Raw genomic sequence first — 72,089 nt, forward strand, 5'->3', positions numbered from 1 at the left:
CTTTAAATACAGTGATTATACTAGTGACTTTTGCGTTTTGCTGAACAACTCTTATGTGCCAGACCTATTCAGTACACTTAAATATTTTTTCTGACATAAGAACACTGTAAGGTGAATATAAATTTGGTCCATTTTATAGATGAAGAAATTAGAGCCCCTAGAAATTCATGAATATAGCTCAGGTAAACATATCTACTATGTGACTGAGCCAATATTCAAATTTGGCTCCTAATTCTATGCTTTTCTCCACAATATCATGTAGTTAGCTGTATTCAATTCACTATTATGTTACATAAATTATAAGTTTGTCTTAATACATTTTTAGCAATGGGGCCATGTGTTTTAAAATTATTGAATCAACTTATTCTTGAGTTTAGAAAAATATAGACTTTTAAAAACATAAGGATTGCAATTCATACCCAAGAGAATTTCAAATACTATGAATTTTATTTTTGTGGTGATCCCACTTTAAGGTGGCCCCTCTAAATCCTGCCTCCTGGTATTTATACTGTTGTCCCTCACCTCCCCTTGAGCATGAGTGGAACCTGTGATTCTAATCAATGTCATGTATTGGGTATGTATAGATGATTACATGAGATTATGTGGCCTATATTGCTGGAGTTTCTCTCTGTTGTTGGCTTGGGAAAAGTTGAAAAACTTTCTGTACAACTGTAAATAAATAAATTCTGCAGATAATCTTAGGGAGTTTGGAAGCAGAATACTCTCCAGTAGAGCCTCTGATGAGAACCCAGCTCTGGCAAGTACCCGAATTGCAGCCTTGTAAACCTGTAGCAGAGGACTCATGTAAGCCACGCTTGGTCTCTTGACCCACAGAAATGATGAGATAATAAATGTGTATTGTTTGTGGTAATTTGTTAAGTAGCAAAAGAAAACTAATACAGTTTTGTTTAGTTTTTATCCTTTGAATCTAAACATCAATTATCTAATCAGATTTTTGGGGGTTTCTGTTGCAAGCATATATACTGAGAAAAACTTTTTTCCCGTATGTCTTAAAATCATTATCTGATTATTTCTGTTTTATTTGACTGCCACTCGGTATATTAAGCAATTAAGTTATATGTCTTTTTGCTCCTTTCAGCCCCTATAAATTCCTCATTAATTGAACAGACTACTCATAGCTATATACCTCAGTGAACCTATTTAACATTAACTTTTTATTTACTTTGTTTCCCTGCTTTTTTTTTTAACAGTTTTTCAACATCTAGTAAAGGTATTCATGTTACTTTTCTTTTTTCTCTGTTATTTAGGTTGACAAACATTTCTTCATGTTCATTAAACTAAGGCTCGAGAGAGCTCTTGTTTTTATGGCACTGAGTTTTATGATTATACTTTTCAAATGACTGAGAGAGAAGTGGTTACCACTAGTGAAATTCCTAACCTCTGCCAACCTTTTATATGTTCTCAAACATCTTTCCAAAATCTACCCAGAGGAGTATGACATTTAATATCCAAATAAATTGCCAGTAGGGCATGCATGTATTTATTATACATAAACCCTACAAACTCTTACATAGTCAAGTTTTGGGCCCAGGAAAGACTGCTAACTAAATTTAAGAAAAAGTTAAACTGCCTAACACAGTGAGATAAACACAATAATGCTTCGATGTGTTTTTTTCTCAACCATTAATCCCTTTTCTTTTTTAATATGCCCTTTTTACATAACCTTGAAGTTCTAGACTTCTCAGTCATAAAGTGACTAAAATTCATCCCCTGTCCACATCATGGATGAAAATGGAATACTGATATATTAAGGATTTTAATGTAAAAACTAAATTATAAAGTAGTCAAAGAAAATTAAGGTGAGTATTTTGGTATTTTAGGAGTTGGAGGGTCTTCTTAAGAATGTCTGTACACTCAGAAGACATTCAAAAATTATACTTGTTTGACGACTTGTTAAAATAGCAAAGGCTTGACAAAGTCAACAGACAAAGGAAAGCCACATGGCAAAAGGTTATTGTTAACGATACATATATTTCAATATAAACATAGTAAAGCAATGAAAATAAATAATTCAAAGAGGAAAAAATGTGAGCAATAAATATTTAAAAAAACAATGATGAACCGCAGTAGTATTCAGGGAGATGCAAATTAAAACAAATATGAGGTAATATTCTCCATAAGATTGGAAAGCTATTAAAATATTTGAAAACGTAAATGCTCAGGGACATAAGAAAAAGTAGTCTACTGCTGGTCACAATGTGAATTGCGATAACTTTTTTGGAAGACAACCTGGTAATATTTATTACAATTTAAATTTCTTATTCTTTGACCCAAATTTGAGGAATGGGATCCGTAGATTTATGAGTATATAACAATGTATATACATGGCTATGTTTGCTCTTTTCTTCATTCCTGCGGATTAATTCTAGCTAAAATAGATATTGCAATGTTGGTAGTGTGAGAAAAGTGTTGGGTCAAGGGATGGAGATAGAGATTGTTAGCATGGATTGATATGGCCCTAAAGTTTTACAGTTTAGTAAGACATCTCTTTCAAGTCATACATATAGCTGTTTTGTTTGTTTTATTTTCAGGGTATGGAAATGTATCCCAGTATGACTCCTCTTTATACCTAGAACCACCATAGCCCTGAGATCCTTAAAACTCGTTACCCAGCCTGAGTTACCAACCACAGTGACTCCCTTTGGAAATAACTGACTTCTTTTCTTTTTTTTAAATTTTTTTTAATAGTTAGACATTTATCATTTATATCTCTCACACAGTGACAGCCCCCCCATCCACTACACCTCTGACATCGCACACAGCCATTACATTTCCACTGTCTCTATTCTTAATGCTACAGCTCTGCTTCTTGTATCTATCTATCTATCTATCTATCTATCTATCTATCTATCTATCTATCTATCTATCTATCTCTCTATCTATCTCTATCTATCTATCTATCTATCTATCTATCTATCTATCTATCTATAGTAGACATTGTAGTTGACATTTATTATTGTTCAGCTTCAGCTTCAGGTGTACAGTGCAGTGATCAGGCATCTTCATCTTCCCTGAGGTCGTCTCCATAATGAGACAAGTGTCCATCGGATACCCTACAAAATCTTTACAACATTATTGATTACATTCTCCAAATTGACTTTCATTATCCCTTGGCAATATTGTGGTTACCGACTGTGCTTTCTAATCCCCTTACCTTCCCCATTATCCCTACCTCCCTCCCATCTAGCAACCCTCAGTTTTTTCTTTATGTCTCTGAGACTGTTTCTAATTAGTTCATTCATTTATTCTTTTCTTTAGATTCCACATATAAGTGAGATCATATGGTATTTGTCTTTCTCTGTCAGACTTATTTCACTTGGCATAATATTCTGTAGGTGCATCCATATTGTTGCAAATGGTAAAATTTCATTCTTCTTTATGGCTACATAATACTCCTATGTATAAATGTACCACAGTTTCTTAATCCAGTCATCTACTGATGGGCATTTCGGTTATTTCCAGGTCTTGGCTATTGTGTATAGCGCTGCAATAAACATAGGCGTGCATAAAGTTTTTTGAATTAGAGTTTTGGATTTCTCCCGATAGATACCGAGGAGTGGAATTATCAGATGACTTGTTCTTCCTTTCTGTACTCTGTTCTCCATCATATATACTATAAGTTCAGTCTGACAGAAGAGGTCTTATAGGCCATAATTTCTGATTACATTTCCAGTAAACCCAGAAACTGATTGTTTGGCAATGGCATCAGCCTGCTGATGGGCCTCTAGGTCTGGTTTGATATCTGAATGACGTTACAGATTTCTGTGACTGACTGTTCACTGTAGAGATGCTTTCCTGTGTTTCACAGGAAATGTAATGATTGTTTATTTAAAGTGAAATGATTGTTTATAAGTGAAAATGTAATGATTGTTTATTTAAAGCAACCAACAACTGCCATAAACATGGAATCATGTTACTTGAATCTCTTCAATGGTTTGCTGGTACTGTTTAGTATTGGGACTTCTTGGCATGGCACCGGGCTCCTTTGTGATCTGGTCTCTATATCTGCTCAGTTGCATCTTCTTCCACTCTTTCTTATTATTTTTCATCTATGTATTTCTGTTACTCAAATATTTCTCATTTTTTCACATGTCTTTTAGTATGCTTTTCCTTCTGCTTGAAATTCCTTTCACTGTCATCTTCTTTTTGAATGAAACCCCCCTGTTCTTCATCTAGACTCATCTAAAGCATATCATCTTTATGAGGACTCCTCATGTAGAGTTTGATTGTCTGTTATTTTTGCATATCACATGTTCCTCAAAAAGCATTTACCTCAATAAATTCCATTTATTTTTATCCGTGAACTACAAGAATCTTACATACAGGGTGACTTTTATGTTAGAATCCTTAGCATTTAGCATATTCCCTGACACATATTAGGAATAAACATAAGATTGTGGTATATAAAAGGAAGAACATGATTGTATTAAGCTTCGGGATTCACTATTGTTCAGAAAAGTCTATAAAGAAAGGAGGTAGAAGAATAGAAATAGGAATTATAAATTGAATTTTATCATCTTTCTGCACCTACTCAGCAAGATCCATTGGAATCGGGGATAGTGAAATATTTGAATTAAAAGAGAGATCCTGATGTTAAGTTAAGGTAACAGAGCAAATTGAGTAAAAGAGGCAAAATTGGCATTCTAATAACAAAACTGTTTCTTCTAAATGACAAGGTCAGATAAATCTACAAAAAGCAATACTTAGGTCATCAAAGTCTCTTTTCTAGAATTTAGGTTTATTTGGAATATTTTTTCTGGATAATTTTAATTGTAAGTTTTCATGAAACTAAATTATGTAGTTTTAAATGTTTAGAAGTAATACATTATATTTACAGTATTTCTAAGATTTTTGTATTTTGTTTTTACTAGCTTTTCTTTCACTTGAGTTCGTTCCATTTCTTCCTTGATCTATCTTTTTTTCTATTATATGCCTCTATGTTATGTTTCTTTTCCCTTGTGTGAGCCTCTGTTCTTTGCCACCTCCTAGCTCCCTTCTGTTTAATTCCCTTGGAAATCTCAGGATTCCATTGTTAGGGCTGTAGTTGATATGGAAGGAGTCATTATTATCATCTCTCACAAAGAACATGGCTGTAGCCTTCTAAATGACCTCCCTTCTTTTTTCTTGTCTACTTTGGAGGATTGCATTATTTTTCAAAGTATTTGCATGCCTTTCATGAAGTTTTCCCATTCTCTGTGGAATAATTTTAGATCTCTGGTCTTTTTGATGCCATACGGGCTTGACCCTATGACTTGCTGTGGTCAATGAAGTAATTCAGGGCACTCTTAAGCGGAAGCTAGAAGAGCCAGCTCCTGGTCCAGGCTGTCTCCTTTTTCCTTTGCCATGAGACTGGCATTGTCCAGATAGCAACTGTTCTATCAGCCTGGGTCCCAGAGAGAAGGCAACATGGAGCAGAACCCTAGCTGACCCACAATGGCTATGCAATGTGAGTGAAAAAAATGTTTTATTTTTCTTTGCTGTCTAAGCCTCTGAAATTTTAGTGTTGTGTGCTACCATAGTATAATTTAGTCTACTGATACATGTTCTCTCCCCATCACCAGTCTTTTTTCAACACAGTGACCAGAGTAAGCTTTTTAAAACTGTAAATCAGATCATGCAATTTACCTCATTTAAACTCTGCTCTTTCTTGAATAATCTCCTACATTACGAATTTTGTGCTGACTGATCTCTCTTCCTTCTAGTTTTTTCCTTCCTTCCTCCATTATCTGCTTCCCGTCTTTGCTCACGTACTACTTTCTCATGAAACCCACTTTGCAACCTGTTAACCAACCCTTCCCAGGCTGCATATTTCATCTTCCCTTTGGCCTGATTTATGCTTCTTTCCTCTATTATACTATCTCACAACTTTGAACCTAGTCTGCAATATGTAACTATTTGCATTTAGTATTTATGGTCTGCTGCCACTAAACAGAATATAAGCTTTGTGAGGTCAGGAATCTAGGTCTGTTCGGTTTACACAATAATGAACTAGAATTAGTGCCTGATACATAGGAAGCAGTATTTGGTGATGAGCATTGGACCAGAAAAAAAAGTTCTACTATTCACAACTTCTTTCACATTTGTCTCAGCTAACTTGGAAGTCCTAATATTGGAAGTCCCATCTTTAAAAATATAGTTTCCTGGGTAGGAGACTGTATGTAAGGCCATGATATATGGCACATATGTGGTATTCAGTGTTCTGAAGGCTGCTTTGATGATAGAGCCTTAGAAAAAATGCCAGAGAAGTGAAATTTGCATTTGGCTTTTCACCTCCTTTTCTGGACTCTACTTTTATTTGAAATAAAAAATAGAACTATTTAGGCAACCAAATACAGGCATACATCATTTTATTGTGCTTTGCTTTATTGAACTTCACAGATATTGTGTTTATTATAAATTGAAGGTTTGTGGCAACTGCATTGAGCAAGTCTATCGATATCATTTTTTCCAATAGCATTTGCTCATTTCATGTTTCTTTGATACATTTTGATAATTCTCACATTTCAAAATTTTTCATTATTATTGTTTATTATGGTGATCTGTGATCAGTGATCTTTGATGTTACTATTATAATTGTGTTGAGGCACCATGAATTACACCAATATAAAACAGCAAATTTAGTAAATGTTGTATGTGTCCTGACTGCTCCATTGACTGTCCATTTCACATCTCTCTCCCTCTCTTTGGTCCTCCCTATTCCCTGAGACACAATATTGAAATTAGGTTAATTACTAACTCTACAATGTCCTCTAAGTGTTCAAGTGAAAGAAATAGTCAAATGCCTCTCACTTTAAATCAAAAGTTACAAATAATTAAGCTTAATGAGAAAGTCATGTTGAAAGCTGAGACGACCCAAAAGCTAGGCCTCTTGCAACAGTTAGCCAAGTTGTGAATGCAAAGGAAAATTTCTTAAAGGAAATTAAAAGTGCTACTCCAGTGAACACACAAATGATAAGAAAGTGAAACAACCTTATTGCTGATATGCAGAAAGTTTTATTGGTCTGGATAGAAGATCAAACCAGCCACAGCATTCCATTAAGCCAAAGCCTAATCCAGAGCAAGGTCCTGTCTTCAATTCTGTGAAGGCTGAGAGAGGTAAGGAAGCTGCAGGGAAAAAAAAAAGTTTGGAGCTAGCAGACATTGGTTCAAGAGGCTTAAATAAAGAAGCCATCTCTATAATATAAATGTGCAAGATGAAGCAGCAAGTGCTGATATAAAAGTTGCAGCAAGTTATCCAGAAGATCTGGATAAGATATTTAATAAAGGTGGCTACATTAAACAAAAGATTTTCAAACATTCTTATACTGTAGATGAAACAGCTTTATATTGTAGATGAAACAGAAGATGCCATCTAGGATGTCCATAGCTAAAGAGGAAAAGTCAATGCCTGGCTTTAGAGATTCAAAAACAGGCTGACTCTTTTGTTATGGGCCAATGCAACTGATGACTTTAAGTTGAAGCCATTGCTCATTTACCATTGTGAAAATTGTGGGGTCCTAAGAATTATGCTATATCTTCTCTGCTTGTGTTCTAGAAATAGAACAACAAAGCCTGGATCACGGCACATCTGTTTACAACATGGTTTACTGGATATTTTAAGCTCACTATTGAGCCTTACTGCTCAGAAAAAAGATTACTTTCAAAGTATTACTGCTCATTGACCATGCACCTGGTCACTGAAGAACTCTGGTGGAGATGTACAATGAGGTTAATCTTGTATTGCCGTCTGCTAGCAAAATATCCATTCTTCAACTCATGGATCAAGGAGAAATTTGAACATTCAAGTCTTATTATTTAAGAAATATATTTTAAAAAGCTATACCTGGCATAGAGTTTGATTCCTCTGATGAATCAGTGCAAAGTAAATTGAAAATCTTCTGGAAAGGATTTACCATTCTAGATGCCATTTAGAACATTTGTGATCCATGAAAGGGGTCAAAATATCAATATTAATGGGAGTTTGGAAGAAGTTGATTCCAACCCACACAGATGACTTTAAGGGGTTCAAGACTTCAGTGGAGGAAGTAATTGCAGATGTGATGGAAATAGCAAGAGAAGTAGAATTATACATAGAACCTGATGATGTAACTGAATTCTACAATTCATGATGAAATTTTTAATGGATGAGGAGTTGCTTCTTTTGGATGAGCAAAGAAAGTGGTCTCTTTAGATGGAATCTACTCCTGGTGAAGATGTTGTGAAGATTGTTGAAATGACACCAAAGGATTTAGAATATTACATAAACTTGGTGGATAATGCAAGAGCAGGGTTTGAGAGCATTGACTCCAATTTTGAAGGGAGTTCTACTATGGGTAAAATGATATCAAAAAGCTTCACATGCTACAGAGAAATAGTCCGTGAAATGAAGGCTCAATCAGTGCAGCAAACTTTATTGTTGTCTTATTTTAAGAAATTGCTACAGCCACCCAGCCTTCAGCCCCCACTACCCTGATCAGCAGCCATCAACACTGAACCAAGACCCTCCACCAGCAAGAAGATGACAACTCACTGAATTTTTAGATGATGGTTAACATTTTTTAGCAATATCGTATTTTTAAGGTATGCACATTATTTTTGAAAAACATAATGCTATTGAACACTTAATAGACTACAGTATAATGTAAACACAACTTTTATATGCATTGTGAAACCAGAAAATTGTGATACTTCCTTTATTGTGATCTTCACTTCATTGTGATGATCTGGAACTGAACCTGCAATGTGTCCGAGGTGTGCTTGTATAGATAACGCATTTGATTTATTTTATACCTGACAAAATTAAGGGACGAGAAATATTAAGTGACTTTCTTATTGTCCTTCTTTTGCTCAATGTAACCCAAAACTCAACAAAATGAGTTAAGGAGAATTAGTGGGAGAGTGAAGTGGGGAAACTGAATTTCCAACCAGGGTCCCTCCTGGACTAAAGATTTCCCAGTCAAAGACAGGCCCAAGCAGAGAGAACATGGATGCCTATAAATGAATGAGAAACGGAAGGCTTAATATTAGATCAAACTGGAGTTTTACTACGAGAATAAATAATTTGGTGGGCTTAAAGTGTGGTGATAAAAAAAAAAAAAATCAAGTTGTCCTTGAATCCTATTGATTTCAATTCATACAATAATATGGTTACGTTATTATTTTTTTTAAAAAAATATATATATATTAAATCTCTATCATTTTTAATGATGACTTCCTAATGGGTCTTTGTAAGTTAATCAATCACTGAATCTTTCTTTTACAGACCCTATTTTAATACCAAGTGTATTCTGTTTTAATGAATACCTTGTACTGTATAATTTTATATTTTCTTAACTTTGCTTCATGTTTGATAATCCTAGGTAAAACATTAGAAAGTATCTTTTTAATTATCCTTTTTTATTCATTTTTCTGTTACTTTCAGAGAGCCATCTCTCAATCAGGTTACTTAAAATCCTGGAGCATGTCAAATGTTAGGCTTTCTCTCAAACGTATTTTACAATATCAGTTGCTACAGTACTGTCCTGTGCATTTAAGAGATTATTTATGAAGATTAAGGAAATGTCTCTGAAAAAACAAGTTCGACTCTAAAAGATAAGAATGCAATTATAAAAGTAATTATAAAGGTTTCTGACTGAATGTGGCAGAGAAGTGTTATTTAGCTAGTTTGATTTAGAATTTTCTGCAGTGGTACTTCCAAGCCCTAGGGAAACTGGCTGTAGAGGATATAAAAATTACAAAAGCTTATATTTTTGTTGAAGAGAAGCTAGGGGGTTAGCTCTCTAAACCATTCTTTTGTGTAGAATCAGGGACTCTTCACATTTAAACACTTTTTATTTTATTAAGAAAATAGGAATGTTCTTTTGGTTAATGACAACATCTTATATTTGTCAAGTACCTTTATGATGGAAAGAACAATTTTACATTCATTACTGGGATTTGTTTCATAACAACCAGAGAGTGAATTGATGTTTTAAAATTTACCTAAGGTCTAACAAGAACTCAGATAGTCTGATTTTGCTACACTTCACTATTCTTACTATTGGAAAGTTAAGTGATGCTCTCCAGTGTCCTGCATCTGGGGAAAAAAACTCAAAATTTGGCTCTCTCAACCATGAAATTTGAGTGCATCTTAAAGATTAAAGTGTACTCTATTTTGCTTTAGAAATCCCACCATCTAACATCAGGCTTGAAGATAAAACCCGATTTGAATATTTCAATTACCTTAGGTCCTTGACTGACACAACATGTTAATGTGCTTTTAATTTCCAAATTAACTTCAACAAAAAGTCATCTGTTTAGGTCTTTCCTTTCATAAAGTAATAATTTAGATAAAGTTTGTCTTTGATTTACTCAATCTTCCTTTATGCGTGTTTTATTCTAGTGAGTTTAATATTTTTAAAGATTGCTATTTAATTCATTTGCATTTTCTACATAAAGACTTTCATGCAAGATTTGACAAAAATATTAAAATAATATATAAAAGTCTACGAGACCTAGTGTGTTAGCGCTTCCCGTGATTTTTGCAATTACTTTAAGATGAAGAAATGTCAGGTATCAGCAAGCAGTTTAAGGATTTCAGGTGATTATGGAGTCTTTTTAAATTCCCTGAATTTGTTCCACAAAGTGGTTGCCTGTTCTGCTCAATATCCCTGGCCTATGGACAGCACACATTCATTTCGTCCCAGTGGTTGGCTGGGGGGAGTCAGGAAGATCAGAAGCAATGAAGGAAAAGAATAAAAAGATCAAAGATCAAAATAGAACACACACATACACACACACACACACACACACACACTGAAAAAGACCATATATAGCAAATTGTATAACTGACTCTAAGAATTTGTCTTCTCTTCCCTATAAGATTACATATTCTCATTCATTGGCTTTGATTTGCCATGGCAATGGTAAAACAAATAAACAAAAACATCTAGAAACAACCTAAAAATTAAGAATAATTAATTGAATAATTTTTGATAAATATATAACATGGAGCATTATGCAGCTCTTTCTGATTAAAAATGAATTAGATTTAATCATATTTACCTGAAAAAATGGCATTGTGTATTATATGTAGAAAAGAGCATATCTCAGATGAAAAGTGTATCGTGAGTTTATTTTACAGAAAAGTAGTAGAAAATCTTGATATGTTTAGATAGATAAATATTTCAAGGAACATACACTTAACATTAGTAACTGATACATCAGAGATAATGAGATTGAAGGAGGGAAGTTAAGATTATTTTCTTTTTATAATTTTGCATTGTTTAATTACCTAAAACTAATACAATTTTTTTATAATTAGAAATTCGATAAAAACACTGGAATTAAAAAAAAAGAATAAGTTGAAATTTTTCTTATTAAGTGATATTTGACTACTGACATGAACAGGATGGGGGTGGGGGGCAGCAAATATGCCCAAATTTTAGTTTTGACCGATCACTTCTTTCCATTTAGTTCCCAAGGAAAGTATATGGGAAAGTGTGTCATCTCTCTCCCTGCCAACAACAGAGAATTCTGATTTGGTCTCATCTCTCCCACCTAGTTCTCCAGGGAAATCTTGTTTACCAAAACAATTATTTGATGTTCTGTCAATTAAATTAAAAGGGATACAGTATAGAATAAGCATTAAAGACATGAGATTAGAGTGAGGTGTGTGGGTTTGCAGAGGAGAATATTTGGTGTGAGAAGCGCAAGGACAACTGGATGATTTGAGGAAAGGAGACAGAAAAGAGAGAAAGCCCTATTAAAAATCTTGCATTGATTAATGTATCAACCTCAAACTGTTGGAGACATACAAATAAAGATCTTGAGCTAATTTGATCCTTCTTTGGCTTTCAGACTTAATTTTATTTTTCTTTAATATCATAGCAGTACTCTGAAAACAGACCACGTGAGTCATGGCTCTGATGTTTTAAAAATAACATTTTTCTTATATTTGTCTCTGTTCATAAATCGCAATACACACAACTTGTGTAATACGTTGTTTTAGTCAGCATTGCATGATAAATCTTCCTGACAAACAGCCCAGAAATCCTAGTGACTTATAAGGAGAGACATGGTCTTGCTTACAAGTCTGGGGTTTGGCTGGGGTGGTTGTTCTTTAGAATGCAAGCCAGCTTCATATCTGCTCCACATGTCTCATTCTGAGACCCAGGCAAGATCTGATGACAGATGGCAGAAGCACAAAAGCACAAGCCAAACCATGCAAGCTAATTTAAAGCCTCACACATTATACTCACTTACATAGCATTGGTCAAAGCAAATCACATAGTCACACCCAAAGTTGGAGTGATGGAGGAATATACTTTACCCCAACAGGGAGGCGCTACAAATTCCTGTGGAAAATGGTGTGAACACATCATTTTATCATAGGGAGAGAGTAAAGAGCTGATAGCAGTAATCCAAGGTAGGGCTGGATCACATGGAACACTCCCTTTTCTTCAGCTAGTTAGGACTAAAAAGCTTCAGCCTAACTCAATAATATAAACTGCTGTCTCCTTTTTCTATACACCTCATCCACTACAACATTGAAACATATGCTTGGCTGCTACCATTATGATTTAAGGTAGCAACAGGAGAAATGGAATAGAGAGACGCTGAGAAAAATCCTGAGCAATTCAGGTCTTCCTCCATTTTGGAAGCAGATCTGCTATTTACCTTTCTGTCCCATGGACAGGGGGAGTTAGAGAGGACCTTGTCCATGTGAAATTTAGTACTATGCTGTGATTCCACCCACTGTGTGAATGTGCTCCTGTGAGCGTACAAGAAAATAATAAATCCATAACAGCTACTAAGGGGCATAAATAGGAAGATAAAGAAAAAAGGAAAGAGACCCCAAACATCTCTCCCTGTTGAACAAATACACTGCAGAGGACATCTGTCATTTTTGGCCTATTCAGCATTTACTTTCACTTCTGGCAAAAACATTTTTGCTTTCCCCATTTACATTCTATGTATCTAGAGTTTGATTCAAATGCAGCATTTTGAATGGCCACGTGACTCAGGCTTGAGCAATCAAAGCATCATATCCCAATGATTAATTGAGGGGTGAGCAGGTGATCCAGTCAGAGCCCTGAAAGCTATACTCTAGGACTTTTGTTGGAATTATTGGAAATAAATCATCCCCTCATATGTCCCACTAGAGTTGCTATTAGGATAATGTAGAAGCTGGCAAGTATAGTCACCCATCTTTCCATCATGTGGAGGTAAGCTGAGAATGTAATCAAGGCATAGCAATATAGAGAATGTAATGGTAAAAGCAAGAGTCCTTGTTACATTGTTTTATTCTTTGTATCCAGCCATGCTTGAAAATCCCCCTAAATTTTCAAGTTCTATGGAATCAAGAAATTCATGGTCTTAATTAATTTTACCTCTTTTTGTCATTTGCTACCAAATGACTTCCTGATTAGTTATATCAGTATGTACGTTTTATGTAGTTCACTTTAGTATTTAGAAAAACTTTGTAAAGCATGGACCTATGATAAATAAAAAGGAGACACACAACTAGGAAGCAAAAGAATTCCCTACAGAGTGGATTATTTCTTTGAGTGTTTTTTTTTTTTTTTTTCTGTAATTAATTCTTACCCTCTTTCCACTCCCAATATAATTTAAATTATTCAAGTTTCTTAAAAGAATGAAAAGTTCATGAGGGCCACTAATTAGGTGTGATAGTGATTGAAATACAAATCACAGTCTTAAGAAGTTGTAAAATTCTTTGTGGCTACAGAATGCAGAGTAATTAGAATAATTTTTTTGAGAAAATATATAAATGTGATTGTATAACAAGTATTACCTGTAATTAACTACATTTATATTTTTATAGAAGGTGATAAAAGCATTTTTCTCAAAGAGGAATTGATAATTTACCTGCAGATTTAGGCCATCAGAGGGCCTGGATTCTAACCTAATTCTAATGCTTTGCAGCTTTGGGGAAAATTACTCAGTTTTATGAATAATAGTATCTTCTATAAAATAAGGGGCCTATTGTAGATATACACAAAGGAATACTACTCAGCCATAAGAAAAGATGAAATATTGCCATTTGCGACAACATGGACGGATCTTGAGATTATTATGTTAAGCGAAATAAGTCACACAGAAAAAGTCAAGAACCATATGATATCACTGATATGTGGGATATAAAATTGAAAGCAACAAAAGAACAAGACAAATAAACAAAACTCATAGACACAGACAATAGTTTAGTGGGTTCCAGAGGGTATGGGGGAGGGAGGTGGTAGATGAGGGTAAATAGGGTCAAATATATGGTGATGGAAGGAGAACTAACTCTGGGTAGTGAACAGACAATGTGATATATAGATGATGTATTATCGAATTGTACACTTGAAACATGTAATTTTACTAACCATTGTCACCCCAATAAACTTTAATTAAAAAAAAAATAAAAAAGAATAAAATAAGGGGCCCAAATTAAATCACTTCTAAAGATGCTTCTCTCTTAAAAATTTTGTACTCTCTACCACACTCATATTGCCTATATTAGTTTCATTTAAATGTCAAGCTTTCCTAAATAAATAGAATACTACCTTTATATTTTTATGCATGCTTATAGTATCCATGGAGCAAAATCTGTCCTTGGTTTTACTTTTGCAGAAGTAGCTACATTCTTAAGCTTATAGAACTTGTAAGAAAATCACAAAATGACAAAGTGGATTAATTTATTTAATCCCAACTTTGTCTCCTAAGCAGAACAGAGTGAATTTAATACTTACCGACTCACTATGCATGATGTATCCTGTGAATCTATGGCTTATGCTGACACATCCCTAATATTTATCTGAGGGAGAGTGAAACAAATTATTATGCAATGTGTTGATGCATAAATATAATCTCAAGCATTTCAATTGCTTAATTATAAGCTAAACACTGAAAACATGGTAAAGAGAGGTGAGTTACTCAGGGACCAATACAAACTTATAATATTATTGAACAAACTGGAAAGGTTTGAAAGTAAATTACCAAGAGATTTCTTAAGAACTAATTTTCTGTACTGGATTAGGGAAGTTTCTTATGGTTTATTAATTTGTATCCCCTTTAGAAATCTTTTTGTTTATCTTATTTCTTACATTTGCTTGAAAAGCCCTTGAGTCTTTGAGCTAAAAGTAAAAGGATTTTTAAAGCCTTTTTTTCCCCCTAATCAATAGAATTTGCAGATAAGGAAAATACTATTAAATCAGTTTTAAGTGTGTCTTTATTCCCATACAAGCTCAATGAGAATTAAAATATACATATACACATACACATATCCTTAAAGGATTTAGATAACAATAGACCAAATAGGAACAAAGTTTCCTTTAAAACCATCAAGCCTGATAAAGTAAACATTATTAATTGCTGTATATTTGTTTTACAAAGGAGTTGAAGCTGCTTAAAATCATGGGTACAATGAAACATGGTTAAAATAAACAGTTGAGAAATTAAGGAATGATAAGTGTAGGAAAATAAAATAGGATTCATAGAGCAGAAATACACATTGTTGTCCTACATAGTTATTAGAAGTGGGCCACATATTTAGCTATAATTTACTTAAAACTAAATAAAAGTGCAAATCATGTTCTGGTAGAAGTTCATTATGTTAGCAAGATAAATGTAAACTTAGTGCTTATAAGAAGACAGACATATTTGGTACTGAGACGTGAAATAAATCTTTCGTATGAAATCCACTGGATAATGCATGATATAAATAGATACTGTGGTTTAATAGACAATATACTTAATTTAAGCCTCATAATAAATATAATAATGCATTTAATAATATGACTTTTTATAATAATGTTCTTTTGGATTGACTGATGACAAGACAATGTGATGGAGTCCAGTAAGAGTGATTCTATGTTAAACCGAAATAGTGGAGCCCATTTGTACTGATGTACCATCAAATTATTGAACAACATACATTAAATTGTTATGACTTTTGTTGTTTTGTTTTTTAGAGAATGAATTGTATGTTCTATTATAGACAATAAGCCAAACAGCATTCTACTTCCTTAACTGTAGTACAGATAGCTTGATTTGTACCATTTAGTGAGTAGGATGCTATCTTGTATGCAATTTCATAAAACACAGAACCTGCCAAACTTCTGTTAGGTAGTTAGTTATAAAGATGGAAAATGCTGAATGCTTTCTTCAGGAGCTCAAGCTCTAATATTGTGCATAAAGCTTTCAGAAGCTGAAGGACTTGATTGTTGAGAGGTGCTGATTGGTCATTTTATGTCCCTTAACTATCTGTAGCCCTCTTTTAGAAGCTGGTGAATGCGGTGGTACCTAAAACAATCCAGAGGAAACTTTACTCCTTAGTGCTCTCTTTCTAAAACTGGATTAGAAGCTTTCTTGACTATGAATTAAATTATACACATACAACACCCCCACACCCAATTTAATAATCATCATTGCTTTGGAAAGATGAAAATGGAGACAGGAAATTTATTTGGAGATGTAAATGTCATTAAGTGATGAAATATAATAGTTGGTCTATGAGTTCGTTTCATTCTCAGTGTAAGAGCTTAGGAGGTCAAAAAAAGGGAGCTGACAGTGGCTAGCTTGCGCTGGACTTGATTTCTGGCTGTTTAATTCACTGATAATATAAATGTGGGAGAATTTACATATAGCTTAGGAGGAGCATTGAATGTAAACAGGTATGTGCTGGGGATGCAAATGAATCCTATCTAGATCTTCTGGAGGAAACTACCCTCTCTAGACATCCAGTTTACATAGAAACAGTGGACTCGGAAAAGAAGAAACGCTTCATGCCCATCAGGATTCACATTACAGAGAACAGTTTTGACTTGTGTTAAATTGATTTCTTTTTATCTCCATGCGTAATGACTTCTGAAAAAGTTTTACATTAAGTAACTATTTTTTATACTCATGAATTACTTCTGCGTTGCTTGCAGTCAATTCTGAATTCCCCCCCCCCCACCACCACTCTTGTCTTTATGCTCCCTACCTCTTAAAAATACATTATGTTTTCTTCAGGATCACAGATATTTAGTAAATTGACATGCTTTGAATTTTTAGTTTTCAGGCTATTGCTGTATATGTAATTGTGATACTACTAAGAGTAAACTTGGTTCTCTCATTAAAACTCATCTAATGGGGAGGATGACACAAAAACAAATAGGAAACATAAACCATTCCTGAGGATGATGCACAGAACCTTCTATGAGGCTCAGGAGGCTAGATTCTCAAACAAACTAGAGATATAACATGAAAGGAGTCAATAAACTTTCTGATTCTTAGTTTCCTCATCTGAAAGATAGTAGGAAAAACAACACATTACTTCTATGGTTTCCTTTGTCTCTGTAAATTCTGGTATTATTGTAATTATTATCAGTTCATGTTTTCTGACTTGGACTAGTATAATGTGAATACCTGATTTCAGTATAAGGTTCTTAAAAGTATAGGAAGAAGAAATGCTTAAAATTGTAAATATCTTAAATTATTTTTCTGAAGACTATTATTCTAAATTATAAATAATGCATGTTTATGTAGGAAGTTTGGCAATATATTAAAATATAAAATGTTTAGATTCACCTAGAAGGCATCTAAACCTAGAGAAGCACTTGCAGACCCTGAGTGTAACTATGTAATAAATAAACATTGCTGTTAGACATTGATATTCTGCTTTTTATAGTTTATCTACAGTTCATTTAAAATATGTAAGTAAAAAAGTTGTCTCGACATTTGGTTTAAGACCTTGTGAAAATTATGTGCATTTTAAAATTCAGTGACTACATTTTAGGAAGCAATATCACAGATGTAAAAATAAACCATTGTAAGCAGACACCTCGAATACTGTGTTTACCCCAAAATAAGACCTAACCAGAAAATAAGCCCTGATGCATCTTTTGGAGCAAAAATTAATGTAAGACCTGGTCTTATTTTTGGGGAAACATGGTAGGCACAGTACATGGTAGACACAATTACAACAGGGGAAAGCAGTATAGAATTTTATTAACCATTTAAATCCACTTATAAACAAAACAGAAATAAAATAATGAAGAGGAGAGATAAGGTAATATTCTTAGAATAAAAGCCATATCCTTAGAATAAGAGAACTTCTTGACCCTGGGCCAGGTCCTATTTTCCTGCATACTTTTAAAGAAAGTGTATAATTATAACCTGGGTTATGCTATACACTCATCAAAAGAAGTCCTTGAAAAAACTCAAACTGTAAGAATAGGCTCCAGGAGAATTTTAAGGTTGTTAATAAGCAAAGTTAGAAGAATTTCTTGATCAATTTGCAAATGTATTAGCATCAGGCCACATTAACCAAAATATTCATCTTGCTCAGACCAAAGAATACTTCTAAGTAGCTATTATTATTAATCATGAGCAAACACTGTGGAAATAAGAAAATGCAAGTGAGAATATAACCTTTGCTCATATGTTATACATCTAAGCACCTTGCCATTGGTTTCAGACTTAGTTGTTATACGAACTATATTAAAAGGTAATGTTGATTTTATTGATTGTGGAAAAATTTTTCAGAGGAGACCTTTCCTACATAGGGCATTGAGAAGGTTCTATGCAGATGGTTGTCAGTAAATCCGGATGTTCTCAGAATTGTATATTACCCCCTGGATATGGGAAGGGAATGGAAGAGTATCTGTTTTCCTCTGCTTTACCCAGTAGTCCTTAATACTTGAAAGAAGTGTACATGGAGTAAGGAAATTAAATTTCCTTGCCCCCAAGTGAGTCAGGGAACTTATGGGAAGGAAGAGAAAGAGAGATCCCCGATTAGGAATCATATCAGAGATTTCCAGAATTAAATACAGTATTCTTAGTGTCTTCATATATTATTCTTAACTGTATCAAGTTTTATAAATAGTTTCCTTGTTTTAGCTAATATTATTTTCTTTTTTTCTTTGAAGAATTGTTCATCTTGATTGCCAGATTTAGCAAATATACTCTAAAGACTAATAATACACTAAATTGCCAAATGTGCTAAATGTTAAATACTGAAAATATGTTTTTTTAGTGTATGTCCTAAATATTCTATGGAGCCTGCTTTGTCTAAAAAGACATTTTTTAATTATCTGAAATTCAAATTTAGCTAATCATCCTGTATTTTATCTAGTTTTTTATTTAGTTGAGCATTTTTCTTATCATTTCCAGCATATGTATGAATCTATTTAGCTTTACTTTTTCCCCTGTCATTTTTGGCATTTGGAGTATGTTTGTGGCAGGGAGGGTGTATGTGTATGTCATGTGATTACTCAAAAATTTTAAATCCTATATTCATTTTCAATGTTTAGGTATCTACTCTACATAAACTTCATTTGTGTGTGTGATATGAGATGGGGATTTATATTAGTATTGTTTCAGAAGGGATAGCCAATTATTCCAACACCATTGGTTGAATAGTCTGTCATGTTCTCTTTGATTTACATCTATTCAGTTAAAAATATTGACATTATCTTTGAGATTCCTCTTTTCCACACCCCTTTATCTAAGCAGTCACAAAGTCTTGTAGAATTTAACTATTAATTTGGTAACCAATTCAATATATATTCAAACAAGAAAAATATACGATATTTTTAATCTCCTAAATTAACTTAATGTAAAAAAATATAAGTGGTTTGACATAATCATGGAATAGAATTTTTAATTTTCTGTGTGCACATTTTTATGCTTTATTGAGGAAAATCAGGAATATCTCCTGCCAGAGAGACAGAAAGGGAGAGAAAAAGCACAAAAAATATGCAATTGTAAATTCAAATATGAGTCTTAAAGAAAGGAGCTACACTGCCTTGTTAACTTTGATTCAAATACCTGGAAATATTCGATAAGTCATCAGCCACATGCAACAATGATTTTACTCAATGAATGTTTAAAGAGGCTAAACAATGTATTTGGTAGTCCAGAGGCGATATACCAACATCTCCATCTTTCTGTAGGGTAATTACCACTGTCAGATGAACTGATCAGGTTTGTTCCAGTTTTAAACAGTTACCTTCATGGAGGCAGAAATCTGAAGAGATATGCATTTGAGCCTTCACTTTGGATTGTAGGTATTAATAAATAAAAACCATAGAAAAAATGCATTTAGTCAATTATTTTGAGTGCTGCTCTAAGAAGTTTTATCTCTTTGATGAAGTCTGGTTTTCGTTTTTCTCTGCAAAATCATAATGCAGTTGGTATAATCACTCTCATCCTCAGCTTTCTTAAGGAAATTCAATTCTGCTTTGTACATTGTACTTGCTCGTGTTTGAGTTGTATGTTCGAATTAACAAGCAAATCTCTGACTTCCCTAAAATATGGGAATTTAATGACTAAATTAAAGAGAATTGAAGAAGTTAAGATAAGATAGTCATTAGTCTAGAAAGAGAAAGAAGTGGTCATTTAATAATTACCATTGTGAGATACCATTGTTAGATGGAAGCTTAAAAGCCAGCTACCCAACTGGTGATTGATTCCTTTATCTCATTCCTATAAAATGATTGCACAGTCTCTGAAAGAGGACTCTTCACTCGTTGTGTAATCATTTATCAATTTTTTGATAGTTCTGAGCTAATAAGCTTTTCCATCTTTGAGCTGAAACCCTTCTGTATATGGCCTTTACACACTTTCCAAAGTTCTGACCCAAGGAGTATGCTGATACTCTGCTGATTTCTGGCATAATGTGAGACACAGATCAATCCATACCAATAATTTCTATCTTATATGAAAGGGGAAGATACAGAAAGTGTTATGTGGATTGCTCTTCACTCACTTCCTCAGTCTTTTCACACACATCATTCATCTGTCTACATGCTGGACGAATGTTTGTCAGTAGGTTTCCAGCTGTACTTGTAGCTTGAGATTTACCCTTTATCACTGAGCTTTTGGGATCAATAAATAGCATCTATCTTTCCTATTGAATTCAGGACCAGATGAGAGTCAGCCAGATGGCCATCAGTGTGTCAGCTTCATTGCTATTAAAGCTTACTTCTAGGATTTGGGGAGTACATAGTTTTAAGTAGGTAGGTAATAGTCTCCTTGTCAGTTTAGGTCTTTTGACAGGTTACCTAACGTCAAAGTTTGGGTTCAAGATTATTGCATCACATTAATCAAGCAGACAGAAGGGAAGGAAGTCAGCAAATCTCTAAATGCTTAAAGACTGAGAAATATGGTTAACCCACAATTGAGAAATGTAGACAGTCTAGTTTATCAGAAAGAAGAGTGAGAAACGGGTTGGGCAAGAGTTTGCATGTGTTACTCCATGGAAAACAGAAAGTGAGATTCTGGCTGTCCCCAAGTATCCAAGGTACAGTATTTTACATCTTATTTTAAGATGAATTTCATTATTCTTGTGGATGTGTGTATTTACAGTCCTTTTATTTAAAAGTTTAAAAGGTAGTTATGATCGCTTATGAAAAGGAAACCTCCTATCCACTAATGCTGTCATAAGAGTATGTGATAAGTACAAGATAAATATGTCAAGATTCAAGATTCAGCCACTGTCTGTTGATTGCCATCTGGGTGCCAGACACCATGCTTATTGCTTTCACATTTAATTTAACTAGTTTGTGGAAGCAGGTATGATTTAACACATATTTCAGATAAGAGCTAACTTTTTTGTCTAAGGCCACACACATATTAAAACCAGGATTTGAACAGATGATATTGGACATGTTTTCTCATATTTACTCTGCCTTTTCTCTTCCTGTTTATAAAATGTCTAATAGCTAATATCCTGCTGTCTCCAAGGCATGAAATAATTGTCCGTATTGGTAATTTTGTGCAGATTTTAACTATTGATGAGCAAAATGGCCAAATTTAACTGAGTATCCATATTCACTTCTAAAATTTTCTAAAATACTGCCAAGACATTTTGTCCTCTTAACTACTGTAATTTAATGCTCTAAAATTTATCAAGCAAGTTCACCCATCTACTTGATTTAGGAATCGTTTTTAGGGTAAATAAAAATTCTGTAATTTTAAATGGTGGATACAGATTCAGAGGCTTCCAAATATCCATGCAACTGTTTTAGACTGAAACCTGAAGTGTTTTATACATATATATTGGGTCCTCTTCCAGAATGTAATTACAATGAAGTTCTTGTATAATGCTTTATAATTCAAATTAAGAGATGTTGTAGATATTTTACAAATTCAATCCAGTACAATCCTCTAAAATATTTAGTTGCCTTTCAAGAAAAACAGCTTTTCTTGAAGGCTTTGGCAGTTAAGTTATAGTCTGCTGAGATAGCAGTGTTCAACATCCTGTATCCTGCTCAGCAGCGGCATGAAACTTTGGCTGTGACATGCAATCCCATTTAAAACTCTTGTTTTTATATGTGTTAGTTATGACTTGGCAGCTGGCTGGAGTAAACATTTAAATCTTGAGATCTGGGGATTTAATTAAAGTACTCAGTGTTAAAATGAAACCCTGGATTCCATGGTTTGTAAATATACATTTATAGATAAAGAATTGTAAACATCTAAAATGTTGCTAAGTTTCCTTTGTTGTTCTAAATTGAACTTTAGAGTGTGTTTTTATATATTGTAAAAACCTAAAGAAGTTTATATAGGATGTAATACTCTAAGTCTGGCCTCTTAACTGGCCTATTGCTTTCTTCAGTAAGGTCATTCAGCAGAGTACAAAATGCAGAGCTCAGGAGAACTAATTCACAGCTTTCTCTTCCACCTGGAAACAGTTATAGCTCAGTCCATTGCTGCTGGCTGGCTCAGCTTTGACCTTTCCCTCTGTTCCAGTCTCTTAGAAATCACTCTCATGAGAATGGAGTAAAAATTGTCCCTGTTTAGCAGCTTAAAGAATCAGGTGCTCTGTGACCTCCTGCCTTCAGGAACTTGCTTTTCTAAAGGTATTACAGACTTGGTAGGCATTCACAAAAGGCCCTGTTGGGAACAATCTAGAAAAATGTGTTGAAAGTTTCTCTGTGGTGTCAGCATTTGGGGAAAGTGGCTGCTCTTGCCGAATTTTGGAACAGTGGAATGTCAAATAGGGATAGAATCTCGACTACATTTGAGGAAGCAAGAGCAAAGAAGAGAAAAACGCTGCAGCAGAGTGGGAAAATTGCTTTAAGAATCCAGATGCTCTAATCCCTATTCCAGTTCCTTACCAAATCATAGCAAGCTGCATTCAAAAAGAACCACTATTGTTTTTAAAAAAAACCTTGTTGTTTGTTTGTTTTTCAGCTGATTGAGGACAACTAAATCCCTGTGTCCATGTGACTCATCATAATTTCAGTATTTTTAAACAATTTATTGGATATTAAGGTAGTTTTTCAGTGTTCACATTTCAGCATATAAATAAAGCATCCTGCAGAGGAAAAGACTGAGGTCTAGTCGTAGATGTCCTAGGTTATAGAAAAGTGGTTAAGAATGTGGAATGTAGACCCAGATTCCCAAGGTTTAAACCCTTAATTTCCAGTTTGGGAGCTGGGACATCACTTAATTTTACTGTGCCTGTTTCCTACATATGAAATAGGAGAAGTGTTAGTAGCTAAGTGCTTAGAAAATTATCTGACACATGGTAAGCTTATATAAAGACTAGCTATTACTAACCCTGTGATTGAAAAATACAATGAATATTTAAATTAAAAAAAAATATTACAGTGAAAGACGCATTGCCATTAATCCCTTTCAAAATACTTCCCCTTGCTTCAAACACACTTAATTCCATCGTCCTTGCCAGTTTCGGAAGCAGTTCTGGAAGTCCTCTTTTGTGAATGTCTTTGTCTCATCCTCCATCATGACAATGCTCCTTGTCATACACCAATTCTGCTATAGTAAGTTCTGTCAAATAAAAACATTACGGTGTGTCCTCATCCACCTTATTCACCAGATCTGGCACCATGCGACATCTGGCTCTTCCCTAAAGTCAAAATGATTCAGGATATAGAGGCAGCCACAACAGTGCAACCGAAGACATACACACACACACACACACACACACACACACACACACACACACATATATTATATATGTGTATATATATTATATTATATATACACACACACACACACACATATTATATATGTGTATATATATTACATTATATATACACACACACACACACACACACACACATATATATACTGTATATATATATATTCAAAAATTTTAGTAGTAACTCCAGTACTTAATCTCTTCCTCATATATCCAGTTTTTGTCACCCCCTACTGTGGTTAATGAGTTTTTACTGGTTATATATATATATATCCTTCTAAATTTGTTTTATGAAAATATAAATACATATGTTTTTAGTTTTCCTTTTTCTTCACACATATACCAAGCATATTACACAAACTGTTCTGCATCTTTTTTTGTTTAATATATCTTGAAGAGTTAGACATATCTGGAAGATAGAAAGCCCCTTTTTAAAAAATAAACTTGCAGCTGCATAATAACCCATTGCAGGGATGTACTATTATTTCACCCGTGCCCCATTGATTGTCTTTTGAGTAGTTTTCAATCCTTTGCTTTTAGAATCAACACCACAATGAGTAATTTGTACAGAGGTCACTTTTACAATCATGAAAGTCTGGCTATCTGTGGGTTAAGTTTCCAGAAGTGAAATTGCTGGAGAAAGTGTACATACATTTATTATATTGTCTAATTCTTCTCCAAGAGAATTGTAAAAATTTATTCTAAACACTAAATGTTATATAAATTTTGAATTTTTTAAGCCCTAATACATGAAAAATGCTACTTCTATGTATTTTTATTTGTGTTTTTCTAATTGTGATAGTGAATAAGCATTTTGCCATTTTTTAAAGGTGATATGTTCTTCTCTATGAACTTTTTCTACATTAAGATGTTGATCTTGATTTCTAGGAACTATAAAAATTTAGAGACATGAAATCTTTATCTGTAATGTGATTGGCAGGTATTTTTCTGAGCTCAACAATTATTTTATGATTCTGATTTTTCCCCATGTAGACATTTTAAGTATTTGTATGTAGTTAAATTAATTAAATTTGTAGATTTTGAATCATTTTTGGAAACATGTTTCTTTCCAAGTCCAAGTGTATATAGGGATTCTTCTATTTTTTTCTTTAAATACTTTTATGATTTACTTTTCTTCACTGATTGTTGTCAATCAAAACTAAATCTTTTCTGCACACTTTGTCACAGATATTGGAATTTGCATTATCTTACAATCTTTCAAATGGTAATACTAGATCTACTCACATTTAAAAGATGCTACGTGCATATATGTTGAGTTGAATTATATAAATTATTTCCCTTTATAAAATATTCTTTCTTCCACACTAGGGTCAAATAGGAGTCCCTCACTAAAGGCGATGCTTGTACTTTGCATGTTGTACTCTGCACAATTCTGGGAGCTCTGGTTGCATTGTCATAGTGAATGGTGTAGAACATAATCCACGTGGCCATGTATGACAACCAGCCCTCACTTGTCCAGCCTCCATCAGAGTACACATTACACTTGACTTCTCAGGATGTCACGATCTCCTTAAAGGCAGGTAATTTGACCGTCTCACTTTTGGTACCTAGCACAAAAATCATGCTTCATATCATATATATGTTATAAATCACTGTGGGGATGTATGATCACATTCCCAATGCATATGTTTTCAGGTGTTTTTTTTAAGATTTAATGTTTTGAAAGCACTTTTAAGTTTTCAACACAATTCAAAGGAAGATACAGAGAATTCCCATATACCTCTTGCCCCCGCACATGCATAGCCTCCCCCATTATCTGCAAAATTCAGCAGAGTGGTACATTTTTTACCACATCATAATCACCCAAAGCCCATAGTTCACCTTAGGATTAACTCTTGGTGTTGTACGTTCGGTGTTTTTAGTCAAATGTATAATGACATGTATCCATCATTATAACATTTTCACAGCCCTAAAATTCCTCTGTGCTCTGCTTATTTATTTCTTACCCCCTTACCCCTGGTGACCACTGATTTTTCATTGACTCCATAGAATTGTCTTTTGCAGAGCATCATATTCTTGGAATCATATAATATGTAAGCTTTTCAGTTTGACTTCTTTCACCAAGTAATATGCACTCAAGCTTCCTCTATGTCTTTTAGTGCCTTGATAGCCCATTTTATGTAAGCATCAAATAATATCCCATTATCTGGATGTACCACAGTTTAGTTATCCACTGACATATTGAAGGACATCTTTGTCAATTAACAAAGCTGCTGTAAACATCTGGGCGCATATTTTGGGTTCACATACGTTTTCAACTCTTAGGTAAATAAATACCAAGCACCACGATTGCTGGATGGTATGATAAGAATACATTTAGTTTTGTAAGAAACTCTAATACACTTTTGAAAGTGAAGAAAAACTGTATTTGGTTAAACTACAATGCTATTTTTTTATTTAAGGTATTAAATATATTTTGTCATTTCAATTAAATGCAAGAAAGGACATTACTCATTCATTACTCCCAGAGGCAAGGATTTCTCATGAAAAAAAAAAAAAAAAAAGCCTTCAAAATGACATATATTCAAAAAGGCATCCCATGGTTTCTGGAGGAAAACTTACATTCCTATATGTTTTCCAATAAAACACATAGTACTATTGAGTGTATACTATCTTTTGGGCACTGAATAAACTTCTGGCACATATACCCTTATAACAACACTAACATCCTTCCTGTTTTATAAATAGGGGCATTGAAAGTTTAACATTTTAAAATAGAAATCTGAAGACTCCTACCCAAAGTCACAGATGCATTGATGCAATTTGACTTTGACGCCAAGTAGGTGACATCCAGGGCCTGAGACTCACAGCTATGCTGACCTGGTTCCCTCCTGACTTTGCTGAGGACTCCTCATTCTAAGGCAACGCATGACTAGAAACACATAGAACTCCAGAGGAAAGAAAGAGAGAGAGGTCACCAGCGTTGCTTGATTCTTTAAACATTGGCATTTGAAGGAGCTACTATCTTTTATTACTTTCATGTTAAAATCCCACAGAAGACAGTGGAGCTCTTATTACTTCCTGAAAACCACTTGTTACTTCCTGAAAACCACTGGAGAATGACCTAGTGGTTGATAACCAATGCTCAATACACAACCAAATGCATTTCAAGATATTAGGTTTCCCCATAGTGGTCAGGGATGCATTATGCTGTCTTCACTATAGAGCTGCAGGGCTCCAGGACCATATATACTCTATTACTGAGACTGCCTGTGAGTGATAAAGACAGATTCTAATTACATTCACTCAATTATCAAAGTTAGATTTTCCACTGCCCTTCTGCCTGTAGCACCGTTTAAATACCCATCCCTTCCTTCTTTCTCTTGCCCTGACAGGTAAATCTAAACTGTAATTATACAAAGAAGATTTCTTTTAACTGTTTATCTCTAGACATTCTTGAGATTTTTTTGTGGACAATATTCTGAATTGCGTGTTGAATAAACACTAGACTGAGATATAGGGGGCTGAAGTTTTCAGGATTTGTCTCAGTGCAATGACATGACACTCATTTTCCTTGCCCATAAAAATGAATGCTGCAGATTAGGTAAAGCCCACACCTTCTGTCATAGTAAATCAGTGGTACATGACATAGTATGAGAAGGAAAGAGACCAAAATAAATAAATAAATAAATAAATAAATAAATAAATAAATAAAATAACAATAATGTTAATAAGTATGGGTTAAGTTAATTGAAATTGTTGGGAAAATAACCACTATTTTTTTAAATGCATGTAGTAGAATTGCAGAAACCAAAACCAGATAATTCTGTCCTGAAATTTTAAGTGCTTTAGCTCTGTATTTAGACTTTTTATACAATTCAGATTTCATTAATTGAATATCTATTCTTAATTTATATAGTGTTATATTTAAACATATGAGAAAGTACAAATCTACCCAGGCTGGAATAACAGATACAGGCAAAGTTAACAGCAAATTTAACAGGAAACTATTATTCCCAAGGACACACTGCAGCTGGAAAGTGTTCATAATGATTTCCTTATTTGAGTGAAGACTATTTTGTTTTTTTTGTTTTGTTTTGTTTTATATTTGTTGAGAAATTTTATTCTCTAAAATCATAGATGATCAGAAAATTTCCTGTTTGAAATCAGATCCAGAATTAAATGCACCATATTGCCTGGAGTACTTAAGTCACCTTGACAGAAAAAATAAGCTCAATATTCAACACAGTTATAGAGCTTCAGATATGGGGTTTCTGAACACAGCATTCTACACTTATCTTGCCTTTGTGGTTCCCAGGGAAACAGGATTCAGAATCCATTTTGCAGCCTAAACACCTTTATACACACTCTTGCTTTATCCCTATTAAAGTTCTGCTTCATTTAAATTGATCTGGAACGCCACCTTTCCCTTCAATCTTATAAAACTCTGCCTTTTCCTTTGTTTGATGGGATGCCCCAGATTTCTGTTGGTGTGTGGTCAAATTTGTCTCTGGTAGTTATAGACCGATTGGGCTCGAACAAATGATAAAAGATCTGAAGACAGACCCATTTAATACATCCAGAGAATGAGTAATGCAACTGTTAGGAATAAGGGGTTCAATATGGGTGAAAAGTGTATATAGGATCAATTGACAAAATACACACCATGTTATTCTTAGCTTTTCTAGGGGTGGGCAGGAAACTTGGCTCTAAGCATGTAAGCAACAAAGAGAAAAACAATCATTTTCAAAGCTGTAGGACAGCCATTAAGTTAAAAACAAGCCAATTGCCTAGAAAAAGTCAAACCTTTCCTGCCACTGGGGCTTGCAAGAAATGTGTTCTCATAAAGAAACACTGTGATGAAGCAAACTGCATTCTCAACTACATCTCTAAATTCAATAGAGGCTAGTTGCTCTGGTGGTTATAGACTGATTGGGCTTGAACAAATGATACAAAGCAACTCATGTTATTAAAATTCCTCGGGACTTAAGAGCTATTTCTATCTGTGCCTACATTGATCACATCACTTCTCCTTCCCTGTTTGAATTGTGTGAGTCTCTATTGCCATTACCTTGCCCTCTGTGGAGTGAGAAAGGGTCTTGTTCAAAATGTGTGTCCCTCTCAGATGTACTGTTGGGCTATTAACAGCGTAGAAATTAAGGGAAAGTTCAGAGGCAGCTGCACTCTGGCCATTGATTCTGTTTCCCATGATTTCTCATGGAGTTCTGGCAATGTTAAAGTTAGAAAAATAAAAATGTAACCTCAACGAATCTGTGTGAACATAGGCCATATATTCATAAAGTTATCAAGGATGTAGAAAAACAAAAAGCAGCAAACTGTATGCTAAAGGATATGTTGGTTTTCCATTATGTTTGAAAGGACCTGCAAGGCCAAATAACAGTTATAAACTCAAAACAAAACGTGCTCATAGTTTATTTGTGTTCTTGCTTGAACTTCCTAAGAAGGGATACGACACAAAAAAGTGGGTTTTTTTTAACTCTGGAACCTTGTTCATAGTAGAAAATTAAAACAAAATTAAAAACAGAAACACGAGCAATATAATTTAAATTCTTTAATGAAATCCCTGACAATTTCTTTTCAGTCTGAAGAAAAAAATATTGTAACACGTATTAAAAATATTTTCTGATTCTTTATTTCTGTTGAGTCTCAACAGTTGTTCACAAACCAAAACATATTGTTGTAAATATTAGCAAATTTATCTTGCAGGAACACTTTAAAAACATTTGAAAATTCTGATAAAATTTTCGTATGCAATTATTTTTATTCTGCTAATGTTATTTTTGTTCTGTGAAACTCTTTGAAAACATTATGAATCAATCAAAACATTCACTGTGTTTTGGTGTTAGGTATTGTGAGAGAGTAAGAAAATGGGAAAAAAAATTATGTATAAACTGTAAGTCGTGAGCCCCTGTCACAGAGGAGTTTGAAACTCATTTGGGGAGAGATTTATTTATTACTTACTATTAAATGTAAGCACACATGTATTTAATCAGTGCTTACTATAGGCAAGCAATGTCCTAGGTGCTTAGCGACCCACTGGTGAGTACTTCAGTCAGTGTCCTGGCAACAATCAGATGGAACACTCCAACTAAGTAATCTAAAAAGTTATTGACAAAATTAGGGGTAGGTTTTAGCAAAGTCATCAAGGGATAGTGTAGTACAAGGGTTGGCATCAAAGGGGAGTTATTTCTGTCCCTAGCAAGTGCTCTGCGGGTGGATGTAGTGTGGTAGATAAGAGAAAGTAAAAAGTAAGAGGTGTGTCTGGAGAGGTATGTAGAATTACATTTTTTCTTGTAGTGTATGCGTGTGATTTGATATGTTCGTACATGGGTGTTTTTGGTGGGGAGAACCATTTGCAGGACTAGATTAGTTCTAAATTCTGATGCTATATCAGTAGTGCAGAGGAGAAAATGGATTGATCTAAGACATTAAAGAACATTAAATGAGAATCATACTTAGAATATAATGGGAGCTGCATAAGTAGGAGGTGTCAAAGATGAATCTTAGTGTTTGGTTTTGTAGAATTAGAGATTTGCAATGCTAGTCACTGGGATAAATAATCGTGGAAGTGTACTTAATCACATAGAATGGATCGATATTTCAGTCTTAAAAATACTTTCACTGATTCCCAGCCCAAATTTCTTCATTGCATTCTCTCATCCAAAATCATTGATTTGTTCTCTATTAGAACTTGAGATTTTGTATGTGTAACACTAAAGAAAACTAGGTATAATCTCTAATCTTTAGGGAGTTTACAATTTAGTACAAATCAGGATGACACAAATAAATCTTTGCTCCAGCAACGTAATCTTAAATAACTTCAAAGAACAGTATATAATGGAGCCAAATATTCAGTTTGGGCACTATAGTCATAATCTTAAAGATAAACAAAAACTCAATTTTGTAAATTATTTTAAATACATATATTCAATTTAAGGTTCTCCAGTTATATACTTTTAAAAAATAAAATGTCGTGTGTTAGAACTCATAAGGGACAGAACCCTTTGTTTCAATTTAAGGGGCTTGAATCAAAATTTAATTATTTTAGTTCTCTCCTCTTGCCTTTACAGGGGCCAGGACTTCATATTGATTTAATACAATTAGTTTCTCTGTGTGTTATTTTTCTACTTTTATGTTTTTTGTAACTCTAATTAAAAATTATTTAATCTCAATTGTGGAGTATATCTAAATTAATTTAGGATTGTGATATGCACAGTGTTTCAATATCATTAATTTACTTAGGACCGAGGGAGATTAAGGCATACTGATGCTTTCCTGATAAATAGACATTATTCCCAGATACTTGAAATACCCAGTTTCTCCAGAAGACTTCTTTGCACCTGGGCTGTAGATAGAGTTTATCATTTGGATATAGAAAATGCAACTTGCATTTTGCTATGCAGAAGCTTTTTAGTTTGATATAGTCCCATTCATTTATTTTTGCTTGTACTTCCCTTGCCTTTGAGGTCAAATTCATAAAATCCTTTCAGAATCCAAGGTTTATAAGTTTAGTACCTATGCTTTCTTCTATGCAATTTATTGTTTCAGGTTTTATGTTTAGGTCTTTGATCCATTTTGAGTTAGTTTTGGTACATGGTGACAGCAGTCTAGTTTCATTCTTTTGCACGTGGTTTTCCAGTTTTTCCCAGCACCAGGTATTGAAGAGGCTTTCTTTTCTCCATTGTATGTTTTTAGCTCCTTTGTTGCAAATTATCTGCTGATATATATGTGGGTTTATTTCTGGGTTCTCAATTCTATTCCATTGGTCTGTGTGTCTATTTTTCTGCCAATACCATGCTGTTTTGATTATTGTTCCTTGGTAGTATAAATTGAAGTCAGGGAGAGTGATATTTCCAGCCTTGTTCTTTTTCCTTAGGATTGCTTTGGCTATTTGGGGTCTTTTGTGATTCCATACAAATGTGATGATTTTTTTTTCTACTTTTTAGAAAATAAAATGCCATTGGGATTTTGATGACTGCATTAACTCTATGTATTGCATTGGATAATATGGCCATTTTAACTATGTGATTCTTCCAGTTGGCATACCGTTTCATTTCTTTGTATCTTCTGCAATTTCTTTTAATAATACTGTCTTATAGTTTTCGGTGTATAAATTCTTCACATCATTTGTTAATTTTATTCCTCGGTATTTTATTATTTTTGTTGCAATTGCAAAAGGAACTTTTTTTTCATATCTTTCCCTGAAATTTCATTGTTAGTATATAGGAATGCAATACATTTTTGTGTATTGATTTTGTATCCTGCAACTTTACTGTATTTGTTTATTGTTTCTACACTTGAAACTTATATAATTTTACTAACCAGTGCCACCCCAATAAATTTAACAAAAATTTTAAAAACACATTTAGGAGCTCTAGGAAAAAGTGCTTCCTATATTGTCTTTGCCTCACATAGTGATAAGTGCTTATGTTAATTGGTATTGATTAAATGTTTGTGTAAATAGCAGGAAAGAAAAAGAGAGAGGGATTGATTTTGTGTGATGGTATTAAAGCCTCTAAATTATTTGCCATAGGGAAAAAACAACAACACTAATTTTTAGGAAAATTGTCACTAGATTTTATCTCTAGGAAACACACACACACACACACACACACACACACACACACACACACAGGGATCTTTACCTCTTACTTATATAAGCTCTGTAGAATCTATGGAGACTCATTACATTATGAAAACAGACAAGTACTTTTTCCTAATGTGTTTGCACTATTGTTAAAAGCAATGGGAAAAGTAAAACTATGTGAGCATTCCATTGACATTTTAAAGGGAATAAGCCTTGGCATAGAGCTATTTATTATAATAAATAACATTTTTAACAGAATTTTTTTTCTCGAGTATCTTATTTAATGTATTGTAAACAACAGTTTTCAAGAAAATGTTCACGACATCTTGGATATATTGATATTTCGAACATAAAGTTAGATAATGCTCAAACTTTAAATTCATAATAATTAAAAATCTTCTTTAAATTGGCAGTTTTCTGATCAATACATGCATGTCTCTATACCAGATATGCTATTTTCATATTTAATAAGATAATGCTTTGATCTCAGCCCATAAAAAAAATAAGGAACAAGAATGGCCAGGTGACTCAGTTGGTTAGAGATTGAGCTCTGAACAACAGGGTTGCCAGTTGATTCCCACATGGGCCAGTGAGCTGCGCCCTCCACAAGTAGATTGAAGACAATGAACTGCCACTGAGCTTCCGAAAGTGCAGCCAGATGGCTCAGTTGGTTAGAGCGCAAGGTCTCAACAACAAGGTTGCCAGTTGAATTCACTCATGGGATGGTGGGCTGTGCCCCCTGCAATTAAGTTTGAAAATGGCAACTGGAGCTGAGTTGTGCCTTCCACAGCCAGATTGAAGGAAAATGACTTGGAGCTGATGGGCCCTGGAGAAACACATTGTTCCCCAATATTCCCCACTTAAAAAAAAAAAAAAAAAAGAGGAACAAATTAGTTTTAGGTTATATTTAAGTGACAAAATTCTGCTCCAGTAAAATATTATGCTCTCTGAAAAACTCAACAGACTTTCACAGCTTAGAAAAGCAAATCTTATTGTAAGTAGCCATGTCTTATAAATGGCTTTCAATTCATTTTAAATGCACTTAACCAACTCAACCTAGTAGACTTCCTGGATTTTGTGAGTTTCTTATTTTCTTTGTTTATATGGGAAAATTAACTATGAGATTTACAGATTAACTATTGACCATTTCTATGGTAGTGGATACTGTGATGTTCAACTCATATGCTTTCCCCAGAAGTGAATGACTTACCTGCCAAATTGTGTGTGCTGCCATCACACACCCTCTGTATGAAGTACCTGAAGTAAAGAAAGCCGCTTTCCTGGATCAATTTGCATCCAAAAATACATTGATGTGGGGGTGTAAAGGTTAAGTCTCCTTCCCCCAAGTCAGGACAATTCTAAAGGGTCTTCCCACTTGAGAGTTCCAAGGGGTTAGCTGAAGATTTTCTTGAGACTGTATCACAGTCCAGACTATCCATCTACCCAATCCTGCTTCCTTCTCTTTTCCTTCCATGGTGTTAATACTAGGACAGACCCTAATAAATTCTCTTCATGCTAACCTCCATCTCAGAGCTTGCTTCCCAGGGAATACAACTGTCAACGCACTGAAATTTCATGGCTTATCAGGCTACTCTCAAGGTTGCCATATATTTTATTACCAGTTAACCATGTTTGAATATCAAGTGTTAGGTGTGTTTTCTCTATTTATTGTAATTTTTTTGTATTTACATAATTTGATTAAAGAGTATATAAACAAATGAAGTATGAGTGTGAAAAGTTGTCTTTTTTGAATATTGTTTTCATTGAAAAAGTTTGTAATAGAATCAGGTATGGGCAAAATAACTGTAAAACATTTTTAAAATTGCAAATAGACTAAAATTTTTACAAACATGATTGTTTCATCTAAATAAACTCTGAGCTCTCTCTCAACTTAAAAGAAAATGAAACTGAAAGTTATAGCAGTGTATTCTGGGTGTATTTTAAGTAAGAAAGATGAAAAACTCTTGTCAAAGAAAAAAATCTGGACATTCCATCAAAAGATTGTTAAAATGCATATACATTCGTAATTTTATATTACAATAAAATATTTGTTATGAGTACGGATCATTTTTATACTTGTTTTTTCACTCAGCTAGTAAAATATTGGTCTGAAATGCATCAGATTGCAAAATAGAACTGTACTGCATGATAAAAGCAAGTACAATTTGATGCTGCCATTGGTTTTAATCCATTTTTACAAATGAGTTTCAACATATAAGCAGAGTTTATCTTAAGGGGTTTTAAAGCTATTCAAAGCTAGGTGACCATAAAAAGGAAGAGCATGTAGAAACTTCTGGTCTAGGTCAGTACCTCTCATTTTATGCATGCAAAGAACGTGGGGAATTTGGTGAAATGCAGATTTGGATTCAGTTTGTCTGTGGAGGGTCTGGACATTCTGTGTTACTTACAAGTTCCAAGGTCATGTGGATGGTGCTGCTCCTAGATCTAGACAACTGGCTCAGTCATTTCATTATTATTCATTTTTTTTCTTGGTTCTGTTCTGAATTTGTACCTCATTTCTGACAATGGGGCTCCTATTTGTTCCTTGTTTGATAGGTACCATTTTTTACTTTTACTCTAATTTTTCTGTTTCTCTATGTGAAAATCTGCTAATGAATCTTTTTGATATTTGTATTAGGTTTACTATTAAGTCTACCCATTGTGTGGTTAGAGTATAATTCTGAAGTGATTTTTTGATAACATCTGATGAGATAATTCTCCATTCCTGCAGTTTCTGAGTCACTGACAATAAGTCTATTGTAGATATGAATAGTTAATAGTGCTGAAAAGTAGTGTAGAAGTATTTGATGGAACTGAATGAGTAGTAGTGTTAAATAGCAAGATCTGGCTGCAGCAGAAAACATGTTTCAGTCTAGTGCAGATAATCACAGATAAAGTGGTTGTTTTCAGAGAAGACAGAACTGGATATGTGTGTCTGACAGAAAATAATTGTAGAGCTAATATTGCACCTTGGTTGAAAAGGAATCTAGTCTTATTTGTGACATTTTTTCACATGTTATGAAGCTGGCAATACAGGTATGATGGAAAGGCTGTCCTATTTCGGAGACATTTAACATTTTTCTATTTCTAGACGTGTATATTGGTTTACAACTATGACATAGTGTGTTATAAAAGGTTTTCACAAGCTCATTCAACAAACTTTTTCTTGAAAATCCCAAAAGAGTGGTTTTGGGATTTTATTTTAAAAATTTGTTTTTTGTTTTTTGTTTGTTTGTTTGTTTTTAAGTTGGCTGTAACTGTTTAAATAAATCGTTTCCCCTATTAGTAGCATTTAATAAAAATAGGATATTTTCTTCTTTCTTTTTGGCTTATGAGAAACAAAGTCCAATTGCTTTTGTATTTTTCTTAATCTTGTCCCACATTTTTAACAGCTTAAAAGACTCAAGAAAAAATTAATAGCTCTAATTAAATAGCATTATAAAATAATCAGGAAAATAATTGGAAAGCATTTAAATATATTTTTAAAAATAGGTATAAACAAAATTTTTATCAAACAAACTACAGAGCGCACATGAGGCTTTTATTATTATCTAAAAGGCTTATTGGTTGTTTTTTTTAAATTACAGTTTATTGGGGTGACAAGTGTTAGCAAAGTTACATAGGTTTCAGGTATACAATGCTGTAATACATCATCTATATATCCCATTGTGTGTTCACCACCCAGAGTCAGTTCTCCTTCCATCACCATATATTTGATCTCTTTACTCTCATCTACCACCCCCTCCCCACCTTATCCTCTGGTAACCACTGAACTATTGTCTGTGTCTATAACTTACTGTTTCTTCGTTTGTTTGTCTTGTTCCTTTGTTGTTTTCAATTTCATATCTCATATCAGTGAAAACATATGGTTCTTGACTTTTTCTGTCTGACTTATTTCACTTAGCATTATTATCTCAAGATCCGTCCATGTTGTCGCAAATGGCACTATTTCATCTTTTCTTATGGCAGAATAATATTCCATTGTGTATATATACCACAACTTCTTTATCCAATCATCTATCGAAGGATACTTTGGTTGTTTCCACATCTTAGCCATGGTGACTTACTGGGTTTAATATTTTAAAAACATTTTTTAAATAATAGTTGGGACTCAAAAGATACCAGATTAATTAGTGGTGTCTTAAATGAAGAATTACTCATTAGTCTCCTGTTTGCCATATACAATTAGTACTTTCTGGAAGGGACTCAGCAAATTCTTAATGACTGTATTATATAAAAGTATTCTAGAATGTTAAAAAGACATCTTGTCTTCATTTAAGATTTAATTTCATAGATGTTTTTAATATACCAAAGTTAGTAGTATCAGGGTAAAAAAAATATAATAAAAATTAAACAACCTTCATCATGTCTGAAGTTGTATGACCTCATTATAATGTTGATCTAATTTTGAGAATTTAATGCTGCCTAAAAGATAAAAAGTAAAAATCTAATAAGATTGACTGCATAGACATTAAAGGTATTTTCATGGGAATAAAAACCAATTCTTAAAGTTAAAACAACATTTTTTTTGAGCTACAATTTCTTCTCTTACTCTTTAAGACATATCTACTTTACAAAACTCAAATACTTGTCTTTTACCATAATATTCTTTCTTATTTATTTAATTTTTACATATAAAAGAAAAAAATATGGATGTGATACCACAGTTTATCATAGCATTTTTTGGCCAACACTGTCTAATAACCTCTACTCTGCTGACTAAGTTTGGTTGTAGAAAATAGAGGTAGCCTGCATGAGTAGGTTATACCTAAGAGTTTTAAATCCAGGATCCTGACTTGGATTAAAATATTAGATCTAAAGGACTAATCTGTAGCATTTTCTTCTCATGTAGCTAGTATGGCTTATTACTAAATGTGTGCCTTTGATTCAAGACAATAAAACTGAACCTTGCCTTGACATCATTATAACAAAGCACATTCTGTTCCACAGTAAGGAAAAAAGAAAGAAAGAAAGAAAGAAAGAAAGAAAGAAAGAAAGAAAGAAAGAAAGAAGGAAGGAAGGAAGGAAGGAAGGAAGGAAGGAAGGAAGGAAGGAAGGAAGGAAAGAAGGAAGGAAGGGAAAGAATTTCACATCCTGAGATAAATTAAAATATCCCCATCTAGCACTAGCCTCAAATACATGCAGAATTAAGCCCTTTCCTATAAATTGATAACTTCCTGAAATAAACAACTTTATCTTTGACTTTTGCAATACTGATATGTACAGATATGTGACTTTCCTTACAGATAAGAACAGGTATGATAATAATGTGAAAAACTGTTGCTTTCCCCTACTGTGAACTAAATGACTAAAAAACTTACAATTTTATTTTTTAAGTATCTGTTGTACCCTTTTATTAAAAAGTTGGTTCTTCTGAAGTCTGAACTCTCTTTCAAATGATTTGCAGGTAAAAATATAATTTTTATTAATGCTATTACCTATGAGTTTTCCTTGCAAAGATGGAGGTCCCATCAAACTGCTCAGATTGATTTAAACACTGGTGCTGATTAGACAAATATTGTCTCAGAGTTATAGTTGTAGATGGCTCACAACCAAATCAGCTTTTTTCAGATCTGGGCTAAATCTCTCCATTCAGAGATGGAAGCTTTTCTTTTGATGACTGTTAACTGTTTCAGATTCTGTTTCTGTTTCTGAAGTATGTCTGGTTCTTGGTGAGGTCTGGTTCGTTTTTTACCTAATTGGTTGCCAGTTTATAACTTCTGTTAGTGATAAAACATTGGGAACTTAGTTTTGGTTATAGAATCTGGTTATTTGGTCATTGTCAGGTAACAAATGATTCTATCATCTGTCTTTTGGAATACCCATATCATTGCTACTGGGTTACAAGCATTATAGGGCATAGATATAGTAGGACAATATCCTGTATCGGTTATGAGGCTGAAAAGTTGCTTGTGGTTAATTTTTGTCTTTAATGCAGAGGCTATCTTATCTTCTGATTTTTTGTAGCATACTCTGTTGTTTGACTTGTTTTGTGTACCTTTAAAAGTTTACACTTAAAGAAAACTGAAAAACAAACCCCAAAACAAAGCTTTGCCCACAGGAGTGGAGAGCAGCCACTGGGTCAAAGAAGTGGTAACAAATGTGTTTTAGATAACTTTGTGCCTCCATGACCTTCCTCTCACACAGCTGAAGCAATCAACTCATAAGTTTTTGCTGAGAAAGTTAATTGTGTGCTCTGCTTGCTCATGGCTAAATTTGTAAAACTGAATCTGGTTGGCTTCTATAAGTCTATATGTGTGTGAATGTTAAAAAAAGAGTGTTTTTCTTCTCACCAAAGAATATTTTCTTTTTATAATTATAGCTGTTTTTTTGGGGGTGGGTGGTTGTGGCTGGCATATTCTCCCTACATTATTTGGGGCTTTTGGATACTAGCAGTTGGTCTTAATAATTCCACTGTTTTGCATACCGTAGTCCTATGTGCAAGATTTAAAGGTCAGAACTCTCTGATTTTGAAGATACAGTTAGTTTTAATAACAATTGTATGAATGTAGCTGACTGTGTTGTAATTGAAATGTAAATTAAATGTGAAAGACCATTGCTGGCTTGTCCAAAGATTTTAGCCTGTGTAAGATACTTTTTTCTCTCATTTCTATTGAAAGAAAATACATAAAGAGGTAAATGGAGATATGAACAAAATATTTGCTAACAACAACAAGATTATTAATAAGAAATGTCTAATAAACATATTATTTACCATTAATTAATTAACATTGATTATTAATAAATAAATGTTTAATAAACAATAAAGTTAAGCCCATATTTCAATCCACAGCCTCTTTGGATAAGAACTAGAGAAAGCAATGGAGCAGTATTCACTGCATATTAAATCTTTATCCTGAGGTTTCCTGGGGTACAGCCTTTGTACTGTGATCCCTACCTAGGGTTCAACCCAATGCTCAGTAACTTCCATCCTGCAGAGAGCAGCTATCCCCAGATTCCCATATCTCTCTGGGAGTTTGATGAGTCTTCTATTGTGTTTATGACATGTTTTTTGAACATATAAGTTGCTATGTTTTGCTCCACTCTCGGGAAATTAATAAATTAGATTATAAAATCCCTTGGAGCTCCTGTTCCGATTGACTGATAGAGACTAATAAGTAATTCCATAAATCAAAGCTAATAAAACAAAAACCAAACTCAGTAATCTCAGAAATAGAAAAAAATGTCCAAATGATTTAAAATTGCTACTCTTTAAATTAAAAAAGAAATTATCTCAGAGAAAGGATAAAGTTGCAGATAAAACGGGTTGACAGGGAACAGCATATGAAGCAAATTAAAATTGATATCTAGTTGATAAAAGAAAAAAATGAGAATTTTGGTAATGTTAAATAAAATGTAAGGTTTAAAAATTATTTGTAATATTACTAATCAAAGTGAATACCTGAGCAAATTATTCAGTGTAGCTAATTTCCATTTCATCTTTAGGTTATCACAGTGCAAGAATGTTAGTGTAATGTAATTTGTGCACAGTTTGGGTGATTTTAATAAATATCCTAATTAATTTAAACTTACTAATTACTTTCACTGGATATATGATTCTATTAAGTTATAATCTTTTACCAAAATATTAAAATAACACAATAATAAAAAACATGTTCAGCTATACATTGTGTTTTAGAATAGAAAATCCTATAAAACATTTATTCCACTTACAATATATAAAATGAAATACAAATTATCACCTTACAAACAAAATCATGTCTATAATAAATATGCTTCTCTATAAATATCAGTTTAAACACAATTTCCAATATTCTTAAATAATATAAAACTGTAAAATTATACTTAAATGGATTTACCAATGTATAACATTTGTCCGCCTACACAATTTCCAAATAGATTTAAATTCAAAATTATAGAGACTACAAAAGCAAAAAACAAAAACAAAAACAAACACACAAAACACTGAGTTGTCTAGCTACATATATCTTTTCTTGTTATTTATTTTTATTTTTATATACTATTAAATGACAATTACCTAATAAATTATAAAGGATGCATTGGTCATTGTGGCATTTAAAAAATTGTAATATATATATATATTTCATAAATATATAAATACAAACAATATATATATATAAATATATTGTATACATAAATATGTATATATATCACACACACGCACACACACACACACACACACACACACACACACCCCAGGTGAGGTGAGAGATGTTAATTAACTTGATTGTGGTGGTAATCCTTTTATACATTGCAAAAGGGTTACCACCATGATATATACATACATACACATATATACCAGGTACCAAAAAAATGTAAACACATTTTAAGAAAGGAAAAAAATATACTAAAATTTTAATATTCAATATATACTAATAAAAAAAGATGAATACAAGTCATGTGTATATGATTTTTTCTTGGCACCCCAGTATGTAAAATAATCACACATACAATTTAAATATACAAATTTTTGTCAGTTATACCTCAATAAGTCTGAAAAAAAATGTGTACACGCATTCTGTGATACTCTTCTCCATGAGAAGTATGTCATTATTTTCTTCTCCTGGAATATAGTAAGCCTGCATGGCAACAACTTGAATGTGTTTTCTTTAAATACCCTGAACCAGAACCATTCTGCTAAGCCATTCCCATATTTCTGATCTTCCAAAATTATGTAAAATAGTAAATGTTTGTTGTTTTAAGGTGATCAATTTTGGGATAATTTACTACACAGCAATAGATTACTAATACAGTAATGTTCATACACCATTTTTTTTCACTTTAAGAAAATTAAAAGTAATGTGTAGTTTGCTCATGTGACAAGGTCACCTCTAGAGTGTGTGGGCCCTGGACACATGCGTTTTTGTGAGGTTTCTAAGTACACAAACAATTTAATTAAAAGTGAATTACAAAATTCATGGGTCCCTGTGAGGTATAGTATATAGTAATTTATCAACAAAGACTTAGATTAATAGTTTGAGAAAGTGTACGTAAGTATTTGCTGATCATCAGATCAGTGAATGTGAAGATTCTTCGTATTGTTCTGGCAGCATCTCTTCCTCTTCAGGTCCAGGAATCATCTCTTTATTTTCTTTATTATCAAATGTGCATTCATAGTTAATTTCCTATCTCCCACCACACGAAAGAAGTAGCAGTGCTGTTATTACTTACAAGGCAATGGCTCTTAGCAAACTGCTTGTATTGAAATAACATAGATCTTGCTTTTACAATTCTCCAATGCCATTTATTTAAACCTGGTTACATCATTACTCAAGGTGCTGCATCATCCATCATCCATTATGCCTCCCGTTAATGCTGGCTTCCAATAACTCTCTCTACGATTGTCATTGTGCTTCATTAATAATGACTACAAATGCAACACTTGCCCAGAATATGCAGTAAAATGTGAATGTATTTTGTTTTCTGGTCTTGCTAAATTTATCTTTCAGAATTGTATAGTGTGAATACAGAATAGCATAGCATCCAATCACAACTTCCCTTGAACTCTTTAGGCTGTAGTCAGTGTATTATCAGAATGCGGAACTTTTTAATGTTGTCTGCACTCCCCATCACCACTGTTTGCACACTATTACTAGTAGTGGGTTAGGCAAGGAGGCATGGGTGGAACAATAAGAGTGGTACCATTCATTCAAGGTATGATTATCCCTCCTCAGGTCTGGCTTAAGTCCCACCTTGGAAAGCACAGCATTATCATTTGAATAAAAGCAAGAGTGGGTATTAATTGGAAGAGCCCTTGGTATTGCAGAACAACAATCTCAAAAGTCCTTATGTCCTTGCAGGAAATGGGTGCATTTCCTGGATGACTACCTGACATGTTGCAATATCCCTGTGGAGGGGATGGAATGACCTATCTGAATGACAGTGAAATGGTGGGAGGAGTGGACACACAGGTCAAAGACATCTCCTGGCACCCCTGCTGCTTTGGGTGGCATAAGCAAGAGGTGATATCATACTAGGAACACTGACAAATAAACCCATACATGTGGCTTGAACCCAAGGTCTGGCAGTGGACTATATGTTGCCCAGAGCAGTGAGCTTGCTCCATGTCTTCTGTGAGTGAGAATCATTGCAAACACCATTATCATCAACGTCAGTACCAGTCTGCTAGTCTAATCTTGTTTACTTTGTGAAAGAAATGCAGCACTGGCCTGCACGGGGGAATGAACCTCCAGGGCAGAGCCACAGGGCTTGGGGATAACCACAAAAAATCAAGTTCCAGGGATATGGAATCAATGCATCGGGTAGAAGACAGGGGAGTGCTCTGAGGGGGAAACTGAGACTGTATCCCATGTAGGATCTGGAGCTAATGCAGGAGTATATCTGACCTTGGGATGTCTTGTCTGTGAACAGCACTGCTGACCTCTGCTGGACCTAGGAGGAAGGAGGCAGGTGCTTCAAAATGGGGGTAAGATAAGAGCGTGTCCTGAGGCCTAGGGCCCAGGCCAGGGGTTGGAGGATAGCAGCATAGTAGGGCTGAAAGTGTACTAGGTTCATTAGCAGCAAAATAATGGACATGTTTTGTCCGTTTATTAATCACCATGATAAAAACTTAGTATGATTAATTCCCTGTATTATAGGCATTGTCTTGTATACTAAGGTTAATATATTTTAAACACTTTAAATTATTCATTTAATTATATGTAGATGTCTCAGTATACATATATAGAATATTTAAGCTATAAATCAAAGAAAACTTATAAATGATAAAGCAGAAAACAGTTCAGAAAAAATGGGATCTTTCAGTATACAGTGTTCTTAACAAGACTTAAGTAAAGCATATTGATGGCCAGCTATACAGTTTCATAATGTAGACATGCAAGTTTATGTCTCAGATTCTACTTTCTGGGAAGAAGCTAGACTAAGGCAAATAGTGTATAAAGCACATTTGCTGAGTCACTTTACTACATAGAAATGTAGCTATTTACATATATCCAATAAGAATCTATCCTCTTTCTCAACAAGATGTAACTGGGCAAATCAAATTTGTAACCAGTGGCATGACAGAAAGGTCACATTTAAATACATGTATCATTCAATTAGATATAATAATCTTGTTATTAAGGAAGAAGGATTACACAAGTTACCAAGAAAATGACCTTATACCTGTTCTGTGGCTTATGAAATCCAAGCCTCGTAGGCTGCATGGGGAAATAATTACTCTCATACAGTCTGCCCTCTTGGAAGACAACTTCAAATTATGAAAAAATGTAAAAAACACATATCAGCAGTAATTTACATTGGATAGTATCCCTCAGCAATTTTCTAGTATGGTGTCCTTCAGATATCTTGATAAGTACAATAATTTGCAAAAATAATTTTTAAGGATATTTATTCCAATATTGTTTATTATAGCAATAATCTGGATAAAACCTAAATATTCATCAGTAGAAACACTGACAATTTTACACACACACACACACACACACATAAATATATATGTGTATATACAGAGGGTGCCAAAAAAATGTATACACCTTTTAAAAAAGGAAAAAACTGGATTAAAATTGTAATACTCAATATATACCGATAACAAAAGATGAATACAAGTCATGTGTATACTTTTTTTGTCACCCGGTATATGTCTTTTTATTTTATATACATTTTACATGTATGTATATTTCATGTACATGTACACATACATATATGAAATGTGTATGACATAAAATATGTGTATGCATTCATAATTTACTTAATTTTCAGTGTTAATTTAATCTACTCAAAAATACATAAGCATAGAAAGGTACTGTTGTTATTACCCATAAAGAATAAAAATTGGTCAAAATAATATATATATGTGTGTGTGTATATATATATATATATATATATATAGTTTTTGTGTGTATAGCTACATAGTTTGTATTAAAAATGACTATAAAATTATGTAAATATACTTAAGAAATTTTGAAGAAAACAGACAACACTGTTACATGCATTAGTATATACATTTTTACTTTGTCTTTTCTTTACAGTCTGTATTAGTTGAAGTTTTTGCAGCAACAATTAATTAATGTCTTAGTCTTAGAAAAACTTGATAAAATTTCAATAAAAATGAATATCAAAGATAGTATTTTGGAGGTGTGTTCACAGCAAGACAATCCTTTGTTTTATTATCATATAAATATAGAATGTCTACCCCAAGTGCATATATGGTTTAGGAAAAAATAAAGACACAAAGAAAGTACTTTTTCTAGGTGATATCATCTTGCTAATCCATTGCCAATGTGGAGTTCTTTATTTGTTTTCCAGTAGTGATAATGAGGTATGCTATTGCAGTTTGTTTTCTGCCTCTTTTGTAGATACTTGTGCCACTTTTTCTATAATACAAAGAATTGTTTAACAAAATAACAAAAATCTTTGATCTTGCAATTTTGACTCTATAATCTTAGTATAGGTTTTACTTTATCATATGGGTAAATTGAAAATGGTTGATAGACATGCATTTTATATTTTTAGTGTCACAAAGCTGGCTCATATACACATGAGACACCACACACATTTATCTGTACACACACAAATACATGCACAGCAGCTTGGCTTTAGATGCCTTGAAAGCGATATAAAGCACAATAAAGATTTGCAGAAGAGAAGAATCATATTCTTTACTTTGCAAAGGATTTGTTTTCATTTTATAGGTGATAATTCATATTCTTGTTAATATATACATTGTATCTGGTCCATGCTTGTCTGTGTGAATCTTTTAAATTGTTTCAACTTATGAAAGTCCACTCAGTTCAGGCATAGTTTGTTCAGTTGCTTAAAACAAAGTTCCTGAAAAGGCAGAATTAAGACCAAAAAGTTAATTAAGATACAGTTTGTTGCATGGCCACTGAACATATCCCTAACAGCAGTCAGTGATAGCACACTGAATACGAAATTCACACAGTCTAACAGAACGCTGGGGACAAATACTTGTAATATGGTCATGGCCACATTTGCTCCATTTGTCAGTTGGCGCTACAGAGTGGCCTGATATTTGTGAAGAAATCTAAATTTCTGTTTTGGATGTTATCTACCAACAACATCACAGGAGCATAAAATGACAGGTGCTCTAGGCCTCCCTTGACTGAGAGATTCCTTTACTATTTTTTAATGCTATTATAAGCAATCAAAATAAAAGTCAAAGTAGAACTTGCTAATCTTAGTAGCTTAAAATTTGTAAGAGTAATAAAAATTGGTCACGTTAAAGGAGTTTTTACTAAATGAATATGAGGCAATAAAAGGACATCGCTTTAACATATAATAGCTGTAGTTATGCTGAGGATCCAGGAATGAAACCCAGCATTTTCAGTATGAATTAGAAATTAGCGATGAGTAACTGTCTGTAGGCAGATTGCATTTGGTGTGATTTATTTTTCTTTTCTCCAGTTGCCTTTTTTTTTTTCTGAAAAATGCACGTATTATCTTTATAAGAAAGTGTAATATACTAAAAATATTTTTTAATCACAAACAAACCAAAAACGAATATCTCTTTTTTTTTTTTTTTTGCAATTGACAAGGGAATTTTGTTATTCTTTGATAACCTTTTAAAAATAATAACTAGAATTATGACTGATAACACACTAGGACATAGATTTTTAGGAATTTCATACAATTTCTAGAACACTTATATTAATGTAAATTTACACAAATATAACCTATAGAAAGTTTAGTATCACTTATTTGACAATGCTTCCTATGTAATTTAATACATCAAATAAGTCTAATTAGTTTAATATCTTTCTTATCGGGAGAGAGAACAAATCTTTTGAGATGTTCTTGGGACCCTCTGAGAAATCGCAGTTAGTTCCTGGTCAAAGTCTTCATTGAAAATTTGGAATAGCTCTCATTTTAACAAGTAAATGTGTCTCTGAAAGATAAAATAACTTTCAAAAACATCAAAATGTATTTCAGTTGCAGTAGAAATCTGCTACATAATGAGACCCAACTATAAAACTTTCTACAAAGCAAATGATGTTTCCATTAGATAGTAGTCATTTTATAATTAATGTATAGATTTTCATATATTAGAGATAAAAGGGAGTACCATATATAATGGTCTATTAGGAACAATGGTTCTGATAAATACATTAATGTGCTACCAAAAAAATGTATTCCTGAATTACTATCAGTCATAGGAAAGATACATTATTGGCAGTGGGTGCATAGAAATTTTGAATCTTTTTTTATGTTTTTAGAAACAATCAATTTTTATGTTTTTAGAAATATATATTTATGCATAAAGCAGAATAAAACTCCTTATCAAAATTTAAGCTCATATTCTTGTTTGAAGCAACCTGTGGACTCTTAACTGCAATGTAATGAGACCTCCTAAATGTTTTGGAGAGAAAACTGCTGGGTATAGAAATATAACTCTGAACATCTAGACAAGTTAAAAACAGAAAACAAGTAAACGAACCAAAGACGTGAAGTGAAACAGGTCATGGACCATTCAGAGCTAGGTTTTGCGTATGTATGTTTAAAAATTCTAATATGATGGTAGTCAAAAAGCGCAAATGGAGAAATTGAGATCTTTTTATTTATTTGTTTTTTACAAAATAATTCTTACATTTTATTTAAGTTTGTGGCACTTAAAATACATTATGCTTTTCATGGTTACATTTTCTGCAACAAGCTTAAACACCAGTGCACAATTCAATAGGGGCCTATTTTTATTGTGCCATCTCATGGAATTTTTATATAACAGTGAGAATATGGTAGAGGCAAACTAAATCAAATACCTTTTTTATTTCTGATTCTGGGCTCTGCTTTGTATGTTACATTTATTCTCCTGTATGGTTACTTACCCCCTACCCCAATTTTGATTTACAAGTGTTAGTTACTGGCATTTTTGTGGAGGATGAATACTTTTTAACTTTTTTAATGGTACCCATTCTTCAAGACACATTGCACTCTGAGATGAATGGGAGTGAATTCCAGTACCCTAGGATCAGTCCCCTGGTGTGTCTAAATACCAGAGATAGGACATTTGCATTGGTTCATGTTATCCAACTAAAGCTGACATATTCATTCCAATGAAATCTTGCAACAGAAATGTTGGTGCGCTAGATATTGCCATTTATGTATTTCCTTTTTATTATCTATGACTATGCTTATTGTGGTTCTCCTGGGCAATTATTTTTTTTCTTTTCCAAATTCAAAATGTTAGTTATCTCATTAAATTTTAAAATACTGTCATTTTTTTCAGTATGTTGAAATTTCATTGGTTATTAAGACACATCATTCTTTACTCATTTTCTTAAATAAAAAAAATATTACAGAATATTTAAGAAGGGAAGACCTAGTGTTGGCTTAAATCAATTTTGAATAGTCATTGAAGTCATGGATTCTAGAGTCAGCGTATGGGTTCTAACCCTGGCTCAGCTACTTACTAGCGTTTGGTGTTGGACAAGTTTCTTAACCCTTCAGTCCTGTATTTTTAAAGCTGTAATGTGTGTATTATAGTGGTACCTATTTCATAGGATTAAGATCAGAATTAAAAACGTGAATACAGAAAAATATAGTGTGTATTTGGAGCCTGTTGCACACTGTAGAACAATCATTACTATTATTATTACCTAGTTTAATCAAATTATTTTACTGTTGAGCCAGAAATATGACCTGCCAATGGTCAAACATTTAGATTAGGTAACTAGGTTTCTATTGAAGACAAGGAGGAGGAGGATGAGAAGAAGGGGAGGAGAAAAGTAACCTCCTTTGGGGTTAGATTCAAACTTTCTTTTTGACGCCAGACATCAAAAGTATTGTGCATTTTTTTCTATTGGTTCTTCTTCCATATTTTGCCTTTAAAAGGGTAAAAAAAAAATACATACACGCTCACCTAGAGTTCTGAGCAAACCTTGATCTTTAGATTTTCCAAAAAAAATGTCAATACCCTCGAAAAAGTAATATGTTATGTAACAATCTGAAAATAAGTCAGAAAGCAGTTTCCACCAAAAGAATCATGGCTTAAACTGGGAATGAGTGTATGGTCCTGATATCTGACTAGGAGCCAAATACTGACCTTGATTTCTTCACAGCTTATTCTTCTGTGTCTGTGATGACACTTCTTCAGTGTCATCAAATTAGAAAAGAGGGTAATTGAAAACTAACTTTTATGGGTTCAAGTCTTAGCATTATCATTTATTCCATGACGGATGCCAGGCAAGTTACTTAACTATTCTTAGGTTCTTTTTCCTCATCTATAAAATAGTAGGGATAACCCAAGTGCCATCCACATAGATGTGTTCTGAGAATTAATAAAATGATCCATGTAAAAGGTGTAGTACATTATCTACCGTATAATAATATCTCAGTATTTAATGTTGCCACACACTGATGTAAAATAATCATATATTTTAGGAATTATGACTTCTAGGAAAATGTAGCCTTTTAAAAAAGGTAATCTTTTATTCCTTTGACTTGTTGAGCTTCAAAATTTAAAGGAAATCTTAGCACATGCAACTACATAATATCTATCGGCATCACTACATTCTTAGAAAAATTTCCCTGGGTAGTTTCAAAGAATATTGCTGAGTTTGCATTTCACTGTCCTTCACAGCACTTTTGAGACAGACTCTCTTACCACAGATACATATTAATACATTAATTAACATAAACTATCATTAATTTATTTCTTGCAAAATAACAGTAAGAACCCCCAATTTTGCATACTGCCAGACTTACTCATCTCCTGGGTATTTCTCTATTCCTTATCAATAACTGAATATGGAGCAAGTCTTTCCTGCTCCTTAGGAATCAATCTTCTACTTCAAAGTAGGCTCACCTGGCTCAAAATTCAGGTGGGTAAAAGTTTATCAATTACCTCAGAGAAGGAATGATTTTTTTTCCTTTCATATATTAGGCACACTTTCTTGTTTTTTCCTGGGTGTCCTCAGTTATATTCCTTTCTTCTTGCAATATCACCTGAATAGCTTTCTGCCAACAAGCTATCAGACTTCTTTTTTTGTGGCATCTCCAGAAGAACTTGCTTGTGAGTGTTCAGTTTTCTCCAACATAGGGAATTGAAGGTACCAAAGAGCTGTTTGAGATTTAACCATTGAAATTCTACTCCCCTGGTCAATGGATACTCTATCACAAATACCAAGGAAGGTTGTTGTTAAAAGTCTTGGGAGGGTATGTGTGGTAACTGGGGTAAAACTTGGTGCTGGAATCAAGAGATTGGACTTTAATTCTGCAGTCCACACTTACTTCCTTTGTCATCATTGGCAAGTCATTTAATCTCAGTGAGGTTTCATATCCTCACAGGTTAAATGTGATAATGTTTACTCATAAAAGTTATTTGAGGCAAAGATTCTCAAAGGGTAGTTTGGGGAACTCAGCAGATCTGAGAGATACCTTCAAAGGGTCTATGAGGTCAAAACTATTTTCACAATAACACTAAGACAATATTTGCCCCCTTCATGCTCCTTCTCTCATAAATGTACAGTAGAATTCTCCAGTGGCTCTGTGAATATGGCATCACAACAGACTGAATGTAGAAGCAACTATGAGAACCCAACTGTCATCTATTTAGCCAGAAATTAAAGATATTTGTGAACATGTAAACCAATGTGATTGTTATTACTCCTTTAAGAAAAGTATTTTATTAAATTATGTGATACTAACCTGTAATGAGTTTCTCATTGCTATTTTAAGTGAATTAAATGTTTTAAGCATTTACTTTAGTTATAATTTCTAATATGGTAAACATTAATAATTATTTAGCATTTAATTTGGCATTCATTTATTTATCCTTTCAATACACATATACAGAAGGTGCCAAAAAATGTATATAGATTTTAGGAAAGGAAACCTGTGTTAAAATTGTAATGTTCAATATATACCAATAACAAAAGATGACTACAAGTCACATTTGACTTCTGCAATTACAAGAGGTGCTCAAAGTGGTTACCATCAGCGTCCAGATACTTCTGATTATGGCAAACTACTGCCTGAGCAACGCTGACCAAAGTGTCCACTTGAATATCTTTTTTTGGCACTCTAGATGTACATTGATTATCTACTGTATGCGAGGCATTTTCTGGCCTTCAGTGATGCACCTGCCCTCATCAACATTACAGTTAGGCTGAAAATAACAACAAAAGAAAAATGAGTATCTCTAAAGTTGAGCTCTAGTTTCTCTAACTTGCTGCTAAACCGAAAAGTAGGAGACATAGCTTTTTATCTAATCACACCTCTGGAAACCATCCATATCATGAAGCAACTATTATGGAGTAGAGAGAATGGGATAAGGGAAGGAAGAGTAGGATGATGGCAGGCTAGCAAATGGTGTGCTTTTGAAAAACATGAACACATGAAATGCAATTACGATGGCAAAGATTCGATATGTTTGCAATAATTACCCAGGTGTGGCCCTGCTGATAATACTTGGCAGAATCATCAGTAGAACAGAAATGGAAAGTTTGCAGAGGATTCTGATTTAAATAGAACATCTACTTTGTGCAGGGAGAAGTGTAAATAGGGAAAAGCGTAAATAACAGCTGGCAGCAGTTATGGTGTCTCAAAAATCCAAATAGCGTTCTGCTTTTGAATATAAGTTAAAGTAAATCTGATATATCAGTGCTTTTTTTAGGATCTGGAGTCCTAGAATTTGGTAGAAACAGACTCATGTGATTTTGTGCTCTGCAGAATGTAGGCGCTCTTGGTTTATGGATTTTGATAAAGCTACCAAAAGCGACTGGGAAGATGTTATTTCAGAAGCGTTTTACAGATTCAGCCTATTCCTGTCACAGTTTTGAAAAGCCTATCCCTGTTCCTGTTAATAGGAAAAGTAATTCTATCACCATGTCTATACCTCATCGAATGATATTATCATATCTACTCATTCAGTACAGAATGATAGTGCCATCTGAAAAGCATTTGAAGATTTCGTGAAGATTCTCCTTCTACTTAAAATGAACAGTATTTCTGGAATAACAATTTCTACTCCATAAAAGAATGTGAATCAACATATATATCACTTATTATTCAGAAGAAATATGCCACTTCAGATTCTCTATCTTGTATTTTTCAGGCATATTTGTGTTTTGTAGCTTCTGTTATTCCAATAAAATATATGACTGTTAGTGATTGACATATTTTACTTGCCAGTGTTCAGTTAGCAAAGCTTTAAGGATCTCAGGTTTCTTTAGGAAACATCTTTAATTTTCATAACTTCCTAATTAAGAAAGAACAATGTGCTTACCTGTGGAAACCATGCTCTTTTTGAAGATTATAACACTGATTATTTCTGAAACCAAGTCGATAGTCATACTGGAGTCAAAAATTCACAGCATTGAAGAGAAATTAAAAACCCCTTTAGCTTAACAACTCACATTTTGCTTGATACCATCCATTATTGAACACTTGGTGACAACAAATTCAGTAATCTCTAAGACCCCCTGTTACATCCTGAGATGTCTCTGGTTGTCATACACAGCTTACATACTAATTTGTTGACATTTTATCTCTGTCCACGGTGAGCAGTTGTGCCTTTTCTTTGCCTTCTCGTAGTGCTATTTCATCACTTTCCAAAAAGCAGTCCAGAAATTCTTGTTCTTTTTGATATTCACATAATGAAGAACAATATATTTTTCTCTTTGGCATTCTTTGTTGTTGTTTTGTTGGCATATAAACCTTTAGTGTTTAGTTTTCTTGATACTTGCCATTTTTATAAATACATGCTAATCTTTTATAAAATCCTTTATCAGAAGAATGTATTATCAAAATTTGTCATTAAAAAAATTGTCCCACGTGTTCTTTATCCATTCATCCACTGATGGACACTTAGGTTGTTTCCAAATATTGGCTATTGTAAATAATGCTGCAGTGAACACAGTTGTGTGTGTGTGTGTGTGTGTGTATGTGTGTGTAAAATTTTTTATGTGGCAAAGATATTTTTTTCCTTGAAGTTAATTTGCTTTTATTTTAATTTTCATATTCTTCAGATAAATACGCAAAAGTGAAGTAGCTGGGTCATGTGGTAGTTGTATTTTTAATTTTTTGAGGAGCCTCCATACTATTTTCCATAATGGCTTATACTCAGCCATATAAAAAGGTGAGATATTGCCATATGTGACAACATAGATGGGCCTCGAGGATATTATGCTAAGTGAAGTAAGTCTGATGAAAAAAGATAAAAAACTTTTGATTTCACTCATATGTGGAATATAAAATAAAAAGCAAATGAACAAACAGAACAAAACAACAACAGACTCACAGATACAGACAACAGATTGATGGATATCAATGGGGAAGAAGGGTGGGGAGTGTTGAATTGGTAAAGGGTGAAATGCATGGACATGGATGGAAACTAAATCTTTGGTGGTGAGCATGCTATAAGGTATACAGATATTGAATTATGCTGCATACCTGAAAATCACATAATGTTATTAACCAATGTTACTGCAATTAAAAAAACAAAAGAAGAATATTCCCAGGATATCTCTGAGTAACTCTACCACATATATATTTTAAAGTTACTTCTTTTCTTTGTCTTCTTTGGGATGAGTGATTTTATATTTAGAATTATAGCGTGTGTTTTTTTGTTTTGTTTTGGTTTGGTTTTGTCTCATATAGTAGAAGCAGACCTAGAAACTTTTCAAGGAATGTGTCCCCTACCAGTTTAAGCTCATACCTTTATCTGCTTATATGTCTGCTCCCCCTGCCCTCTTTTATAAAGGAATTTGTTTCTGTATTCTAACAGAATTATTAGCTTTAAACAATCATTTCCAATGAAAACTTTTTTCCCACTTGTAAGCCAATAAAAATATTGTAAATATACTTCATAATTATGACCTTATTTAGCTGAGATTCTCTAACACAGTACCTTAATTTATTTTCCTGCTATTTATGAGCCACTGGAATTGTATATCATGCCTGGTTACTCAAGAATGCTGCATTGGAGGATACAACATAACCTTTGCTAATCAGCTTTAAATGTAGTTAGATTCTTCCTGGGAATCATAATAAAAATACCAAGTAAGGGAACATTTTTAAAATTAAGTGTGCGGTATGTTATTTTCATGGTGCAGCTGAATTTTGCATTTTTTTAAAAAAATCAAATACTATTTTTTAGGTTACAAAAAATGCCAACAGAGTGATAACTTCCCTTGTTCTTGGATAACTCACCTTCCATTTTCCTTTCTCCTGGCATGAAGAAAAGTTTAACAAGTCGAAAGTTTAGAGATCTCATTTTAGAATGTGGTTACTTCTAAGATGATATTTAATGGGTCAACTCTGTATTATTTACCTTTGTATCTGTAGCTGTCAATCCCTAAATACTTTTATTTAATATACAAAGTAATTTCTTTGCGTTAAACTAAGAAAATTAATTCAAAATCATAGTTTCTTTCCATAATACAATATGGACATATTAAAATATTAACAAATTCATGGGTCTTTTAGTATTTTTTGAGTATTTAATGGTTTATTGAGTTTTAATTATTCAGTTTATAAAGTATGTCAACAAGTTTATAGCATTATATAAAACCTCTATTTGTTATTCTTTTATATAATTGCTGATAATCAACTTTGTCTTATAATACCAACTTTGTTGGATTATTAGCAAAGCTGCAGTTGAAAATGACGACTGTGCCATTTTTCCTATGGCCACATGAAATAACTGCATTTGCTATACTTTCCAGAGAAAATATAATGTGCTTTTTGCATCTGACAACTCAAATATAGAATTGCTGTTTCTCTTTGATCTTTTATACAATTTCTACTTCCTACTTCACACAATATTGCAGTTCCACCCCAAAGAATCCTTAAACATAGAACAAGTGTTACTTGTAATTGTGTATATGGCAAACACTTAAAAGTGTTTGTACACGTCCTCTCAAGTTCAAAGACAAGAACATTGTTACTTACCTATCTGCCAACCAATGTCCACTCCTATGCATCCCCATCCCCAACATTTTTCAACCAATTGTAGGAGTTTAATACCCTTTCTTTCCTTTTGAGGTTTAGGCAGAAGCACAGCATGTGTCATAATCTACTGAAAGGCTTTGAGCAAGGATTTCCTGGAAAGAGGGAGAGGGAGAGAAAGAAGGAGGAGTAACTGGGCAGAGAGGGAAGAGAGGAGAAAGGTCTCACTAGGAGGAAGTTAGGAGAAAATAGTTTTCTTCCTTCCTTCCTTCCTTCCTTCCTTCCTTCCTTCCTTCCTTCCTTCCTTCCTTCCTTCCTTCCTTTCTTTCTTTCTTTTGTTTTACATGACATGATAATTTCTGTATGTAATACTCTGGGCAGCAGTGGCCATCTTCTATTTCTGACATAACTAAGTCAAAATGCTGAGGTGACAGGGAGAAATAAATTACCTCTTTGGTAGCATTATTGTCATAATAACCGTCCCTAGAGCTGCTCTACTGTAATACTATTGTTTTGTGGAAAGTAAATGAATAAATAAATCACTTGTTTAAACACACACATTTTGATTCAGGGCTTGTGGTACAGAGCAACATTCAACTCTTTTCATCTTATGTATAAAGCCCTTAACTGCTTTAGCCCTATTCATTCACCTATCATTGTAGCTTCCATTTTATTTAAATTTCTTTCCCTTAAACATCTTCCTTTTCAACTTTAATAATTTCATTTTTATTTCCTTCTTTCCCTACTGGAAGTGGAGAAGATGAGAGTCACTGAAAAGTAAAAGGATGATAAATTGAAAGAAGGGATTTGGAGTGATTGTAGCACTCTACTGTTATATTTAATAGTGTTGACTCTATGGAGAACATTATAGAAGTCAAGACATAAAAAGCAGTGAATTTTTATCATTTTTCATATCATTGGCCAATATACTAAGTGTATATCATACTGTAAATGGGTATCATAATGTCCCAGAACTTTGTTTAATAAAAAAAAATACAATGTTTAAAAAGTATTTGAACTTTTTTACAGCCCACAAACTCAGTAATGCAAAAAATATTGCTTTTTAATTTTTTTCTGAAAACCAATCTTAATCTTTGTCCCAGGCTTCATTTTACTTGATGGCAGAAAACTTTCTAATCTCTTGTCGGAAAATTCACTTCCAAGGAAATTCTTTGAAAATACAGTTTTATTTTAGAGGTAAGCTTAGTCAAATTCAGGCTTTTTTCTCGTCACCTTTTCTTCCCTCCTGTGATAGAGGCTGTGTTCCTGTGGTTTTTATGGCATTGTGATATTACTTGAAGGAATATATCGATGCTAATTCTATGGTAGCATCTTGTGAGAAATAAAATTATTCCACCATAGACTTTAGTCAGGCATCTCTTCACACTGGCTCTTGTCAATATCTCCATCATACCTCTCACTCTTGGTGAAGCTCAGCTGCATTTCCTTAACATGATTTTCCAATCCATTGGAGCCTCTGGCTCGCCATCAATTCCTCTTATACTATTCTCATGGTCCAAGAGACAGTTTATTGCTTTTCCTTCATGCAGGATATTTGAGAATATCAACAAGGCCTCTCTGTAATATCTCATACAATGGTCTTATTTTAGACCAGGACTCAAGATAAATAGGTGAGGCTCTCTCTTGTCCATTTTGAGATTGAATGTGATGTTTTAAGAAAGAAAGATATTTAATATGTCACTGGAGTTTCAGCAAATTTGAAAGTAAAGTATGACATAGGAGGTGAGTTGGATATCCTTATTTATCATGAGTATATTAGCATACAGCTAAGTGGAAACTTTCAATACATTAATTTTGCCACTACTAGAAGCATTCACTTGAAATGTAATGCAAATTTCCTAAGAAGCAGAATGGCCTACAGTAGTTCTAGTAGAAATTTGTCGTCCTTCTCTCCCTGCTACTGCTTCCCAATCTTCATCACCCACACTTTCCCATCACCCACACAAATATATCTTTAAGATGCTTTGCATTGCAACCAGATCTCCATGACCAAGCATTGCTTCTGTAGAAAGCAGAATGTGGCTCTATTGTGATTATTCTCACTTGGACATTTAGAAGAGATTCAAGTTTGCAGTTTTTCATGGTAAATAGTTCAGAGTCCTCTATTTAATATTCTTTAGTAAGTAAAATATGATGCTTATTTTACTTTGCTTCTAACCTATTTTTAAAGAAAAAAATTTAGAGTCTTAGGAATGGTCTAAGTGTTACATGTTACCTGAAAGAAGAACCATTTTTGTAATATTCCTAAAGGTTATGAGTCATGGTTCTAGAAAACTTCTGGTCAAATTCCCTTTTATAATCCTATGGTCTCTTAAAATTCATAATATTTTTATCTGGTCTTCAAAATCTACCAACTAGAAAATGAAAAGGAAACAGCAGCCTGGGGGGAAATATCCACAATGCATGTATTTGGTTAAAAAATAAAAATGTGTTGTACCAAGTATATATAAATATATATATATTTTATTAGTCATCAGTGAAAATCAAATTAAAATCACAATGATAGACCACTTTATACCCACTAATTTTTTAAATTGATAATGCCAAGATTTGGAGAAGATGCAGATTAACTGAAACACACACATTTTCCTTCTGAAGATGTAAAATCACATAACCGATTTGAAAAATTATTTGGCAGTTTCTTATAACTCAGATATGAGTTATAATTCAGTTATTTAGCCAAGAGAAATGAGAACATATATCCACAGAACACTTATATAAGAATGTTAATACCAGCTTTATTCCTAATAGAAAATACTGGAAATGATCCATGTACTCATCAAGTGAATGCTAACAAATATTGATACATTTATACATGGGGATATTACTTCATAATGCAAATAAACTATTGAGCTAAGGAAAAAGTTAGATTAACCTCAAAAACAGTGTATGACTAAAAGAAGCAAGACACAAAAGAATATATATATATATATATATATATATATATATATATATATATATGACATTTTGAAGCTATAAAACAGAAATCATTATTCTCTTTGGGTGGAGAATTAATTGTGAGTGTGCATGAAGGGAATTTCTGGGCCGATATTAATATTCCATATACTGATTTAAGTGATGATTACATGAGTGTCTATATTTGTCAAAATTTCTCAATCTATATACTTAAAATTTGAGCACATTGTTTCGTATAAATTATACCTCAGTAGAGTTAATTAGTAGCTGCAAAGTTTACACTGTAAATTTGGAGCTACTTTAATGACCATTATTGTTGCTATTTATTAGATATATAGCTTTTAATTAATTATATTGCTTAAAACATCTTAATCAACTATAGCATTTTAAAGGGCTGGAAATAGTATCTTTAAAATTCTCATCTGTCATATATTATAATAGGTTAGTATCCATAGCCAGGCATTTTTACATCACACATGAGATAAAATAAAGGTCAGACCAAATAAAAATGATATATCAAAAAATAAAATAAAAACACTTTTCAAAGGCATTATTTCAAGGATTTTTTTTTATAATCTATATTTGACTTTTTACATCTATTGTCACTTTTTCTTCGATCCACTCTATTTCAAGTACTGTATTCAAAGTAGAATTTTATGTTTCCCATATTTTAAGGCTATTCTCATTGCATCCAAGGATGTGTATGCCTCTCACACTCTTTAGGAAAATGCATTCTTTCTGAACAACTAAAATTGGTGCTAATTTTACATAAATATGTTTGCCTTTGAGATGAACCACTTGGTATGTTATGTATGGTTCACTCCTAAAGTGAGAACAAAAGATGAAATATTTACTTATAATTTGAAACTAATGAAACCTAGATGACTAATTCAATTCTAGGAGACAGGACTGACAACAAGTGTCACTGAGTTCCTGGAACTCTGGAGCATAAACTATCTTTTGGCTTGTGGATGGAAAAGAGGCCACATGTTAAACCTGACAAGCTCAGGAGACTGAAAATAACCACAGCGGATGGCATGAACATAAAAATTCCTAATGTGGGCCATGGCAGGAAGTCATATCTTTAGTCTGTAGCTTCCTTGACAAGAGTCAATCTTTACCTTAAATGAGCCTATCTATTGTCTTTTTGCATCTAGCATAACATGCCCTTGACATGTCAGTTATCCCTTTTTCCAGACCAGAGCAGAAAACTATAGAATCCCTCATTAGTATTCTTGTCCCCTGATTACCAACTCTAGGTGCTGTAAAAAGCAAACTACTAACTATCCTGTACTCTCCTATGTAAAATAAGTACCCATCTCTCCAATTTACTTTTAGCCAATCTCAGAGATTTCCCTGCTTTGCTTTCTCCCACCCTCGTCATCTACCACCAATGGATCTCGTGTGACCCTCCTCCTTTGATGTATGTATAAAATAAGCTGCAAACTTCCATTTTGCAGAGCATTTTCTCAATCAATTGAGATTTTGCTTCCTGACAATTGTCAGTTTGGCTCAAATAAATTGTTACAAGCTTTCTCTTAAGCTGAATATTTCTTCATCGACAGACTCATAGGTCACCTTGCCTGTAGCCTTTTAAGAATTCTGACTGACTTCTTCCCCAATCCACAAGTAGAGAGAAAGAAATGAGAGAGAGAAGAAAGAAAGAGAGAGAGAGAGAGAGAGAGAGAGAGAGAGAGAGAGAGAGAGAATGCTTCTTATAGATTTATCTCAGGAAGATTCTGAAAATCTAGGAAACTAGAAAGAGATTCACAACTACTCTAAAGACATTTAACATAATTTCTGGTTCATTAATCCTTATGGTACAGTTTTTTAGACCTATCTTCGTTTTTTTCATCTCTGTGTTTAACTGATCAACTGGGAGTTTTGAATTCCACTTGCTTCCTCATAATGACTTATTGCAAAATTGCAAGCAAGCTGAAATATAGGTCAGCTATCAATAGGCAGGTAATACGAGTATGTCAGTGGCTTACGCAAGCAGTCGATAGCCAGTTTTTGAATTTTATCATCACATAAGTGATAACTATGAGCTTGTTTGTTAAAGAAACCATGTTTTATTCTTCTTTTAACTCTCCAGAGTTTCTGGTATAGAGTTGAAATCACAGACTCCCTTTCAATGCTTTCTGACTTTAGCATGTATATAAATATTGCAAAATTGATCTCAAATTTCCACCCCTCTCTGCATGTTCTCCCATTGTTACGTAATTTTATAGCTCCCCGCTATTCTGATTCTAGGCCTTTAGACAGTGGGATGTTAGTAAATGTACATGCAAAGGCTTGAAAAATGTTTTCATATTTGCATGCGCCTTCTTATGCTCTTCTGTGTTTGTCAGGAGTAGCCAAAACAAGTCCTGGCTTATCTCAAAAGAAAATAAATTAGGAAGTAAACCTGACCATTCTTATCGCCTTCCCATGCCCAGCCAAAGACAATCTAGATCCACCAATAGCTCCACAACCTCTAGAATTTTGATCAAGCCCAGCTTTGATCAACAGAAGCATCTCACCAATCCCCAGCTGACTCCAAAAGTGCAAGCAATCAATGCTTATTGTTCTATGCTCATGAGGTTTTGTCATGGCTTGTTACTCAGTATTATTGTGGTAATTGATCACTCATGCAAGTGTATTTTTTCTTTTGATATGGAAAGAAAAAAGGTGAAAGGCTTTCTGACATAAAAGATTAAAACGCTTTCATATTTTGAAAGGTTTATTTGCATTTAAAGGATAGCTCTAACTTGATGTTTATATGTTAATATATATTTAGAGTATTTCCTGGGATGTCAATAACATAATGAGTATTGAAAATGGTGAGGTCTGCAAATTTTTTACATGAGGACTAATTGAAGAAAAAAGAAATGGCACCTTAGCAAAGAAAAAATTCTTGGAGGGTAGCCAGGAGGTCTAGAATTTTCCAGAAATAGACTAATGTAGAAAAGAGTGCGTGTGTGTGTGTGTGTGTGTGTGTGTGTGTGTGTGGTGTGTGTGTTTCCTCTGTTGCTCCAGACAGCAGACTACAGGCAAACCCATGCAGGTATGTATCATAGGGAGATAAATATCAGATGGTAAATGTACTCAATATTTTGGGCGTTAACAATAAAATATTCTCAGAAATTGAGTATACTAGGTGCTTGCCAAAATCTGGAATAGCTTTGGTAATCTAGGCCTGATTTTGTTTGTTTATGACCAGCAAGCAGCAAGGTAGGAATCTCAGCACACAAAGAGTCTAAGAGGGAAGTGAGGTGCTCTACTCAAGATGCTGTTAAGCAAAGTTCCAATATTACCATGCTATTATCCACTATAGACAGCTAGATCAATTTAGGTTGTGCTTCAAATCAAACATCAGCTTCAAAGAGGAGAGAGCTACTTTGTTCTTTAAAATTTTCTCCTCTGGGGCAGAAATGATTGGCGTGAAGATGTCCAATTCCGGCTCCATTATCTCTCTCAAAGTGGATTCAAACCTAATTAATCTAACAATAAAGATACAACTAGTACAATTTTTTAACACATATTTTATATATATATAATTTTTTTTAATTAGTCCTAAGAAGCCTTTCCTTGCCCCAAGATTGCAAATATTACTTCTATTGTTTTTATTTTTTTCCCCTGGACATTTTATAATTTTTATGTTTTTTTGTTTTAATCTAAGATCACTTTTGAGGTATTTGTTGTGTTTATATGTTTGATTTGAAGTAATGAAGTTCAATTTTTTTTTTTCCATATGGATATCTAGTTCTTTGAGCATCATTTGTTGAAAACACAATGTCTCCTGATTCAATTACCTTGGCACCTTTGTCAGTCACTTGACTCTATATGAGTGGGGCTATATCTAGATAATCTATTCTGTTCTATAAATTGTTTGTTTGTTTTCCCTTTTGCAAATAATAGTTTTTACTCATGTAGCTTTAAAGAAAAATTTGAAAAAGGGTAGTATAAGCCTTTCTAATTTATTTTAATATCTTGGCTATTTTAGCCATTTTAAATTTCTACATAAATTTTAAAATCAGGTTTCAATATCAACATAAAAGATAGTTAGGGCTTCCATTTTCAGATACGTACAGGAAGTAACAGAACAGTTTTATTCTCCCACATAAAACAACCCCAAAAATGAAGGAAATATATGAAACAACAATTTGAAAGATGCTGGCCATTACACAGTGAAGAACAGTTCCTCTTCCCACCAACCAGACTGAAAAGCTTCAAGTTTCATGAGGATCTGAGTAGAGTATATGAAAGTATCTTGCCTCAGTAGTGGGGCATAATTAGCTCTAGATTGAACATTGCTTCATTACCATCTAACAAATCTAAATTCAAGACATACAGTAAATAAATTGTTTCTATGTAACTTATTTGTGTCCCTGAAGAACACACAAGGATATTTTTTTGGAAAACAAAATTATCCAGTACATAATAGATAAAATTCACAATGTCTAATGTCAAAATTGAAAATACTCATAGAAAAGCATAGAAATGTGCTTCATAATTGAGAGAAAGGGCAGTCAGTCAAAACATACCTACAGATGATTGCTATTTGAGAATTATCAGGCAATGACATTGAAACAATTATTATGAATCATTACAAGAGTTCTAAAATATATGTTGAGATAAATAAGACATAAGGAAAGATCAAACTGATTTCAGACAAGTGGGAGACTAAGGATCAACATTTTTAAAGTACTGAGACATGCTATCTATGTAAAATTTTATACCAAGCACAAATGTCTTTTATAAAAGAGAGTAAAATACTTTTTTTTTTGACATTTAAAAACTGGAAAAAAAAAGTGTCACCAGAATATCCACATTAAAATAAACATTTAATTAAGTTCTTCAGGATTAAGAACACATCGAAGTACGGATCTATACAAAGAACGAAGAGTAGCATAAATGGTAATTATATGGATGGGTATACAAGTTTATTCTTTTCATTTAAATCTCGTTAGAAGATAATTGGCAGTTTAAACAACATAATAATTACGGATTTGGGGCTTATAATATGTGTAAAAGTAAAATGTATGATAGTACGATACAAAGTAAAAATGGATAAATTACATAATGGAAAAATAGAATAGAGTATAAACTATTTTAATGTTCTTATACATAAAGAGGTCACTTGAAGGCAAATTGTGATACATTTAAGATGTATAATATTAACTATAAAGTAACCAGTAAACACACACAGACACACAGACACACAGACACACAGACACACACACACACACACACACACACACACACGCAGAGTTTTAGTTAGTAAGCCAACAGTGGAGAGAAATAAAAGGAACAACAACAACAAAACCAATTCAAGACAAACCAAAAAAAAAAAGAATAGAACAAAAAAAAAACCCCTGATGTGACAAATAGAAAAGATATAGCAAGATATTATGTGTACACCTAGCCATATCAATAATCAAGCTAAATGTAAGTGGTCTAGATATAAAAATCAAAAGGCAGAGCTTGTCAGATTGGATAAACAAGTACTGCATAACTATATACTGCCTACAAAAAAAATGAACTTCAAATATAAATATACACTGAAGTTCATAATAAAAGGGTGAAAAGAATATAACATGTTAAAGCAATTAAAAATATTTTTGATGGCTATGTTAGTTCTTTTTCATATGCTTCTAGTGATATGAAGTCTTTGATGAATAGCAAATTTGGAGAAGTTGATAGGATGGAAAAGTATATTGAATATGAAAAAATAGTACATAGAGGGTTAGAGGGAGCTCATATATATAACAATTGATTACAGAAGGAACATATTTTACTTTTAAAGACATTAATATATAATTACATGATACTTATCTAAAATTAGGAATGTAAAACAGTCCATTTGAAATTTGAATAACTGCCTTTGAAGAAAACTGAGTTTTCATCTGTCCTCTTTAGATTCTTCAAGGAAAAGAAAGATTGAAAGTATCCAAGTTTTACTCCCTTTGCTCATTAATTTTTGAAGTCCTGTCTTTGAAACGTTTGACTTGCAATGATGTTTCACCTGATTGGTTATAGCCGACACGTTACTATTATGTCACTAAACATGATGATTCAGAGTTGATTAATTTTGAATACTTGGTTAGAGATGAGAACAAATTGGTAGGTTGATTTTAGGATAAAGAATCTATGTGGAATTAATAATGTAACCTATAATTCAGATACCGTGTTTCCCTGAAAATAAGACCTAGCCAGACAATCAGCTCTAATGCATCTTTTGGAGCAAAAATTAATATAAGACCTGGTCTTATTTTGCTGTAATATAAGACCGGGCCTAATATAATATAATATAATATAATATAATATAATATAATATATTATAATAATACCAGGTCTTATGTTAATATTTGCTCCAAAAGATGCATTAGAGCGGATTGTCCATCTAAGTCTTATTTTCAGTGGAACAGGGTAAAAATGGCCTATGTGCAGCCTTTATTTTAATCATTGAATTTCTGGGGTGATTTTCCCAAAAGGCATATTGGTATAGTAGCTAAATTTTTTCAGGCATCAGGGACATGATAATTAATGTTTCATTTATTTTCACCAAGCTGAACAAAATTTTTCCTATAATTCAATATTTGGACAATATGGGAAATGATATTTTATATATAAATAATAGGTATTTTATCATTTTAGTTTTAACAGTAATCTTCCTTGTTTTAAACAATAAAAAACAAAAAAAGCAATAGCATTTTATAGCTTTCAATATTCTTTCCAAGTATATAGTTTGCCTGTGTAGTAATAATCAATATTACCTCATAACCTTTATTGCATTTATGTATTAAAATATGGAGCTTTCCTTTGGATGTCTGTTAAATATATGTCATCATAGAAGACCAGATTTATTAGAAGGAACTAAGAAGTTGCTTTGGATCACAATATTTAAAGCACCACACTATTTGGCAAAAAAACCCCAAAACGAAACAGAATAAACAAACAAACAAACAAAAACGGTAAAGAATAGGAAGAGGCGAGTGGAGGGAACAAAAGTAAAATTGAATAGGAGATGCAGGAAAAAGTGTGATTTGGTGCTTTAAGTGCCTTTCCTATTCCAAAGTCTTCTTTCCTTTTTTTCATTCACATCTATTCTTTTTCCCCCCCTTTCATTCTTTAGGCTTCATAAACTAGGGTTATAGCTGGATATCCAAAATCAGTATATTAGACTCAGAAATATTGTGGCTACAACTCTAAGGTTTAAATCCACTCATATAAAGTCAACTTTAGCTAAATCTCAGATAGAAAAAATGAACTCCCTTCACTGTCTTGATTGATAATACAAGATAATACATAGGTACTAGGTCTGACAATTATGTTTGCAAACTTTGTTGCACGGATGTGCCTGACCTTTTTTGATATCAGAGGGATTATTCATTATGAATTTGTACCAACTGGACAATCAGTTAACCAAGTTTACTATCTGGAAGTGCTGAAACGACTGTGTGAAAAAGTTAGACGACCTAAACTTTTTGGCAACAATTCATGGCTCTTTCATCACGCTCACACGGCACTGTCTGTGTGAGGGACTTTTTCCAAATAATTGTGTTGGAACCCTCTCCCTACTCACCTGATCTTGTCCCCAATGACTTCTTTCTTTCTTTCTTTCTTTTTAAATTTATTGGGGTGACAATTGTTAGTAAAATTACATAGATTTCAGGTGTACAATTCTGTATTACATCATCTATAAATCCCATTGTGTGCTCACCACCCAGAGTCAGTTCTCCTTCCATCACCATATATTTGATCCCCCTTTACCCTCACCCCCTACCCCCCTTACCCAAAGATAAAGGAAACATTGAAAGAAAAACATTTTGATGACATTCAGGACATCAAGCATAATATGACAACATCTCTGATGGCCATTCCAGAAAAAGAGGTCCAGAGTTGCTTTGAAGGGTGGACTAGGCACTGGCATTAGTGCATAGCTTCTCAAGGGGAGTAATTTGAAGGTGACTATAGTAATATTCAGCAGTGAGGTATGCAGCACTTTTCCTAGGATGAGTTTGTGAACTTGATTGTCTGACCTCATATGTCATATACTCTTAAAAATAATCTTCTGGTATAAGATAGCTAGTCTGAACAGCATGTTCAACCAAAAGCTTTTATCAAGCTGAAACATGTTTTCCACATACCCACAATATTTTTTTTCATTTGTTGTCAATGTTTTCTAGCTAAAGACTATTAGGGACACACCTGTGGTAAAGCAAGTTGAGTTTATTATTCTTTGCTATTAGTAAGAATGCACTCCAGGGGCAACCATGGGATATTTCAGTAAGAAGAGGTTAGAAATGACTTATAGGATTTAGGCTTTTGATAGGGTGATTTTGGGGACAGTCCAGTGAAGCAGGTGCTCACTCTGAATTGGACCTTTCAAAAGCAGGGAAAACTTTATGATAGACTCATCAATACATCTTATCCATAGCTTGGACTGAGTAGTGTGAAGCTTCACTTGATAAATAGGTGGCGTCACTCATATTAGCCTGGAATGGGGGTTTGGAATTTTGTGGCTTGAACAACATTCATGGTTTGTCTGTGTCCAGGTATGTTAATGAAATGGTCTTGTTTTTGTCTTGATCTATCAAGGTCACAGTGACCTTACCTGATGTTGATATTGTATAAAATTTTTTCTGTTGAATAGAGGAACACCAAGGACTAGCTGTGATGTTAGGTCAGAGCCTGAATGTCAGAAACTGTTTTTCTTTCTCATTAAAAGCATAGAGTCTTTTTCTTTGTGGCCTGGGACTTACAATTATTTTTCCTCCTTAATAATAACAAAGACACTTTGGTCCTACTATGGCACTGACTTGGGCAAATTTTATTAAAAAGAGAATAATAATAGTAAATAATTAAAAGTAGTAAATAATTAACATTTATTAAGCATGTATTATATTCTAGGCACTCTGCTGCATTGTCTACTCAATCCCAAAATACTCTTTCAATAAAGAATTCTTTTAAGCTTAAAATTGAGATTTGGAGAGGTTAGTCAATATCCCAAGGTAATACAGATAGTAAAGACTAAACTCAAGATTCAAACTTAGGGAGCCCCTCTCTCAAGTCCTTCCATCTTCTTCATCCTTGAACTATTACATTTGTCTTCTGTTCCCTGCTATCAGTGCTCAATATACTGCTAGTAGCCACCCAGTTGCCATATTCAGTAGCCTCTTTTCAAATGTAGTATTATTTGACTGTTCTACAGGTTTCAAACAGGACTGGATTCTCAAATCCCTCATCTCCTCTGTCAGATATGACATCAGAGTTGCTCTCCTCCCATCTCTTTTTTTTCTTTCTATTTTTACGACTTATTAATGTTGCAGTTTCTTTGAGTTATATCTTCCATCCTAAGTGTTGGAGAAGGTCATTAAGAAAACTTGACAATTGGTTTGACCCAGGAACTGGACTCAGGCAATTGGAGGCTCCCCATTCTCTCCTCTGTGCTTGGAATATATCTTCAACTTGCTTTTCCTGGACTAGAAGTTGCCCAAGGACACGTCCTTGATATAGCAATGTGGAAATGAGGCTACCTGGACTGGATATGTTAGGACCCCCTGTGTGTAACTAAACCTAGGTAAGGATCCCCACTGTTTGTGACTGGACCAAGTTAGGGCCTCTGTATAAACTTTAAGATTCTGGCAGGCAGGTATGGGAAACTACTCATCTTGCAACCACTCAAGACAAGTCTTGTAAGTTCTCTTGCTTATTAAACCTAACACATACCAATCTGGAGTGGTCAGCCCTTTTCTTAGGTCTGTCCCTGCCCTTCTCATATGGACTCATTTCAGATTTCACCTGGAAGCTCCCAGGGAGGATGCAACTAACACTTTGCCTGCTTCATTTTATTCTCTTTTCCTGTATAATTCACTCCCGCAATTTTAATTACTATCTATCTTTCACATTCTTTATCATTAGATCGGATGTTTAATCTGAATTATATTTCTCTATCAGTCTTTCTTTCTGTTTTACCATGAAATTTCTTTTATTTCTATCTACCAATTACACTTAAATGAGTCTACATAGTTGCCTAAAACACACACTTAGAGCAATCCTCATTCTATCTTATTCCTTATATTCAATTGGTCATCAAAATCTCTAATTTTTACCTCTTACATACCCCCCTTTCACTGTTGGGTACTTATAAGAGCCTCCTTACAGATTGTGATCTCTTTAGTAAAATTAACACTCTTTGTTGTATTTAAAGCATAGGTCTAATAATTCAGGTTTGTTCCCACTGAAGTCTAACTCTTGGCTAGCTTATTGTAATATTCTTAACCATTTGATCCTAATATGGCATTCAAAATCATTGTCCTCAAATTACACTGTCTGCCAAACTATGTGATTGAATAAACTAAATACTTTTATTTCCTCTTTATCATTTCCACTGTATGGATTCTTTTGTCTTAATTTGGTCTTTTGAAAAATTCCTAGTTCTGTTAAAAATCAAGATGTACTGAATGCTTTTAATTTTCTGACATTGTGTTAAACAACTTCCACGTATTGTCTCCTCCAGTCTTCAAAATAATCCTATGAGGAAAGCATTTTTGCATTCCCATTTTACAATGTGGATAAATACCTTTCCCATGGATATACAACAACCAGGTAATGTAATGACTGGGTATTTGAACCTGTGCTTTTGATAGCAAACTGTATTGTTCATTTCAGGTGACAACTCGTGTAACTTCTCCTCTGTGATTCAGTTCATACTTCCCATCTTTGCTTACAGTAATAATTATCACCTCCTTTTGATCAGAACATACATATAGGAGTTGTGGTCAAAACTTACATATGACTGCTATGTTTATTAATTCAATTTGAGCCTCTTGATGATGGCCATTGTATCTTACTCATATTCAAAACCAATATTAGCATGTGGTAGATACTAAGTCTTATTGAATGAATATTGGATAAAGAAATAACCAATAATAAGAGAAAATACCATACTTTGGTTGCTTAACATATGGTGGTTATTATGTATTTTCTAGTTTAAAAACAAAATGTTGAGATACTAGAGAAAAAATATATATTTTTCCTATACAGGTTCTTATATAAATTATCTGATTCCTTTTCTCCAACATTCTATCCTCCCACTCAAATCCATCTAAGAATACAATTAATGTAAAATGAGCAATAGCAGTGCCTTAAAATTTTCTAGATTTCATTAATATTACTCTTTTTTTAGTAGTTTTTTAAAAAATTAACATTTATTGGGCTATCCAAAATACATAAGGAACTCATGCAACTCAACAAAAAAACAAACAATCCAATTAAAAAATGAGCAGAGGAACTAAATAGACATTTCTGCAAAGAGTACATACAGATGGCCAATAGTAGTTTTAAAATATTGAGTTATACAACCGTTTTGAATTTTTTTAGTACATTAATTTTCTTGACAAATAATGTGACGTTTATGAGAAAAAGTATACAAGAAATCTAGAGTTGCAGTGTCAAAAATGTTTTAAAACAGCCATGAGTAGATAGACAACCAATTATATCCTTGTAGTTCTTATCTACTGACCAGTGTCCATTACTACGCAGAGAGAGGATTATCCATGACAGAAATATCACTCTTTTTAATAACTCGTTTTTTTAAGCCTTAGACATTTTTAGACTCTAATCACTTGGAATGTAGAAAACCAATTTTTCTCTAAGTTGACAGGAAAGTAACTTCTGTGACAAGTTCAGGAATCAATATAGAAGTTATCACATAGTATACAAAGTTTATCTCTCTTTACTCACCTTAAAGTCTTCATTTTTGTTTGTATATTATTAAGTAGTAAAAAACCCAAAAAGTCAAGGGACCACAACTTTCACAAGACAATCTTATATGAATGTAAAGATTCTAAAACAGAGGTTCTAAAGCCTGGCTTACAACAAATTATCTAGGAATGTTTAAAAATACATACTCTGGGACTTCTTTCTATACCTAATGAATTAGAATCATCAAAGAGGGCATCCAGGAATTGTATGTAATTATCTCCACCTCAGTATTTCAAGCTCTAATACACAAATGTCTGTTTAGTGCTGCTGTCCCACTGTTATTCATGTGGGACAGAAAACAAATGAGAAATCGAAAGTACCATTACAGTGACAGTCAATATGCTGTACTTCTCAGTATGGAGAATATCTTTTTTTAAGTTATCACAGTTTATTAATAGACAGCAACAAAACTCTGAAACTCTCTAATTCAAATGCACACGTGAGAAATTCTATGACTTCATCAATGTATCAGATTTTAAGAACTCATTCCTATTTAATGCAGCCTAAGATACAGGATTAAAAATATAACAAAGAATTTTTAAGTTTTATTTTCTACATGTCAACATTCTTATTAATACAGACTTTAATCTGATATATTTTCTGACCCCAAGCCTGTTGATTATTTCCATTTGGAACTGGTTAAATCAGAGAAAAAGTTTAATTTTGAATACCATCAAAAATATTCACTTAATGTAATTTATCTGTTTATGATATCAAAAGGGTTTCTTCCCTCAAAATAAAGAGTCTAAGATAAATTCAAGATTCCTTTGAATGAAAATGAAACACATCTAAAACAGTGAGCTTAAAAAATAATGCAGCAGATTGTTAGGCATACTTAGTGTAACAGGAAAGTATGTTCCCTGAAAAGGAAATCTGAAACATAAACTGTCATGGAAAATTATAACAAACCCTTTATTCATTTACTTTTTGCTATTTCATAAATACCAGAAGAGAAATTGGTCATTTTGTGATGAAACTTAGAAAAATATGTTTTTCCATAAAGCAAACTTATAAACCTTTCCCTTTGGCTCCTTTTTCTAATCCTCTTTCATTGTTCTGAAGAGATACTGAGTTCTTCCAGATTTTGGTTAGGTGGGTGGTTTCCAAATTTACTGGACTGTCCAGGTAGGTAGTTCCTGCACAGGGTTTTCCCGTCACTGGATCTATGATTTGTCCAACTTTGAAAATGATCTCAGCCAGCTCATTTCACATGCTTCGTTCGTGGAACAGGTAATGCTTTAAGAAGTACAATATCCCCAACTGTGCACTTTTGAAGAGCATCACGAGCAAAGTAGGTTTTTCATTTATTAAAATACTTCAATAAGTAAGGATCCAGAACAGGCCTGGTGACTTTCACTTTAGCAGCTTTTTGCATTGCTGTCCCAATCACCTTCCCCACGATTCATTTGGCACGGACAGATGAATGAGCTACTGACTTTTCAGGTGGCTTTAGTCACCTCCGGCTCCACTGTCCCAGCGCACGACTCGCGGAATCGAGAATATCTTGATATATTTGACAGAAATAGGTATTAAGTCCACTTCTTAATGCTTTTAAATTCTTAGCCAAAAACAAAACAAAACAACAACAACAACAACAACAACAAAAAACCAACAACCAAAAAATCCAAAACATATTTGTCCTTTTTTCTGTCTTTGCCTGGAACTGTCTGAATTTATGTTAAATCTGTTTAATCTCTTACCTGAGCAGGTTTAAGAAACAGGTTAAGTGGGCATATTTGCCTGGGTAGTCTAACTTCATACAGTTAAGATATGAAGAAAATTGGTGAGAATTCTTCGAACAGTTTTGAGTGTGTTTGGAAGTGGTATTTTGATAAACTTCCTGCTGGTTTTGTGGGAGGTAAGGAGGAGTGGACTGATGGTATAATATACGTACAAGTAAAGGACAGTTTGATAACAATTCCTCGGACATATTCCAAACTAGACATCATCCAGTATTGCTTCTAAATAAATAATAGTTTGATGTGCAGAAGTCTCATGAATCAAAACTGTATTAATTACAATACAGGATAATTAAGATAAAGCCTATGGAAAATTCTTTTCAATATCCAGAGTGTAAATATTTCAACTATCTGAAGTATTTATTTTTATAACAGTAGTTATTTATGAATCATGTGTGCTTATTTTCTTTAGCCCAATTAACAGTGTGTCTATAAAATAATGTGTCTCATTTTGTTGGAGGAGTTAAAATTGTTCAAGAAGGCATATTTTCCATGAATTTATAAGCACAACTAATCATGAAAATTACAGGTCGCTATGCCTTTATCATTTTCCTTTACCATCACTCTATCATCACTACTCCTTCAACATTCTTCAAAAGGATGGGAGAAACTCAGCCCTTGTGGAAAAAAAAGAAAAAGAATCTCACTGCGAAACAGGCAGATAATGAGGCTACTTGCTTTAGAAGACCCTCACCATAATTTGGAAATAATTGCAGTACTAAGAGATCTACGAGTAGATGAAATTCATTCATTCACTCATGGATACTAAGAATTTCCTCTGTGCCAGGTACCGTTCCAGAGACTAGGATTACAATAGTGAATGAGGCTAACAAGGTATTTGCTCGCATGGAGATAACCCTATGAGTTCCTACTATTGTGAAAATGGGCCTTCTATCTGGCAGGGAGTTGGAAATGAGTCATTGGCAAAAATCCTTGAGTAATGAGAGAGTAGTTTTTTTGGAGATACTCCTTAGGGCCGCTAAGGGAATAATTAGCTAAATACTTTCTCATGCTAACATGAAATTAACCAGTTTCAGGAAAAATCATATATATAATTATGTTTTATTCTAAAAAAAATGTATAAGGTATAGTTATCCCATAGATGTAAGGCTAATTACTTATTGTTGTTTGTAGCAACCTGACTTTATTAAAGAGTAGAAAAAGATTTTTTCCCCCTTATTTTGGAAGGTACTGGAAATTGAATCTAGATTTTGTAGGTATTGATAGGAATAGATGGTGGAAAAAATGAAAGGTCTACATTTTTCTATATTGTTACTTGGCAAAGTATATTGAATTACGTATGTGCTAGATACCTCCAGTGGGTCTT

General features: G+C 33.5%; 1 pseudogene; it reads right to left on the reverse strand.

Moving 5' to 3' along the window:
• Positions 1-70,071: 70,071 nt before the first annotated feature.
• LOC109458849 (small ribosomal subunit protein uS17m) lies at positions 70,072-70,969 on the reverse strand (annotated as a pseudogene).
• Between the last annotated feature and the right edge of the window lie 1,120 nt (positions 70,970-72,089).

Source organism: Rhinolophus sinicus, linkage group LG01 (assembly GCF_036562045.2).
Source record: "Rhinolophus sinicus isolate RSC01 linkage group LG01, ASM3656204v1, whole genome shotgun sequence".
In the NCBI taxonomy this organism is placed as follows: domain Eukaryota; kingdom Metazoa; phylum Chordata; class Mammalia; order Chiroptera; family Rhinolophidae; genus Rhinolophus; species Rhinolophus sinicus.